The sequence below is a fragment of the Nicotiana tabacum genome, chromosome 4 (genome assembly GCF_000715075.1).
Source record: "Nicotiana tabacum cultivar K326 chromosome 4, ASM71507v2, whole genome shotgun sequence".
NCBI lineage: Eukaryota > Viridiplantae > Streptophyta > Magnoliopsida > Solanales > Solanaceae > Nicotiana > Nicotiana tabacum.
In genome coordinates, this window is record NC_134083.1 from 130,583,417 (window position 1) to 130,655,505 (window position 72,089).

The following is a 72,089-nucleotide window of genomic DNA, read 5'->3' on the forward strand; positions in this document are numbered from 1 at the left end:
TACATTAAAATTGGATGATGATATGGTAATAGAGTCATCTGAGCTGATTGAGGAGTCAAGGAATGAGGAACAAGGTGCCTACATTCTGGAATTTTTCTTGCCTCAAAGTTAGGATTACACACCTCATGTAAAGGCCAAGAAGTGCATAATACTGCTTTATTTCCTAAGGCCAGTTCGATTTGTTCCACCACCCTTGGAGCATAACCGAAAGCTTGAATCAAAACTTGGGGTTCAATTCATAAGCTCGCGGTGGAGCCAGAAAGTGGTTCACGTCGTGCCGCGACGTTAGATCATGCACTTGTTGGGAGGCAACCCAACTTTATTGCTTTCTTTTATTTTTAGTTTTTTATTTATTTTCTTATTGTATTATTTTTGTAGTGTCATTTTTTTTAGGAGCATGGGAAGCATATCTACTGGAAGGATGCAACAACAAGCCAAATTGTTAGAACTGAGTGTGGGGTGCCCACACAAAGAAAAATATCCGGGAGAAGTTTAAGTACCCCATGAGCTGCTAGTGCTTTGGCCTTTGGCCTACTTGGGAGTTTCTTTTACCCTCTTATTATTTATGTTGTGCATTGGGGACAATGCATAATTTTTAGTGTGGGGTGAGAAGATTGTCTTGGTGACTTTCTATGCTATTCTAGTTGCGTTAGATTAATTGATAATTATTTTTTAGAAAAAAATAATTTAGACTTTTCCCAACGATGGACCTCCTAGAAAGTTTTCTTGAGGGATTTAAGTCTAAACAAAAAATAGAAAAAAAATAGAAAAAAATACAAAAACATGTCATTTATTTTCCTTAAGTATTAATAATCCCCCTTTTTTTTTTCGTGCCTCGATTTGTTTTCATGGGATGTAACTTGAACCGGGTAGTAATTTTAATTTTTATTTATTTATTTTTACTTTTAGAGTAGTATGTAGAAAATAAAGGAGAAGAACCGATGTGATTTGAACCTTTTGACTTGTTTGATGGTTGCATACTTAGGTTCTAGCATGTGTTTCACCTTCCCTTAGCTTTAAATATATGATGATACCTTGGTAAAAATGAATAGCATGTGGTATATCTCCTATGTCTCGGTTGCTTTACTTGTGTTCAATTTGTTCTTTATGCATAATATATCTCTTGGCTTAGTGAATACTTGTTTGACTGGGAGTCCGAATGGGACCGTCCTTAGGGAGTCATGTGCCATGTGTGAAATGAGTTCTTTGTATAGTTTATTTTATTGCATTTGAGTCTAGAACTTGTCCGGAATGTGAATTGAAGCGAAATCCTAGGTGTTACTCGATTTGAAAAGTGATGTTAGGCTTTCTTTGATCTTTTTGATTTTTGTTGCTTATCACAAATAAAATCATCCTTAGATACCCTTTTGAGCCTATAAGCCTTTCTTTTGGCACCCACATTACAAGCCTATTCTCTTTTGTTCTTAATTGAATCATTTTGATCATTATACCTCTTAAAGCACTTGAATTGTAAAGAGAGTGCTAGAAAAAAGTAATGAGGAAACTTGGGGTAGCTTTTGAGTGGAACCAATAGAAGGAAAAAAAATAAAAATCCACTAGCGTCAAGGTAAATGTAAAAAAAAAGGAAAGAGTAAATGAATAAATAAAGGTTTATTATTTTTGCTAGTGGATGTGATCTGAAGTAGTGCGTACAGAAGAAGGAAAAATATTCAGGGGTGAGCTATCTTGTGATGATTGAAGTGGATTGAAGGAATTTTGCGCTTAAAGTTGAATATGAGATGTGTTAAAGTGCTTAGGAGGGTTAGCCATTATATCCTAAATATATCCTACACATCTCTTAGCCCACATTACAACCGTAATAATGTCTTAGTTGATTTCGGACCGAGCAGGCCTAAATTAGTAGAGGTTTACATAAGGGGCAAGCTTATGGTATCTTTTGCGTGCATGTGACTTCTTTGAGAAAGTGAGTGATTTTTCTTCATATATGTGAGTCCTTAAATTATATTCGATCATGTGATTTGGATGTGTGGACTGCTTACTCTTTTATTTTGGTGTGAGGTCACATGGTTTCACAACGGATAGGTAACATTATTAGACCTCTCTGTTAGATTAAGTATTCAAGCCTCGGGTGCATTGTGACATTGAGTTAGTTTCAAGGCTAGGATTGTTATAATCATGTTGTTCCTGTGTTAGATGTTTTGAAATTGGGCATAAGTACGAGAGGTGTATTTTGACAGCATATGCTAGAGCTTAATTGTTACTATCAACCATGGTCATAGGTGTAGCGTGTTGTAAATGTGTGGCTTGTTGGCTCCTTGAAGAAGAGGTGTTCGGTTGGTTGACTCGAGGGCGAGCAATATTTAAGTGTTGGGTGTTGATGTCGTGCTATAATTTCATATATTCTAATGTTATTTACCCTACTTGCTTGTTGTTTGGATGCTAATTTGTGCAACAGTTATGCTTAATAAAGCTTATTTCATGTGTAGGAATGCTTGGACATGAATTGGAGAAACGTTGCACGGAATGGTACCTCATAGCTAAAAAACGGAGCAATAAAAGAAGAAGTGCAAGGCAACGAAACAACAATGCCATAGAGAGTGCAAGGCATCGTCCAGGGCACTGTCATTGGCGCCCCAAACAATGGCTTGCGCAGAAACAACAATGCAAGGCATTGTCCAGGGCACTGTCATTGGCGCCCCAGACAATGCCTTGCGACGGAACAATGGCGCCATAGACAATACCTTGCGCCGACGATGCCATCCGAGCAAATTTTAATTCCTCATTTGTTTTGGACATGTAGAATTCGGCCCTACCCTATATATGCCCCTTAAAGTTAGTTTTTTTAGGGTTAGACATCATTAGAGAGGGATTTGACCCAAGGAGGAAAGAACACGCTAGGAGTAAGGAAGAGAATTCTTCTACGAGTTTTTCACCCCCTTCTTTCTATTTTCATTATTGGTTATGAATTCTAGTAGTTTTGCATACTATTATGAATAACTAATTTGTTATCTAGGGTTTTGATGGAACCTTTTGTAAGATAAATTCTCGTTATGTCTTTATATAATTGAACTGTTAGATTTCTCTACTTGTTGAACTACGTATTTACTGTTGTTGATTGAATGGCCACCAATTGACTGTGCCAATTTAGCGTATATTTGCTTGAGAGAGGATACATATTTAGGTAGTTGTTGAACAATATCACTCCTAACGCATGTGAGAGATAGATACATAAGGTTTAATGGCGGGATTAGAGATAATGAAACCTTGGTATGATTGTAGTGAGCGGTGAATTAGTGCCATCTAGCATAGTTCGAAAGAATATATCTAGTAAATTGTGGTAGTTGCTCGAGAGAGAATTATCATAAGTCGAGTGCTCGTGATAAGTAGAGAATACTTAGACGAAATTGTCGAAGACGTAGCTGGAAGGATTCTGACAATTGGGGAAATCATAACTCTAGACCTCCTTAATCGTTTCTCCAACCCTTAGTATCCCTAGTTGTTAATTTACCATTTTAATTTGTTAGTTAATTAGTTAGACATAAGAATCGTAATATTATAAGTTTGGAATTGTTCGAGCTTATCTTTTTAGTGATATTGAACAATTATAGTAAAACCTTAGTTCTCTGTGGGATTCGACTCTGGACTTTTAGACGAGATTATATTTGCAGCGACCACTTATCATTTTAGGACTAGAGTTAGGCGTGATCATATGCAAATTGGAACACCGGAAGTCTTGCTTCGTTGGTGGAAACAACTCATGAATGGTTGAATAGTCTTTGGTTCAATGGCAAGTTTTGTTTTCCATTGGGAACTTTCCATCAAGCCAATGACTATTTAACCATCCCATAGTGGTTTTATGATCTCAATGCCTTGTCATTTAAAGGTCTTAACTTTGCCGATGACGCTCCCTTCGTAGTATGCTTTCCGTTGTTGCCTCGTTAAAAACCTTGCCAGAAAAACCCAATTGGGACAAAACCTGGTCGAAGGGAAAAAGAGTACAACACATACTTTCAATGTAGATAGGATCCATCACCAGTAATACCTTTTGAGGTGAGTCACGTTCCAATTGCTGGGCAATTTGACTCCATCTTGATTTTCCAGCTCGTACGATCCTTTACTGGTGACAGCTGAAATCTGGTAAGGGCCTTCCCACATCGAACCCAGCTTCCCAACATTGATTTATCGATTGTTCTAAGTCACTTTCCTCAAAACCAAGTCTCTTACTTCGAAGTAACGGAGATTGGCCTTTCGATTATAGTATTTTTCCATCCTTTACTTCTAAGCTATCATACTCACGTGTGCCAAGCCCTTGCGTTCATTGAGCAGATCCAGCTTCACCAGCAATGCCTCATTATTTGCTCCACCGAGATCAGAGCTTCCATATTGTATACGAGAGAGAAATGTGTCTTTCCCATGCTTGATTTTGTCGTCGTCTGGTACACCCATAGCACGCCCGGTAACTCTTCGGGCCACTTGCCTTTAGCAACTTCTAACCTCTTTTTTAGGTTTTGGATAATCACTTTATTGGTTGGCTCCACCTGTCTATTAGCGCTCAGATGGTATGGTGAAGATGTAATCCTCTTGATTTTCAAATCTTCGAGAAATTTTGTGACTTTGGAGCCTATGAACTGTGGTTCATTATCGCAGGCAATTTCCTTCGATATTCCGAATTGGTAGATTATGTGTTCCGATAGGAAGTCAATCATTTCACGCTCACCGATCTTTTGGTAAAGACTTGCTTCAACCCGTTTAGTGAAGTAATCAGTTAAAATTAAAAGGAATCTTACCTTTCCGAGACCCGATGGCAACGGACCAACTATATCCATCCCCCACTTTATGAATGGCCATGAGGACAGTACCGAACACAAGAGTTCTGCCTATTGGTGCACCAATTGTGCATAACACTGATACATGTAGCATTTCTGAATGAACGTCTTTGCATCTTGTTCCATCCGAGACCAGTAGTATCCTACCCTAACCAGCTTTAGTACAACTGAATCTGCACTAGAATGGTTCCCGTAAATTTCTTCATGGACCTCTCTCATCATGTAGTCCGCCTCCGAGGCTCCTAAACATCGGGTCAACAAGCCTTGGTACGATCTCCTATATAATTGACCACCCATGAGGTAGTAGCGAGCCGCTTACGTGCGTATATCCCGGGACGCCTTCGGATCTTTGGACAAATTGCCATGCCGAAGATATTCGATGAACTCATTCCTCCACTCCCACACTAGGTTGGTTGTATTTACTTTATAGTAGTTATCCACATCTAGTACCGAATGCAAAAGTTGAATGACAGTACCAGAGTCAGATCCTTTCATCTCCATAGAGGACCCCAAATTAGCCAATGCATATGCTTCCACGTTCTTTTCTCTCGGAATGTGTGTGATCGACCACTCCCTGAATCGTGCAAGCAAATCATGAACTTTATTCACATACTGCTACACGCGTTCCTCCTTTGTGTCGAAACTCCCGCACACTTGGTTTACTACCAGTTGGGAATCACATTTGATCTCTATGACCATGTGTCACGACCCCAAATTCCCTCGGTAGGATATCGTGATGACACCTAGTCGCTAAGACTAGGTAAGCCTAACAATATGCGGAAACATTAAATAAGAGATTAAAACTTGAACATCCCAACAATTTCATAAATCAAATCTACCAAAACTCAATACGTACAATCCCAAAACATGGTGAGATATAAGTCACAACCTCTAGATACAGTACCGGACAATCCTATACATCACTGTCTATAAAAAATGTAAAGAAATAAGGAAGGACATGGTAGAAGGGGACTCTGAGGCCAGCGGACGCGGAAAAGTGTACCTTGAAGTCTCAAAAAGCAAGCAACTCAGTGTGCTAATACCGGGGCTGATAGGTTGTACCTGGATATGCACAAAAGCATGTGCAGAAGCATAGTATGACTACACCACAACGGTACCGAGTAAGTGCCAAGCCTAACCTCGATAGAGTAGTGACGAGATCAGGTCAAGGCCCTACTGGAGATAATAAGAAAAGAGAGAAAAGATATAATGATATAATGAAAATGACAGGGGAGTGAAACAATAAGAATTTACGGAAAGTAGCAACGCGGAAATCAATGAAGTCAATACAACACGGAAGGAAAACAATAATTTTACATGTTAAGGGAATAAAAACCAAACAATACAATAAATAGAGAAGATCAACAGGGGCACTCCAGAGGTACCACCTCGGAGTCCCAAAACATAAAAGTAACTCACAGTCTTTCCTTATATCACCGCGGGGGCCTTTACGTTAAGTTTTGAAAAACATTTTCCTCAAAATAGCACCCCACATTTTATCCCACCTTATCACACCACACTACTTCTAGTAGTTCCCCTACTAGCCACGCGTATCAAGCCCACCTTATCTCACTGCATGTGTTTCAACACCCACACCTTATACCACCGCATGCGTATAAATAATCACAATGACACGGTAGAAAACTCGTGCAAATAATAATAATAGCACGGCAGAAACCTTGTGCAAACAATAACAACAATCACCCCAACAATAAACTAAAATGCCAAAAACATCACAACTAAATAAAATGATACTTCACAACTTACACCTTGCCTCAATAGAAACCACGACCTTTGCAACTCAACACCATACTCAACAGAAAGATATTTCAAAGATAGCAATTTCAAGTAAAGAATTTCACAGTTAAATAATGAATACAGAATTAAGGAAGCAAGTAATTCAACTAAACATGTAGTACAAGTTGCAAATGAGAGATAAAACAAGTAGACATGTGAAATTAGACTAAACATGATGTCTATAACATATTTAAGTAACTCAATTAAAGAATGAAAGGAAACTACATAGTAAAAATCCGGAAATTTCACATTTAGCCATGTGTATGCACTCATCACCTAGCGCACACGGCTTTCACATTTCACAATCATCACAACAATACCAAATTCTAAAGGGAATTTCCCCCACACAAGTTAGACAAGTCACTTACCTCAAACCACGCTAAATCAATCAACTAGAAGACCTTTTCCTCGATTTTTCAACTCCGGCCGGCTCGAATCTAGCCAAAAAATATTTCATAAATATAACTATAAGAAACTAATTTAAATAATAAAAATTATGATCTTAGCAAAGAATTGAAAAATCACTCAAAAAAGTCAACCCGAGCTCGCTCTTCGGAACCCGACCAAAATTACAAAAATCGAAAACCCACTCGATATCGATTCCTTCCATACAAGAATTATTCAAATCCGATCTCATTTTGCCTTTCAAAACTCAAAAGTTAGTTTAAGAACTTCTACACTTTCCCCCCAATTTCTCCAACTCAAATCCTTAATTATATGATAACAATAATAATGATAGATTAGTGTAATATAACCAAATTCGAGTCAAGAATTCTTACTCCAACGATTCCTTCGAAAAACCCTCGAAATTTCATCTCAAACCGAGCTCCCAAAATGAAATATGAAGACTAACCCTCGAAATCCCTCTTTTCTGCCCAGTGAATCTGCATCTGCGGGCCTTACTGCCGCGCCACACCTGCAGAATTTCCATCGCAAGTGCGGTCATGACTAAATCCCCACTCTACGCCTCTGTGAGCCAAGGGCCGCACTTGTACGTGCGTGCCTATGATAAAAAGTGTCGCATCTGCGACCATTGTCGCCCCTGCGATCCTCACCATCGCAGAAGCGATGCCGCTTCTGCGGAACATATTCCGCTTCTGTGCCCCCATCTGGTCATGATCAAAACCGCATCTCTGACCAAGAGCTCGCTTTTGCGATCCCGCACCTGCGGCCAATCCCTCCGCAGGTGCGAAGACACCAGAACCAGCCCAGCTTCACCAGTCTCAAAAATCCGAACTTATTCTGGATACGATCCGAATCACACCAAGAGCCCATGGGACCTTGTTCGAGTATACCAACAGGTTCCAAAACACATAATGGACCTACTCGAGTCCACAAATCACATCAAACAACACAAATTCCATAGATTGCAATCCAAATTCAAGCCTATGAACTATGAACTTCCGAATTCCGATACCAACGACGATTCATACCAAAACAACTCTGATTGGCACCAAATTTTTCACACAAGTCATAATTAACATTACGGACTATTCAAACTTCCGGAATCAAAATCCGACCCTGATATCAAAAAGTCCACTTTCGGTCAAACTTTCCAAAATCTTCCAACTTTTTAAATTTTGCCAATTAATTCTGAAAACCTACGGACCTCTAAATCAACATCCAGACACGCTCCTATGACCAAAATCACACTACGAAGATATTGGAACTGTCAAAACTCCATTCCAGAGTCATCTTCACACAACCCAAACTATGGTCAACTCCTACGACTTAAACTTCCAACTTAGGGATTGTCCCATATCACTTTGGAACTCGAACCCGACACTAAGCACCCTAGCAAGTCACGTAGCCATAATATAACATAGAGGAAGCAAATTTAGGGGATCGGGGCTAAAATAATTAAAATGACCGGTCGTGTCGTTACATCATCCCTTTCTTAAAATAATTGTTCGTCCTCTAATGAGTATACAAACATACCTGAAGTGGTGAAAAGATTAGGATAATAGATATGTGTAACATACTCGGTCTCCCAAGTCGCCTCCTCGACTGGGTAACCCCTCTACTGAACCTTCACTAAAGCAATGTTTTTCGACCTCAATTTTCAAACCTGCTTGTCCAAAATGGCCACCGGTTCCTCAACATAAGACAAATCTTTGTCCAACTGGACTGAGCTGATGTCTAACACATGAGACGAATCATCGTGATACTTTCGGAGCATAGAAACATGAAACACTAGATGAACTGTAGCTAGACTGGGTGATCGTCCAAGCCTATATGCCACTTCTCCAATCCTCTCAAGTATCTCAAAAGGTCTGATATACCTAGGGGTCAGCTTGCTTCTTCCCGAACTCCTTAACACCATTCATGGGCAAAAACTGGAGCAGACCCCCTCCCCAACCATGAATGTAACGTCGCAAACCTTTCGATCTACATAAATTTTCTGTTAGGATTGGGTTGTACGAAGTCTATCCTGAATCAATTTAACCTTTTCCAAAGCATCATGAACCAAGTCTGTACCCAATAGCATAGCCTCACCCGGCTCAAACCAACCCACCGGAGACTGGCATCGCCTACCATACAAAGCCTCATACGAGGCCATCTGAATGCTCGACTGATAACTGTTGTTGTAGGAAAACTCCGCGAGCGGCAAGAATTGATCCCAAGAATCCCCAACTCCATCACGCACGCACGAAGCATATCCTCTAATATCTGAATAGTGCACTCGGACTGTCTGTCCGTCCGTCTGAGGGTGAAATGTTGTACTCAACTCTACCCGCGTGACTAACTCATGTTGAATGGCCCTCTAGAACCGCGATGTAAACTGCATACCCCGGTCAGAGATGATAGATACCGCCACGCCATAAAGTCTGACAATTTCACGAATATAGACTTGAGCCAACTTCTCTGAATAATAAGTAGCCACCACTGTTTTGAAATAATATGATTTGGTCAACCTATCCACAATCACCCAAGCTGCATCGAACTTCCTCTGAGTACGTGGGAGCCCAACAACAAAATCCATAACAATCCTCTCCCATTTCCACTCTGGAATCTCTAGCTTTTGAAGCAATCCACCTGGTCGATGATGCTCATACTTCACTTGCTAATAGTTTAGGCACCGAGCTACATACTACACTATGTCCTTCTTCATTCTCCTCCACCAACAATGTTGACTCAAATCCTGATACATCTTTATGGCACCCGGATAAATAGAGTACCGCGAACTGTGAGCCTCCTAGAGAATCAACTCATGAAAACCATCTACATTGGGCACACATACCTACCCTACATCCATAATACACTGTCATCCCCAATAGTGACATCCTTGGCATCGCCATGCTGAACTATGTCCTTGAGGACAAGCAGATGGGGGTCGTCATACTGACACTCTCCGATACGATCATAAGGAGAAGACCGAGAAACCACACAAGCCAAAACTCGGCTCGGCTCAGAAACATCCAATCTAACAAACTGGTTGGCCAAGGCTTGAACATCCAAGGCTAATGGCCTCTTTGCTACCGATAGATATGCTAAGTTACCCAAGCTCTCCGCCTTGCGACTCAAGGCATCGGCCACCACATTGGCCTTTCCGGGATGATATAGAATGGTGATATTATGGTCCTTAAATAACTCTAACCATCTCCGCTGCCACAAGTTAAGATCCTTCTATTTGAACATATATTGTAGGATCCGGTAGTTTATGTAGACCTTGTAAGGGGCACCGTACAAATAGTGCTTCCACATCTTCAAGGCATGAACAATAGCTTCTAACTCGAGGTCATGGACATGATAGTTCTTCTCATGCACCTTCATTTGTCTAGATGCATAGTCAATCACCCTACCGTCCTGCATCAACACCGTGCCGAGACCAATATGCGATGCATCACAGTACACAATATAAGACCCCGAGCCCGAAGACAACACCAATACTGGGGCTGTAGTCAAAGCTGTTTTGAGCTTTTGAAATATCTCCTCACGCTCCTCCGTCCACCTGAATGGAGCACTTTTCTGGGTCAATCTGGTAATATGTGCTGCAATAGATGAGAAACCCTCTACAAATCGACGGTAATACCCCGCCAAACCAAGAAAACTTCGGATCTCCATAGCTGAAGGCGGTCTTGGCCAACTCAGCACTACTTCAATCTTCTTCAAATCCACCTTGATCCCCTCACTCGACACTACATGACCCAAAAATGCCACTGAATCAAGCCAGAATTCACACTTTGAAAATGTTGCATATAACTTCTTTTCTCTCAAGGTTTGGAGCACGGTCCTCAAGTGTTGCTCATGATCCTCCCATCTCCGGGAGTACACCAAAATGTCATAAATAAACACAACGATGAATGAGTCAAAAATAGGGTTAAATACATTGTTCATCGGGTGCATGAATGTTGTTGCGGCGTTGGTCAGCCCAAAACACATCACAAGGTACTCGTAATGTCCATACTGAGTCCTAAAGGCAGTATTCGGGATATCTGGCTTCCGAATATTCAACTAATTATAGCTTGAACATAAGTCGATCTTAGAGAACACTCTGGCACCTTGTAGCTGATCAAATAGGTTATTAATATGTGGCAATGGATACTTGTTATTCATTATAACCTTCTTCAACTGGCGATAATCAATACGCATACCCATAGAACCATCCTTCTTCTTTATAAATAAGACCAGATCACCCCAAGGTGACACACTGGGCCGAATGAAAACCTTATCAAGTAACTCTTGCAACTGCTTCTTTAACTCCTTCAACTCTACTGGGGCCATCCGATAGGGTGGAATAGAAATGGGCTGAGTGACCGGTGACAAATCAATGCCAAAATCGACATCCCTGTCGGGCGGCATGCTCGGAAGATCCGCTGGAAATACATCTGGATAATCCCTCACTACCGAAACTGACTCCATGGTAGGAGTATCAACACTGACATACATCACGAAAGCTAGATAAGCATTACACCCCTTTTCAACCATACACTAAGCCTTTAGAAATGAGATAACTCTCCTTGGAGTGTAATCTAAGGTACCTCTCCACTCTAACTATGGTAATCGTGGCATAGCCAGCATCACGGTCTTGGCGTGACAATTAATAATAGCATAATGGGGCGACAACCAGTCCATGCCCAAAATAATATCAAAATATACCATACTGAGCAATAATAGGTCGGCTCTAGTCTCAAAACCACCAAGAACAACTCAACACGACTGATACACACGGTCAACAACAAGAGAATCTCCCACTAGTATGGATGCATAGACAAAAGAACTCAAGGAATCACGGGATATACCCAAATATGGAGCAAAGTAAGATGACACATAGGAATAAATAGATCTTGGGTCAAATAAGACTAATGCATCTCTATGACAGACAAGAACAATACATGTGATGACTGAGTCAGATGTAACTACCTCTGTCCTAGCAGGAACAACATAATATCTGGCCTGGCCTTCCCCTCTAAAGCGACCTCTACCTGCTCGACCTCCACCTTGAGCTGGGTGTGGAGGTGGAATGGCAACTGGTGCGGTGACCATGGACTAAGAAGCTTGAGGACCCGGTGGAATACGCGGAGTCTGAGTAGTCAGTGGAGGTGCACCCTTTCTGAGTCTGGGGCAATCCCTCACCATATGACGAGTGTCGCCACACTCAAAATAAGCTCTCAGAGGACGTGGTTGTTGTGGATGGCTCGGGCCTCATCGGCTGGACTGACCACTAAAAGCACCCCATGTAGGAGGTGCACTAGACAATGGCGGTGCATAATAGGGAGCATGAGGCCTAGGAGTGGTCGGAATACCGCTAGAAGCTGGAAGTGTTGAATGAACAAGGCGACTCATATAGCCCTACCATGACGAGCTACAACTGGGGCACGGGTACCACTAAATGTGCCAGAATCTCGAGGCCTCTTGGCCTCCCTCTCCTCTCTCTCCCGGATCAACATACCCTCCAATCTCCTGGCGATCCCCACCACTTGCTGGTATGCGATATCCATCTCCAACTCTGGGCCATGCTAAATCTGATATTGGGGGTGAGCCCCTCAATAAATCGACGAACTCACTCCCGAACTGTAGCAACCAAGGTTGGTGCATGCCTGTCCAAATCACTGAACCAGACCGCACACTACGACACGGTCATAGAACCCTGGAGTAACTGCTCAAACTCTACGTGCCATGCATCTCTGAGACTCTAGGGAACAAACTCCCTCTAGAACATATCCGAGAACTGAGTCCAAGTGAGTGAAGTTGCCTCGGCCGGACTACCTAACTCATATGCTCGCCACCACTAATAAGTCGCTCCCTTAAGCTAGAACGTAGTGAAAGTAACCCCACTAGACTCCACAATACACATAGTACGGAGGATACAGTGGCACTATTCAAGAAAACCCTAGGCATCCTCTAACGCCAACGCGCTGAAAGTAGGGGTGGTATCTCTTATACCTCTCGAGCCTGAGCTGCTTCCCCTCAGAAATTACTGCCTAAACTCGGGCTGAACTACGGCGACCGGTTGCACTAGTATGACCTCTAGGACCTGGTCAACTGGGACCCGCTACTCTGGGGTACGGGCGACAGGAATTTGTGCTCCTCCACCGGCCTGAGATGTGGCAGGAGCAAATGGGATCAACCCTGCCCGAACTAAAGCACCGAACATGCTCAGATATTGGGCGATAGTCTCCTGGAGTGTTGGTGTAGTAACAAGCGTCTCAGGTGCCTACTCTCCAATTGGAGCTATTGGTGGCTCCTCAGTAGCAGCTCGTGCAAGTGCTCTGGCTGCACCACATGGACGTCCTCTACCCCGACCCCGGCCTCTCGCGACTCTAGCAGGGGTGTGGGTATCTGGTCATCTTATTCGATTGTACGTGTCCTCACCATTTGTGAAGGAATAGAAAGACGAAAATTTAGAATTCTGAAGACAACAATTTCGCACGATCCGCAAGACTCTGCTAAACATGCTTGTGACTTATAACACCTATGTACCTAGAGCTCTGATACCAACTGGTCACAACCCCAAATTTCATCCCTAGGATATTGTGATGACACCTAGTCACCAAGACTAGGTAAGCCTAACAATATGCGGAAACATTAAGTAAGAGATTAAAACTTGAACATCCCAACAATTTCATAAATAAAATCTACCAAAACTCAATACGTACAATTCCAAAACCTGGTGAGATATAAGTCACAAGCTCTAGATATAGTATCAAACAATCCTATACATCATTGTCTATAAAAATGTAAAGAAATAATGAAGGACATGGTAGAAGGGGACTCCAGTCCTGCGGACGCGGGCATGTGTACCTTGAAGTCTCCAAAAGCAAGCAACTCAGCGCGCTAATACTGGGGCTGATAGGAAGTACCTGGATCTACACAAAAACATGTGCAGAAGCGTAGTATGAGTACACCACAATGGTACCCAGTAAGTGCCAAACCTAACCTCGGTAGAGTAGTGACGAGGTTAGGTCAGGGCCCTACTGTAGATAATAAGAAATAAGATAGAAGATATAATGATATAATGAAAATGACAGGGGAGTGAAATAATAAGAATTTAAGGAAAGTAGCAACACGGAAACCAAGGAGGTCAATACAACACGAAAGGGAAGCAGGAATTTTACATGTTAAGGGAACAACAACCAAACAATACAACAATAGAGAAGATCAACATAGGCACTCCCGAGGTACCGCCTCGTAGTCCCAAATCATAAAAGTATCTCAAAAGTCTTTCCTTATATCACCGCGGGGGCCTTTACGTTTTGTTTTGAAAATCATTTTCCCCGAAATAGCACCCCGCACTTTAGCCCGCCTTATCCCTTACTAGACACGCATATCAAGCCCATCTTATCTCACCAGATGCGTTCCAACTCCCAGACCTTATACCAACGCATGCGTATCAATAATCACAGCGACACGACATAAACCTCATGCAAAAAGTAACAATAGCACGACAAAAACCTCGTGCAAACAATAACAACAATTACCCCAACAATAACACAAATGCCAAAAACATAACAACTAAATAAAATGATATTTCACAACTTACACATTGCCTCAATAGAAACCACGTCCTTTGCAACTGAACAACAAGATATTTCAAGGATAGCAATTTCAAGTAAAGAATTCCATAGTTAAATAATGAATACGGAATTACGGAAGCAAGTAATTCAACTAAACATGTAGTACAAATTGCAAATAAGAGATAAGACAAGTAGACATGTGAAATTAGACTAAACATGATGTCTATAACATTTTTAGTTACTCAATTAAAAATGAAAGGAAACTACATAACAAAAATCCAGAAATTTCACAATTAGCTCGTGTACGCACGCACTCATCACCTAGCGCACAAGACTTTCACATTTCACAATCATCATAATCATCACAACAATACCAAATCCTAAGGGGAATTCCCCCACAAGGTTAGACAAGTCACTTACCTCAAACCATGTTAAATCAATCAACTAGAAGGCCTTTCCCTCAATTATCCAACTTCGGACGGCTCAAATCTAGCCAAAACAATTTCATATTATAAATATAACTATATGAAACTAATTTAAATAATGAAATCATGATCTTAGCAAAGAACTGAAAAATTATCCCAAAAAGTCAACTCGGGCTCGCACCTCGGAACCCGACCAAAATTACAAAAATCGAACACACATTCGATATCAAGTCCAACCATATAAGAGTTATTCAATCCTATCCCATTTCACCTTACAAAACTCAAATTTTAGTCTAAGAACTTCTACACTTTTCTCCCCAATTTTCCAACTCAAATCCTTAATTACATGATAATAATAATGATAGATTAGTGTAATATAACCAAATTCGAGTCAAGAATTCTTATCCTAACGATTCCTTTGAAAAACCCTCAAAAATTCGTCTCAAACTGAGCTCCTAAAATGAAACATGAAGACTAACCCTTGAAATCCCTCTTTTCTGCATAGTGAGTCCGCATCTGTGGGCCTTACTGCCGCACCTACAGAATTTCCATCGCAGTTGCGGTCAGGACTAAATCACCACTCTCCGCCTTTGAGAGCCAAGGGCCGCACCTGCGCGTGCGCGCCTACGACAAAAAGTGTCGCACTTGGGACCACTGTCACCCATGCGATCCTCCATATCGCAGAAGCGATGCTATTCTGCGAAACATATTCCGCTTCTGCGCCCCCAGTTGGGCATGGCCAAAACTGCATCTGCAACCAAGTGCTCACTTTTGCGAGCTCGCACCTTCAGCCAAACTTCACCAGTCTAAAAAATCCAAACTTGTTTTGGATTAAATTTGAATCACACCTGGGGCGCCCGAGATCCCGTCTGAGTGTACCAACAAGTTCCAAAATACATAACAAACCTACTCGAGGACACAAATCACATAAAAAAACACAAATTCTACGGATCACAACCCAAATTCAAGCTTGTGAACTATGAACTTCCAAATTCCGAAGCCAACGTCGATTCATACCAAAATAACTGCGATTGACACCAACTTTTGCACACAAGTCATAATTGACATTACGGACCTATCCAAACTTTCGGAATCAGGATTCGACCCCGATATCAAAAGTCCACTCCCAGTCAAACTTTCTAAAATCTTCTAACTTTCGCTAATTAACGCAGAAATGACCTACGAACCTCCAAATCAATATTCGGATACGCTCCCTAAGACCAAAATCACCCTACGGAGCTATTTAAATTGTCAAAATTCCATTATGGAGTTATGTTCACACGAGTCAAACTAAAGTCAACTCCTACAACTTAATTTTCCAACTTAGGGACTATGTGTCTCATATCACTCTGAAGCTCTCCCGAACCCGACACCAAGCACCCCAAAAAGTCACGTAACTACATTATAACATAGAGGAAGCATAATTTAGGGTATCAGGGCTAAAATACTCAAAATGATCGGCCGAGTCGTTACACCATGGAGCCAAGTCCCCTGGCTAGTTTGAGTACTACAACCAAAGCCTCATACTAACCTTCATTGTTAGTTAACAGAACCGTTTTAATGGCTTGCCTCAGGGTTTCCCTCGAGGGCATGATTAGAACCACCCCGAGCCCGAGCCCTTTCATAATGGAAGCTCCATCCATGAATACCAAACTCCTGATATTATTTTCGATACCATCATCGCTTCTTTAGCAGTTAGAGGCATTAACTAGAGACTGAAATCGACCAAAAACTTGGCCAAAACTAGCGATTTGATCGTAGTCCTAGGCACGTATTCAATATCAAACTCACTAATTTTGACTGCCCATTTGGCCAACTGGCTTGACAACTCAGGCTTGTGAAGCAAATTCCGCAAGTGGAAGGTTGTCACAACGGCTACCGGTTGGCACTAAAATAAGGCCTTAGCTTTCGATAGGCGACTATGAGTTACTAACATAATAGACAGGAAATTGCGTACCTTCATCCTCTCGGACTAGAAAGGTACTTACCGCTACTTTCGAGACCGCTAGATATATCATCAATTGTTCAACTTCCCCCTATTTTGATAGTAGCGGGGGCTTGATAGGTAACGATTTAGGTCTTTGAAGGCCTATTGGCATTCTAGAGTCCATTCAAAATTGTTCTTCTTCTTCAGTAGTGAGAATAAGTGATGACATTTTTCCCAGGATCGAGAGACGAACTTGCTTAAAGTGGCCAATCTTTCGGTTAGCCTCTGTACTTCTTTTACACTCGTTAGCTGGTCTGGGATATCTTTGAAGGCTTTGAATTTATCGGGATTCACCTCGATCCCTCTATGTGATATCAAGAACCCCAAGAACGTACCAGAGTCAACCCTGAACACACATTTTTTCGGGTTGAGTTTCATGTTATGCTTCCTCAAGATATCATCGAAGGTTTCTTGGAGGTGTTTAAAATGTCACCCACATCCAAAGATTTGACTAACATGTCATGTATATACACTTCCATTATTTTGCCAATTTTTTTTTCGAACATCTTGTTCACGAGCCTCTGATAAGTGGCTGTGGCATTTTTAAGCCCAAATGGCATCATATTATATCAATATGTGCCAAAGCCCATTATGAATGAAGTTTTTTCCTACTCCTCCAGGTACATCTTGATTTGATTGTACCCGTAGTAGGCATCGAGGAAACTCATTAACTCATGCCCAGTCATTGCATCAACTATTTTATCAATGTTTGGTAGTTGGAACGAGTTTTTAGGGCACACTTTATTTAATTCTTTAACATTTACACACATTCTGAACTTGTCATTCTTCTTTGGAACTACAACTACATTAGCTAACCATTCGGGATACTTTACAACCCAAATTGAACAAATGTTGAGTAGTTGAGTTACCTCTTCCTTAACAAACCTGTTTCTGGCCTCGGTTATTGGACGTTTCTTCTGCCTTACCGGACGTTTCTAATAGGATGTATATCATATCCGAGTGCGACCATATGAAACAATCAATGTTAGCTTTGAGGAAATTAATAAATCCTTACCTGAGTTCGGGATTGAGTCTTATTTCCAACTGAAACTTCCTTTCCAAGAATTCTTCAAACAAGTCAACAAAGCCACTTGTTCGAGTTCTTCTGTAGTGGATTTGGTTGCATCTATCTCCTCCGACACCTGAAAGTATCTCGGTACCTGATGGGATTCCGACAACTCCTCGTCTTTATCATCTTCATTTGGCACAGGAGCAAGCGTCAATTCATGTGACTGCTATTTGCTGAGCTCCTTCCCTTTACTGCTGGAGATCGAAACTGCGTTCATTTGTCTTGCTTTCGGTTGATCTCCTCTTATCTGTTTGATTCCTTCCGGGTCGGGAATTTTAGCAGTTGGTGATATGTTTATGGTACGACCTTCATCTCATGTAACCATGGCCTTCCGAGGATTATGTTGTAACCTATGTCGCCGTCTACCACTTCTAATAAGGTGTTCTTAGTTACCCCTTCGGCGTTCATGGGTAGCAAGATCTCTTCTCGGGTTGTTCCACTTGCCAAGTTAAACCCAACGAGGAGTTTCGTTGCCGAAATGATGCTTCCAGTTAGCTTTGCTTATTCCAGCACTTTCCATTGAATGATGTTGGCTGAATTTCCCGGGTCAACCAAAGCACGCTTAATTTAAAAATCTAAGACATTGAGAGAAATTACCAGAGTGTCATTATGTGGAAGAAAAAGTCCATCGGTGTCTTACTCCGTGAAGGTGATGTTTTCTTCTGCGACTTCCCGGAGTCTCTTATTGTGGGTTACTGATATATTTGTTTTCTTGGCCGCCGAGAAGGTCATGCCATTGATTTCATTCCGTCCAAAAGTCATGTTGATAGTCAACCGAGGAGGATCTTCTCCTATCTTCGAGGGCTATGCGTGTTCCCGGCTACGACCGTAATTGTTCTTGGCTCAGTCGCTCAAGAATTCCTTGAAATTGCCATTTTTCAACAACGTCACCACCTCTTCATGTATATGCCGCAGTCCCCAGTTCTATGGCCATTAGTCCCATTATAGTCGCACCATAAGTTAGGATCCATCTGGCCGGGATCAGATCTGATTGGCTTTAGGAATCATGCTTCTTTGATATTTCTCATTATTGATACCAATTCTACTATGTTGATGTTGACACTGTAATCTGACAACCTGGGATATGTGGAATCCTGGGGCCCCCGATACTTCTTTTTCTTGTAACGATCTGTTGCTCCGACCGCGGTCGGTCCTTCTATCGGGAGCGAACCTATTCGAGGAGCAGAACCCTTTGTTGTCGCGCCCTCGACTCTCTCGTAAGGCAAGAAATGGCCTTTAGAAGATCGTCGATCCGCATCGAAATCACTTTTTAACTTACCTTGGTTCTTGTCTCTGTCATGTCCTCTAGTTGATGTCAGGAATCCGAGCTGATTATTTTCTATCCTTATTTTTGACTCGTAACGATTATGAACATCTGCCCATGTAGTCGCTTGGAATTCGAGCAGGATTTCCTTTAGCTTTTGGGAGGCGTCAGAGCTCCTCGGATTCAAACCATTTGTGAATGCCTCCACTGCCCACTCATCTGGTACGGCCGATGGCATCATCCTTTCTTTCTCGAACCTGATCATGAACTCCCACAATAATTCGGACTCACCTTGTGTGATCCTAAATATGTATGCCTTCCTAGTCTGTACCTTTCTTGCCTGGCATGGGCTTTTTATGAAGGAATCTGCAATCATCTCAAAAGAGTCAATTGAATGTTGGGGTAAGAGTGAAGACCATGTCAGGGCCCCTTTTTTGAGAGTTTATTCGAACTTCTTCATTGGAACCGATTCAATCTTATGTTGAGCCAACATGTTCCGTTTCACAGTCGTGGTATAAGTTGTGATGTGCTCCTGCGGGTCCGAAGTCCCATCATATTTTGTATGTCCGGCATCTGTCCCATCATATTTTTCTATGTCCGGCATCTTAAACCTCTTCGGAATTAACTCCAGTGTTGCGCTCGGTTTAAACGGCAACTGAGTATATTTTTTCGAATCCGAGCCCTTCAAAATTGGTGGTGCACTTGGAATTTGATCCATTCGGGCATGAAATTCCTTCACGTTTTGATCCATCAGTTCGTTCATCTCCCTCATAAATCTCATAAGCTCAGTTTAAAGGGATTATTACCATTATCATTACTAGATCCGCTACTGGTCCCCCCGGCACCGTTGAAGCCGACCTCACCCTCGGGGTATTACTATCAACTCTTTAAGCCATTTAATTTGCAGGAATGCTGGGAGGAACCGAACCCCTTCCGTCTGCGTTGTTGGAAGCGCCTGACAATGCCTACTTCAATTCCGTCATAACCTGATCCTGCATTGAGAGGCCCATGATGGCTTTTTGTTGCTTTCTTATAATCCTTACTATTTCTGCAACGTGTTCATCTTCCGCGTCATCAGGAGTTGGCTCCCGTACATGTCGGAGGTACTATCCTCCACAGATCGGGATTGCCTCATCTCTCTCGTTATGAGTGTCGCTGATTGAATCCTCATGTTGAGGTACATTTTCATGTCCCGAAATATTGTGTGCGATGTTGACATCGTTAGCTGCCATTTTCGATTTTTTGCAAAGGAACAACGAATCAAACAAGTTAGTAATAAACGTAAGGATTAACTCGATTACGCAACTGTCTAAGCCCCACGATGGACGCTAAATTGTTTACCCGTAAAATAGTATAGTTAAATTTGTTACATGGTTTATAGACAAGCAAATTGATTTGATCCAAAAATGATAAATAAACAAGAATAAAAATAAGACTTAGCAGTTAAAATCGAAGGAAATAACAAGCTTGTCTCCGAGAGCAATGTCTCCGAGGACAGAAATAAGAGCAATGTAAAAGGTCAAATAGAGTTATCTGATTAAGCTTGATAATGAAATATAGCATAAGTTTTTTCAAGAATTTTGTGTCCTTACAGTGGTTATTGAGCCTACTATTTATAGTTATACTTAGAGAAACAAGATCCTAGGGTCAAGCCCCTCTTAAATGGCAATAAAGAGGTCATTAATGAATATGTAACGACATGTCATGAATACAAATATTCTCTGCAACGGCAGAAGAAATGAAAAGAGAGTAGAGCTAGGGTCATAGTGAGGGAAGGATATTGTGGGAATTATAAGAACATACAAGGGATAATCATATAAATTACTTGGTCAAACCCCAAGTACTTTTAAGCTAAAAAACAATAATTTGGATTAGACCAACTTGTCGCTTTTGGCTTATTTTATCTTAAAAGCACTTGACATAAAAATTAATTCTAAAGTTACTAAATATTCAAATAAGTTAAAAAGTACTTTTAAGTTGGTCTGATAAGTTTTTAAGCCAAACCAAACACGCTCATAAAGTACGTAATAATAGTTGGTTTGCTCAATGAGAATTTTTCCGTTTTTGGGACGTGATAAAACCGACAGGCAAAAACAAATAGAATTACATCCACCCTCTCCTTTTCAGAATCCATAACCACCAGTTGTAGCAGAGGAAGCAGCAGTCAGTCCTTTCTCCCGGGGTCCCGAACTGGATATTTTCTTTCTCGGGCGCAGTAAAAAAAGATAAGGGGTTCTAGATAAATAGAGAAAGAAAGGAGGGATAGTTAGCTAGATTCACATAATAACAAATTGAGCTGTAATTTTTATTTCCAATTGAGTAGTATAAATGATTATACTGAATTCATTACAAATTAATGAGAAAGTATTAAATTTCCTATTTTAATTCTTCTTCTTCCAAATCTTCTTCTTTTCTATTTATGGGCTGAAACACTCGAGCTTCCTCTGTAGAGCTCTTGTGCATCTACTTGATTCTAGATAATATTCCTGAATTCAAGTGTTGTTAACAATTTTGTTAATATTAGTATCATAGCTTTCGATTTCTTGGCACTCATGTCGAAAGGAACTAGGTCTAATGGTGATACTATCAATGAGAATTCACCATTTGGCACAGATGAACTGAGAAAAATGATGCATAAAATATTAGCAGAGATGGGAACTATAACTGGGGAGGTATCACATCTGAAGGGATTAGATCAAACAGTACGTGATCTAACGGAACAAATCACAACTTCAGGATAAAGGCAAAGAGGTAAAATTCTATTTGAGAATGATGAGGGACGTTCTAGAGGAAGGTAATCGAGGGAAAGATCACAGGGTGATATGAGTCCTAACAGTACTCACAATCACAATTCAAATCTTTCTCGATGGTCAAGGATTGAGTTCTTGAGATTGGCAGGTGAGGACTTAAAATCTTGGTTGGTTAAAATCGAACAATTCTTTTCAATGGAAATAATACCTATGGATGAGAGAATTGGAGTTGGTGCTTTACAGTTAGAAGGAGCAGCCATCCAATGTAATCTATCCTTCATGAAATATAGGCAATATATTCAACATGCCACTTGGAATGAATATGTAATGGCTCTGGTTGAAAGGTTTAGTACTGATTTTGATGATCCTATGAAGGAAATTAAGAAGATCAAACATCTGGGAAGTGTGAAGGAGTATCAAGATGTCTTCAAAAGAAACTTGACTAGGGTGACCCTATCACAAGAGAATTCCATTAGTTGCTTCATTGGGGGGCTCAAGCCAGAGTTGAATATTGTAGTGAAAATCAACAATCCTACAACTCTATCACAGGTGTGCAAGGCTGTTATAATGCAGGAGGCATACCTCTCAGCCACCAGACAAACTACACCTGGCCAATCTACTTACATGAACCCACCAAAGAAATACATGGAGCCAATGAGTTATGACAGACCAATCCTTCCTAATCATAACATTGGTAAGGTTCATAGGAGGAGGTTATGTCCAGAAGAAATGAATGAGAGAAGAGCAAAAGGATTGTGCTTCTTCTGTGATGAGATATACATTGCTTGTCATAAATGCAAGAATGCCAAGCAGTTATATCTTCTAGAACTTGAGGAACAAGAAGAGATAGAACAGTCATAGCATGAGGAAACACAAGATGAATTGACAATGCAGGGTCTTGACTCACAGTAGATGGTAGAACGTATGGAAATTTCTATCCATGCACTCAATGGATCATTAGGGTATAAGACTTTGAAGGTAACTGGTTATCACTCCAAGAAGCCATTGCATATTTTGGTTGACATAAGAAGTTCTCATAACTTCATTGATCCAATAGTAGTGAAGTAACTAGGATGCCCCATTACACAAAATTCACCTTAATTGGTAGCTGCAGCTAATGGTGTAATGAAGGTGGATAAGGTTTTCAGGATTTCTTGGCGATTACAGGGTGTAGAATTTTCAGTTAAGTTTCTGATACTATCACTGGGGGCCTGTGGAGTAGTACTGGAGGTACAATAGTTTGTTACATTGAGGGATATTAAATGAATTTCAGAAAGTTGACCATAGAATTCATTTATTACAAGGGAAAGAAGCATGTTCTGATGGGAACTGACAGACATATATTGAGTTCTGGAACTGGGAAATTGGCTAAAATCATAGGTAATCACTTGGAGTTTTGCATGATTCAATTAATACCTACCATGTATAATGAAGTGCAATGGTATTCCTTAGAAGCTAAAGAAGTGACTGAACCTGATCCTAAGTTGTTGACTTTTCTACGTGAGTTCAGAACACTCTTTGATGAACCTACTCAATTGTCCCAATCTAGAGGTGTATTCGATCATAGAATAGTCTTACAAAATAGTACTGAACCAATTAATAAGAGACCCTACAGGTATCCATCAGTTAAAAAGGATGTGATTAAAGCTTTAGTCAAACAAATGCTAGACCAGGGAATTATTCAACCAAGCAATAGCCCTTTTGCTGCTCTTGTGGTATTGGTTGGGAAGAAAGATGGGACTTGGAGACTCTAGGTTGATTATAGGAATTTGAATAAGGCTATTGTGAAGAACAAATTCCATATACCTATTGTAGAGGACTTGTTGGATGAACTAGGAGGGTCTAAGATCTTCTCTAAGATTGATCTCAGATCTGGATATCATCAACTAATGATGGCCACTGATGACATGCCTAAGACAGTTTTAGAACACGCTCATGCCACTATGACTATCTAGTTATGCCATTTGGATTGTCAAATGCACCTGTCACATTCCAAGGCTTGATGAATTATGTGTTCTATGCCTTTCTCAAGAAATATGTCTTGGTATTTTTTGATGATATTATGATCTATAACAAAACCTTGGAAGATCATTTATGGTATAATGACAATAACAAAGACAATGCAAGTTGATAATAACATCAATTAAAGAAGATAAAGAAGACACAAATTTAACGTGGTTCGGTCAAGGTCACCTACGTCCACAAGCGGAGAGGAGTAATTTTACTATAACAATAAGAGTACAAAAGAGAGTACAAAAGTAGAGTAATCACTCTAATTAATCCTAAATACCCTAAGAGAATAACCTCACAAGATCACTCCAAAGAAAGGGTTCACACAAGTGATTCCCAACACTAACTCTCATACAAAATACTCTTAATAAAGGAAGAAAGGAGGAAACAAGAATTGAAGACTCAAGTCTTGTTGGTGTGTATAAAATGAACTAATGGCCTTCCCTTTTATAGGCAAAAAACTCTTGGCTTCTTAGGTGTAAAAGAAGAGATACAACTTGTACAAATGATGTTCACCACACAATGCAATATTTTTGGGTTCCAAAAAATATTACCAACAAAGTCTACAGTTTGCAAAGATGCTTATGCTTATGTGAGATGGACTCAGTTAGCCAAAAATATTGACCATAATTATAAATCTCCACCTTGGCCTAATTTTGGCTAATATAGTAAATTTGCTCCACCTTCTCCGCAAAAGCCCCAATGGGCATATGTCAACATTTAATGCCATCAAAATAAGACAAGTTGTATGATACCAAAACTGTAGTAGGCCCTATAACAGTTGATCCCAATAAAGTATACAACAAACTAGATCTGTGTGCTTTCATGATCACAAGAGCACCATGAGAAACTTTCAGAACTCCACCTTCACCTATGTACTTGCACCCAAGAGATTCTAGAGTGTCCAAAGAGATAAGATTTTTCTTTAAGTCAGGAACATGTCTAACATCGGTGAGAATTCTCACCACACCATCGTGCATTTTGATCCGAATTGTACCTTTGCCAATAACGTTACGAGTAACATTGTTACCCAGTTGGACAACTCCACATGCAATTGAATCATATGTAGAAAGCAAGTCCCTGCTAGGACACATATGATATGGACAACTGGAATCTAAAAATCCATTCATTTTCTGATCTGAAACTAGTTTCAGTTGCTAAAAATATAGTTCCCTCAATCTCATCAGTTGCTACACTAGTTTCAGCGGTGTCAGTATTTTTATGCTCATTTTTTTTTCTTTATACTTTTTTTTATTTTTCAGTTTATAGCATTCAGAGATTATGTGACATTTCTTATGACAATATCGACACTTTAAATTATTGTATCTAGATATGGAGTCGGATTTGCCCCTAATAAACAAGCCAACTTCCGCTTGAGTTATACTAGCTTCCCCAGTAATATCACTATCTATTTATTTTTTTGATTTTAAGATAGATTTAATATCTTTATAAGAGATATTATCCTTTGCATAAAGTATAGTATCTCTTATATGCTTAAAAGATGGGGGTAGAGAACAAAGCAGTAACACGACTTGATCCTCATCTTTAATTTCAGCATCTATATTACTCAAATCCATAAGAATGGAATCAAATGTGTCAAGATGAGAGAGAAAAGAGGTACCTTCAACCATACGAATTGTACAAAGCTTCTGCTTCAGGTAAAGTCTATTTTCCACCGTACTCTTCATATATAAGGTTTTCATTTTTTCCCACATGCCTTTGGCTGTGGTTTCTATAGAAACTTCACGTAAAACCTCATTTGAGAGATTTAAAATGATACATGCTTTTGCCATTTTGTCTATGACGACAAACTCCTTATCCGTCATTTTATCCGACTTCTTCTCATTTTCTTGCAACGCCAAGTCTAAGCCATCCTGAATTAGGATAGCTTCCATCTTTAATTGCCACATTCCGAAGTTTGCACTTCGGTCAAATTTCTCAACATAGGTCTTTTTTAGAGTCATATTGGCTACTGAAACAAACCTGGTTTGATCCGGTTCTGATACTAATTTGTTAGGATTGGGAACCCGGGTAGTGCAGAATTTAGCCAAACAACGGTATAATGCCAATAACAAAGACAATGCAAGTTGATAATAACATCAATTAAAGAAGATAAAGAAGACACAAATTTAACGTGGTTCGGTCAAGGTGACATACGTCCACAAGCGGAGAGGAGTAATTTTACTACAACAATAAGAGTACAAAAGAGAGTACAAAATTAGAGTAAACACTCTAATTAATCCCAAATACCCTAAGAGAATAACCTCACAAGATCACTCCAAAGAAAGGGTTCACACAAGTGCTTCCCAACACTAACTCTCATACAAAAATATTCTTAATAAAGGAAGAAAGGAAGAAACAAGAATTGAAGACTCAAGTCTTGTTGGTGTGTATAAAATGAACTAATGACCTTCCCTTTTATAGGCAAAAAAGTCTTGGCTTCTTAGGGGGTAAAAGAAGAGATACAACTTGTGCAAATGATGTCCATCACACAATGAAATATTTTTGGGTTCCAAAAAATATTGCCAACAAAGTCTACAATTTGCAAAGATACTTATACTTATGTGAGATGTAATCCATTAGCCAAAATATTGGCCATAATTACAATTTACTATTCTAAATCTTCTTCTCTTCCATTTCTGGGCTTGAATTCTCTGTAGAGCTCTTGTGCAACTACTGTATTCTCGATAGCATTCCTGAATTCAAGTGTTGTTAACATTCTCCCCTCCCTCCCCCCTTCCCTCACCTCCCCCCTCCAAAAAAAAAAAAGGCAAAAAGAATGCGTAAAATAGAGGGCAAAAGGGCGTAACAAAGTTGAGCAAATATAGAAAAATGGAGACGCGAGGTATCGAACCCAGTACCTCCCGCTTGCAAAGCGAGCGTTATTACAAGTACTACTATACATAAATAGTAGTAGTGCTGTCGCAAGAGAGTAATTTTCCCGCCATGGTGGTAGCAATGGAAGTGGACTCAGAGAGCAACCTTCTCCAGCGAAAACAGTCCCTTTACCATTCTTTGGTAGCTTCTTATCAACAGTTCTCTTGTTCCTACGCTCTTCTTTGCCCTTCAATCCAAAGCTACCGTAGTCAATTTGCAAAAAATTCTTCCTTTTTATTTTATTTCTTTACCTTAATTTCTAGGTTTTCATTGCTTTAACAGGATGAGAGTTTTGAGATAGGGAAGGAGGTATACAGGGGGCAGCAGTACAGTCAAATATATTATGCTAGGCTCCATTTGATGCGTACTCTCCTTTACTCTCTCCTTCCCAATTGGAAACCCCATTTGCCTGGTAACTAAACTTACCCCTTTCTTGCCTTCTTCTAGCAAAGTAAATATTATCCTCTCTATCTCAATTTAAGTGATAGCTCGGAAAATAGTCAAAAAATTAACTAAATAGCTATATTTAAGGGTTCTGACATTTGTATTTGTGGGAATTTTATAAACTTGTGTGCGTTATTATTGAAAATTCTACAGTTTTTCTTGAATAGAGGAATGGAAGAGTGCAAGTTGACCACTACTCAAAGAATTACAGTACTGAACTATTCATTTCACCTTCTTTTAATTCATTACATTGGAAGTGGAAAAGTGAGTTATAGAATTGTTCATCCTTTTATTTCCCCCCTCTTTTGTTCCCCTTCACTTGGAAAACTAATAAAAGAGAACTGGAACTTTTGATTCTTTTTTAAGATGAGGGATTATACGGTTTAACATATAAAGGCAAAGGTGATTTTTACTAAAGGTGCATGTTTCAAATACCAAATGAACAATCTATGAGTTTCGAAGTTTTTATCTCTGATCCCTCTTTTGATAGGTAAATTCGTCCTATTTTCTGGTGCCACCACTGATGCTATCTCCACTGTTTTTTTTTTCATTGGTCTAACTGTAGCTTATGGTGTTCCTATATTGATTTTATCTTTAAAAGGTGGCTATATTAATTCCTTACAACACAAAGTGGAAACACAGGAAAGAGAAATTTGGAATTTCCACTTGTTACTGTAGCATCATTTAGAGCTTACCTATTGGTGGTTAGAAGGTTTACAATATCAATTGTTACATATTCCTTGTGTTTTGTTTCTTTAACTACTGTATCTTGCATCTTGATTGCAGTCTGTACTGTTCTGGGATTAGAGGAAGGCAAAGAATGCATTATAGTTGGGACACTCTACAAGCACATGAAGCTAAAACCTTCTGTTCTTGATGAGTACTCTAAAGAGGTACAAAACGTTGATGACACAACATGTTGATTTTCCTGTCTAAAAGTTTATTTTAGAACCTTTCTTGTGCAGATATGCCTTGTATGTGTAAATATCTCCCTTCTTTAAGCCGTTAATAATTGAACTTGGTTGTACAGAGATCTGCTGCACCGCTTGTACAACGTCATAACTTTACGCACCCAGATGATAATTTAGTTCTGGAAGATGAGAGCGGAAGAGTCAAACTAAGTGGCTCTGTTCTTTTGCCATCTACATATGTAACAGGTGAGTAGCTTTAGCTCAGTCTTGTCATGTAGCTGAACTGTTTTTTAATTGATTTTGGTTGTACGATTGAGGGCTTTTGGCTGGTTTTCTAAATTACATTTTTGTTTGAAATTAACCGACATAGCTTTTTCTGTTAGAGAAAGTTTTTCTCCCTTTTGCAAGGGTAAGTTAGCTGGCTCAGAAATGACATGATTGCTTTGTTATGTGTGGTGTTCTGTAGGTATGATTGCTGCATTGCATGGAAAAGAAACTAGTGCTGGTGATTTTTTGGTTGAAGATGTTCTAGAGGCTGGTCTACCACAGCAAATAGAGCGACCAATTGACTTAGGTATCAAGTACCTAACTTCCCTGTTTTAGTTGTCAATAACATTATCTGGTGATTTGTGCGTGTGTTCATTGAGTACTGCATCCATACAGGCAACATTTTTTATTTTAGATCTCTGATCGGCACACCTGGGATTATTATATGATTAGAAGTTCCTGCACAAAAAAATCGTGAAAACTTTCTTTGTTTGTGTACTCTTTTCCTAAGATTGTTTGATGAAAGCTATGTTTTATTCTATTTGAACAATGTAAATTTCAGTAGCGGAATTGAGTGATCCTGGTCAACATGTGATTTAAGCTTAGCATAACTGATTTTAGAATTCTGGTCAATTTTGTCCATTAAAGTTTATTTTCTTTCATGTCTCTAAAATCTTGTTGGAGTTTCACTTCCTACAAGGTCCCCTTATTACTCAATCACCTTTCTCTATTGTGTTAGCTACTTCATCCCGTTGATGGCTCAATTGAGAATCCTGATAACAAAACTATCTCTCTTAGACAGCATCAATAATTTCTCTTATTATGTGTGGCTCTATTTCTGATTTTCATCAGCCTGTCAGCGTGAACTTTGAAGCTCAGCAGAATTGCAGAATCATTCAAATATGAAAATCTTTTTTATAACTAAAAATCGTTAGACTCTAGGAAAGTGTCAAATTCTATAGTGTTCACTTCACCAAAGGAAAGACTACTTTTTTTTGCAGTTCTTTTTCTTTTCCTGGAACATAATCAGACATCCTGTGTTGCATTTAAACAGGTGAAGATAAATATGTGGTTTTCGTATCTGGTTTGAGTGTTGGGAGAAGCTCTTCTAATCCTCTCCAATTTCAACTTTTTGTTGATCACATCACTGGACATTTAGGAGACGTGAAGGTTCAATAGTATTCTATGCTTTACTTTCTACTTATAGTATCTGACACATGACAATCTGGCTAATGTTATGCTATCCTGAAATGTGTCACTTGAAAAGGAACAAAATATTGCAGCTCAAATAGTTCAGGTTGTTATTGCTGGAAACTCTGTTGAAGTACCTCATGGACTTCTCAATGGACAGGTACTGATCTTTACTTTTCCTTGAAGCAACTTGTGTTTCCATCTCTTCTCCATCCATTATCTTTTTCCTCGTGTACGTCAAATAAATGCTACTCCTCATCACAGAGGAGGATTTTTTCGATTCACATGCTAGAGTTGCTAACACTTCTCTCCTGGCATTAAACTTGTCGATGGAAATTGGGTGAACATTTTGCTGTTTCAGATGTTGATTAAATTCCAAGAAACATGTTTAAGAAATTGTTTGTTTTAATGCATCAAATGCTTTGTGATAATAAGTGCTAAATTAAGTAGTATTACTTTTGCTTATTTAAAAAAAGAAAATGAAGTTCATGAGAAACAACACAATAGTACCTTTCCAACTAGTTGGTGTTAAGATTTCTTGTTGTTGCACTTACAAGATCCGGTTTTTGCCAGTCGTTTTGGTTTAGTTTGAGACCTCTATGTCAATGCAGGGACAGGTGTGATTTAGAGAGCCTCTTCTTTAGGAAATCCTAATTTTTACTTAAAAGACAGATGATTTAGTTTTGGAATGAATTGAGCCTATATGGACCAAAAAATGGTTCCAGAGGATTCACATAGTCGATCCCAATTGGTTTGGGATTGAGGCTTTGTTGATTGATTGACTTTTTTGTATCCTTAATCCAAAAATTAATTTATTGGAAACACTGATCTACAAGTTTTCTGTTAGAAAATGAGATCTTTATTGCCAAGTCTTTGACATGTTGAATTGTTGTGATTTCTGTGCCTTTGATGTTATGTTAGTTGTTAGAAGCCATCTTGTTGACTTAATATTTTACAGTGTTATCTTGATTGAATGATATCCTTGCAATATGATGAGACATATGTTGCATGTCTGACAAGTGACTGCTGATTACTTCTTTTTGTTGATCTATACCTGTATTCTTGCAATTCATAGTGTAATTTGGAAGTAATGGTCTGATACTAGTTTATCTTATGTGGCTCTGAGAATGATATTTAAATTATGGAATTTTTCTGTTTGATGAAGTAGTAAATTTTATTGTGGCTCTGAATGATGTTTAAATTACAGACTTTTTTCTTATGGACAAAGTAATAAATTTTATCAATTAGATGAGAAATCCCCTTAGAAGAGTATACAACGCATGGTTCTCTATAAAATAGCAATTAACCATCAATTATGACTGGGTTGTCACAGCTGCTCCAGTAGTATACAGAAAACAAAAGAAAAATCCTCTAATTTGTACAAATACTCTTCTACATGCCTCAAATGCCTCCATGTTTCACTCCTTACATATGTCCACATAAGCGCTAAAAAGTTACATCCCATATCTACTTCTCTGCCTCTTTCTAAATTCCAACATATCCTTGATTGAGCCCGGCATCACCCAATTAATCCCAAAGATATTCTTTAAAACGCAACATAACCAATGGGTAGTAGAATAATAAATGGTTTAACGTCATCTCCGGTAGGCTTGCACGTAAAAATCAACGAATGTAGATTTCCTACTTTTCCTCAGATTCCTAACCGTGTGAAATGCTTCCCAGATGCCATTAATATGAAGAAACACACGTTTCAGAGCACTGGGAGTTGTTACTGATTTTTCATTTGAGGACTTACTGGGGATCGTTACTGATGAATAAGGGAACTCATTTCTGAAAGTATGGGGGGGTTGAATTGTAACTAATTAAAAAAACTTGGTCGACTTAGAAGAGACTTAGTCGACTTTTTTTTATTAGCAGGTTTGATTGACGAAGAAAAGTGAATTGCAAGGAATTTAAAAACTGAGAACACAGGAGTTTTATACTGGTTCAGTACCAGTGTTGTACCTACATCCAGTTCCCTTAGGTCACAAGGGTTCTCTTAGATCTTCAATAGTTGGTTACAGTAGCAGTGGTTTTATGGATCGTTTACCACCAACGATTTTCAGCAACAATGTTTTATAAGCTTGACACAACTCTTGATTTGCTTCCTAACACTTCCTATCTTTTGAGACACTAGTAAATTTAGGAATACAGTGTTTGTGCTAAGAACTAGGAAGACATAGAAAACAATGGTGAGTTGCGTTATTGAATTCTTGAGTCTGCCAATCTTCTTATACGAGAGTTTTGAGTAGCTGTTGCAGATTGACCCTTGATTGAGGCACAAAATATTCTAAGAGATTTAACCCAAGGGGTGCCTCCAAATCCTGCACAAGAGATGCACAAGAGATGGGCTGGATTCATTTACCTCCTTCCTTTTCGTATCCATAATCAAGGGAGTGATTTGTGGCTTGACTTGATCGATCAGTCTTTCCAGATTCCAAATCAATCCTTGAAGTAGGGCCTGACTTCCTATAGCGGCTGCACTTGATCTTGTTTCCTTTTTGATGACCTTGACATCCTTTGATTTAGCATTGTCCTTGCTGCATTTGATCTTGTTTCCTTTCTGATATCTTTAACGAAAAGACTTCCTTTGAATTAGTACTGCCCTCCTAATTTTTCACAACAGTCTACTGTAAAATGATCTAAGTAGACAATCATTTCCTTTGTCCCTCCCATTTCCAAGTTCTTCATCCATTAGTGTGATCTTCTATTTATGCAATAGCCGGAGAAGATTGTTTTTTGGACCTCTGTCTGGCAGGTTTCTCCTAACAGACACCTGAACTGTAGATTCAATAGAACTCAGAACTCCCGTTCTTCTTCCTTTGCTGATAAGAAATTCTAACAGACTCAAAACCATTACACAGAGGTATGTGTCGGCACCATCTCTAATACGAAAGCTGACTCACACTAATTTGTATATGGCTATAAAACTTCTCCCACACTTTCATAATGCGTTTTGAAAGAGCTACCTTGTATGGAAGAGTAAACCGGGTTGTACTCCTATCTTCTCTTTGCGTGCCATATTTTTCTGTGATAACTCTTCTCTATAATGCTTGCTCCTCCACTTCGAACCTCCTAATCGATTCGTCTAGTAATGCCCTGTTGAACACCCTCAGTCCTTGAATATAAATTCCGCTTTCTTCTCTAATGATTAAAAATAGATGTAAGACTTTAATTCAGCTATTCAGACACATTATTATCTAGCTTAAGATATTTTATGGTAAAGGAGAATATTATAGTGACTTTAAAAAGTTAGAAATGGCCATACCCTATGGTGTGGGATAATACTAAGTATGTTGTTACTTAAAAAGTTAGAGATGCTCCAGTGAATTTTAGTCATATAGAATACACAATTACGTCTTGTTTCTATTATTGTTATTAGCTTAGCAGCTTTTGGATCTTGAATTTTGTTGAGCTTTTGACAGTAATGTAAAACTAGTTGGTTACTCAAAAGAGTCAAGATAATACTCCCTCCGTTCCAATTTATGTGAACCTGTTTGACTGGGCACGGAGTTTAAGAAAAAATGAAGACTTTTGGAATTTGTGGTCCTAAACAAGTCAAAAAGGGGCCCAAAGTATTTGTGTGGTTATAAAAACTTCTCATTAAGGGTAGAATTGTAAGTTTAAGCAAAATTATTTCCAAATTTAGAAAGGGGTCATTCTTTTTGGAACGGACTAAAAAGGAAATAGGTTCACATAAACTGGAACGGAGGGAGTAGTATTTAATCTGTACAGGCTCATTTCAGTGGACACATGTCTTCAGTTAATTGAGTTTTTGCTCCGTTCTTCCCCTAAAAAATTATAATAAAATTAAATTCTTTTCCATGTGCTGCAAATACTTTCATTTGATTTTACTCGGAACTGGGAAGGACTAGTTTCCATCTCCATTAATGATGACTAACAACAGAACTTGATTGTGTTGCAGAATCTGGGTTCAAAGGACCAGTCTAGATTGTTTGAGCCGATTAAAGAGCTTGATATTTTGTTGACGCAGGTCCTTTAATCCTAAATTGAAACCAACATATTTATGTAAACCGTACACTATTTGTTCAGAATTTGATTTTCTCCTTTTCCAGATTGCAGCAAGTATACCTTTGGATATCGTGCCAGGATCCAGTGATCCAGCAAATTTCGCCCTGCCACAGCAGGTCCCCTCTTGCTTTTAGCATATGTTTGAATATTACCAGCCAGAGCATTGTCTTTAGATTTTAGAGGTTTGATTGGTTTTCTGTGGTCATCTGTGAATTTCAGCCTCTCCATAGATGCCTGTTCCCTGGATCATCAGCTTATAACACTTTCAGATCTTGCACAAATCCACATTGCTTTGAACTTGACAACATCAGGTAAGATTCAGTAGTTATTTTGTAGAAATTTGTTTCGTTGTTCACATGGTTATTGCATGATCTTCAGGTTCCTAGGTACATCTGGTCAAAATATTGATGATCTTGGCAAGTATTCTGAGGCAAACAGTAGTATTGAATTTATGGAGAGGACATTGAGGTGGAGACATCTAGCACCAACAGCACCAAACACCCTTGGTCAAAATTTTATGCCTTGCTACGCTTGCAAGTTCTTATGATTGTGGTTTCTATGCCTAAAGTTTTCTACTCTGCTCAGTTTATTCTTTGGATTTCACAAATTCATGCTTTGTTTTTTGAAATGGTAAAGGTCTTAGTAAAATAATTCAAGATGGTACAAAAGTACATGACATCAGAAAGCCAAACCAGATACTCTTACTTCAAGTATGCTCATGCTTTTAGATCGCAAATTGTTTTGATGAGACAAACTATATGATCTTGGAAAAGAAAGAGTTGAGATAATTACCTTTTCTGTTCTTCGAAGAGTTTGCAAACAATTTGATTGCACATATTTCTTCCAGCTAAGTTAGCATATTCATACAATTACATCTGCAGGGTGCTATCCTTTCACTGATAAGGATCCTTTCTATGTTGAAACTTGTCCTCACGTTTATTTTGTGGGCAATCAAGATAAATTTGAAACTCGCTTGATAAAAGGTATGTTACTGAATTTTTGAATTGTTATTCTAGAGAATGTATTTGATCATTACTACTGTGTGTAGGATCAGAAGGGCAGATGGTCAGGCTTATTTGCATTCCCCGATTTGCAGATACTGGAGTGGCAGTGGTGGTAAGCCTCCACTCTTATTATCAGCTATCTCTGATGTTTTCAAAATTAGCATAAGCTTATCATTTATATAGCCTCTTCACTGTTCTTGCAATGAAGGAAACTACAGAAAAAGGATTCTGCTTTGAAACAAAAGTTAACTGTGTCTGCATAGTGGATTTGTGTCTCCATGAAACATGTATTGGTGCTTAATACATCCTTGTTTGCCCATGTACTTTCTCTGACGGGTGGAGTCATGGAGAATTTTGGTGCTAATTGACATACACTTGCTAATTCGTTTTTTTCAAGAGTTCTTGATAGACATTTATCATTTTAAGCTAATATAACCATTAATTAGTTGTCTAAGTTTTTTTTTAAAGAGTTAATTTGACGGAAGAATGTAGAATAAGCTCAAGTTTCATGCTTTTTTTTCAAATAAAGTTTCATATAGTTATATTGGATGACCATATGATGTGTTCGTATGCACACTTAGAAATGGACATGCCGACGTTTTCTTTTGTTACCATGGTCTTACCCTTCCTTATAGTTTGTTCTTTGACTATTGTTAGATAGTTATGTGTAAATAATCCTATTCCCATATGTAGTAGGAGTATAATATGTCCTAGTCCCATATGTAGTAGGAGTAGAATATGTATTATATATAGGGCTCATTGTATCATTGTTAATAAATAGATTTTTTCTCCCGTGCATTCTCACATGGTATCAAAGCTTCAGTGAGTGACATCCGGGAAGAAAGATCTCGTCGCCGTGCAATTTTTCGACAACTTCGTCTTGTTCTCAGGGTTCATCACTGCTACAATGGTACTGTACATAGTCCAGTACCATTATCAGATCCGAAACCCTTGTGCGACAGGACCCCAGAAATCCCAGTCCCATCGGAACAGAAAAGTCAGTTACCGTGCGTCTTTCCGGTTGACGACTCAAGATTGATTTGTGTTATCTTCTCATCGGTAAGTGTTGTGCGAAAACCAACACTACCATCTTGTTCAAAAAATTCAGGCGACAAAACCCCAATCAATTGCTCCGGCAGAAAGTCCCTCATGTGCCTCCACGCGCCGCCAGAACTAGGTTTTCGGTGAGTGCGTCTGACACACGTGCCGGCACGTGGAGCACTTTCCAGCCAGAATGTTCAAAAATTTCTTTAAGACAGTTTTTTCATGGGATGATTCTGAGTCCACTAGTACAATTTCCTACAGATTCCGAGTACTTTGGAATTTTTCGGCGAGCTACAATAACTTTTCCGGTGCGTGAGCCATTCTGGCGACTTTTTGACTTTTTGACAAAATTTCTTCAGGACAACTTACTCGTCTAGTGATTCCGAGCCTATCCAAATAAATTACATCAAATTCTGACAACTTTTATTTTTTTCAGCGTGGACAGTGTACTTTTCTGGCGCGAACCATGATTTTCCGGCATGAACAGTAATTTCCAGAAAAGTTTCTATTTTCTGGTGGTGTTTTAGAACCTATTTTGTAGTGTAAAATTCGGCTTAGTCTCACTATTTTCAAAATTTTTTGCTGACTTTTCAACCAACTTCTGTTTATCAGCAATCACCTGGGTTTGTTGCTCAGGGGAGTCTAGTGGCCTTGTATGTCGCTTGTGCCAGTCACTTTATGGTCTAGAGCAGTCTCCTCGAGTCTGGTTTGGTAAATTCAGCACAATTATCCGGGAGTTTGGCATGACTCGTAGTGAAGTCAAATGATAGCTTGCATATATTTTCACCAAGTCCCTCACTGATCCTCGTATTAGTTACATATGTAACAAGCTCGGTACATATGATTTGTATGCACTGGCTTGAGCGGGAGTGTTAGATAGTTATGTGTAAATAATCCTAGTCTCATGTGTAGTAGGAGTAGAATATGTCCTAGTCCCATATGTAGTACGAGTAACATACGTATTATATATAGGGCTCATTGTATCATTGTTAAAAAAATAATTTTTTTCTCCCGTGCATTCTCACAACTACATGTCCCGTTGATGAAAAAGTAAGGCAATTTGAAATAAATCGTCCTTCAAGCTTTTCATGAGACAAGACAGAATATGGTAGGGTCACCAACTGAAGCACATACCTGTTATGATTTATTACAAACTGTGAGAATGTAGGGAGAAAAATCTATTTATTAACAATGATACAATGAGCCCTATATATAATACATCTTCTACTCCTACTACATATGGGATTAGGACATATTATACTACTACTACTTATGGGATTAGGACATATTCTACTCCTACTACATATGGGATTAAGGCTATTTACAAATAATTATCTAACACTCCCCCTCAAGCCGGTCAGGTGGTTTCTGATAAACAGAAGTTGGCCGAAAAGTCGCCGGAAAATTTGTAAATAGTGAGACTAAGCCGAATTTCACACTATAAAATAGGTTCTAAAACACCACCAGAAAACAGAAATTTTTCCGGAAATTACTGTTCACGCCGGAAAAATGCACTGTTCATGCCGGAAAAATGAAAGTTGTCAGAATTTGATGTAATTTATTTGGGTAGGCTCAGAATCATTGGACGAGTAAGTTGTCCCGAAGAAGTTTTGTCAAAAGTGGCTGGAATGGCTCACATGCGCTGGAAAAGTTATTGTAGCTCGCCAGAACCCTAGTTCTGGTGGCGCGTGGAGGCGCGTGACTTTTTGCCGGAGTGATTGACTGGGGTTTTGTCGCTTGACTTTTCCGAACAAGATGGTAGTGTTGGTTTTTGCACAACACTTACTTATGAGGAGATAACACAAATCAATCTTGAGTTGTCAACCGGAAAGACGCACAGTGACTGACTTTTCTGTTCAGATGGGACTGGAGTTTCTAGGGTTTTGTCGCACAAGGGTTTCGGATCTGATGGTGGTACTGGTATATGCACAGTATCACTGTAACAGTGATGAACCCTGGGAACAAGACGAAGTTGCCGAAAAATTGCATGGAGACGAGATCTTTCTTCCCGGATGTCGCTGGAATGACGCACAACGGTAATTTTCTCACTGAAGCTCTGATACCATGTGAGAATGCACGGGAGAAAAATCTATTTATTAACAATGATACAATGAGCCTTATATATAATACATATTCTACTCCTACTACATATGGGACTAGGACTATTTACACATACTACGTATGGGACTAGGACATATTCTACTCCTACTACATATGGTATTAGGATTATTTACACATAACTATCTAACTACGCCTCAACCCCTAATAAATTGGGGTCGGCTATCTGAATCCTGGTTGATCATGTTCCCCGTTTAAATTCATTACACGTCGGCATTGAACAACAACAACAACCCGGTAAAATCTCACAAGTGGGGTCCGGGGAGGGTAGTGTGTATGCAGACCTTACCCCTACCCCGAAGGAGTAGAAAGGTTATTTCCGATAGACCCTCGACTCAAAAAGACGAAAAGAGATAATAGATCAGTAACAATAACAGAAGCCAGAAAGATAATACCAGCATTGTAAGAGTCAGAAAATAGATGGAAAAACAATAACAATAACCAGTAATAATGGCACGGTACCATGAAAATGGAAAAATAGTAAGAACACAACATTAACCACTAGCAGTGTAAGACAAAACACTATCAGACTAGCCTCACATCCGGTACGAAGTAGAAAAACGCTCAATTACCTCCTAACTTTCAACCCTAATGCTCGACCTTTACACCTTCCTATCAAGGGTTATGTCCTCAGAAATCTGAAGCTGTGCCATGTCCTACCTGATCACTTCTCCCCAATACTTATTAGGCCGCCCTCTATCTCTTCTCATACCCGCCAAAGCCAATCGCTCACACCTCCTTACCGGGGCATCTAGGCTTCTCTCGGAAGTGCCCGAACCATCTAAGCCTCGCTTCCCGCATCTTGTCTTCCGTGGGAGCCACGCCCACCTTCACCCGAATATCTTCATTCCTAATTTTATCTAGCCTAGTGTGCCTGCACATCTATCTTACCATCCTCAAATCTGCTACTTTCATCTTCTAGATATGTGAATTCTTGACTGGCCAACACATTGCTCCATACAATATGGCCGGTCTAACCACCGCTCTGTAGAAATTATCTTAAGTTTCGGTGGCACATTCTTATCACACAGGACGCCACATGCTAACCTCCGTTTCATCCACTCTACCCCTATACAATGCGTGGAATCCTCGTCAATCTCCCTATCCCTTGGATAAATGACCCAAGGTACTTGAAATTTCCTATCTTGGGGATGAATTGTGAGTCTAGCCTCACGTCTATGTCCGCTTCCCCCGTCACATCGCTGAACTTGCACTCCAGGTATTTTATATTAGTCATGCTCAACTTGAAACCTTAGACTCAAGGGTCTGTCTCCAAACTTCCAGCCTCTCGTTAACGCCGTCTCGCGCCTCATCAATCAAAACTATATCATCATCGAATAACATACACCATGGCACCTCCCCTTTATATGGTGTGTCAGTGCGTCCATCGCCAGGGCAAATAAGAACGGGCTGAGCCCAGATACTTGGTGTAACCGTATAACAATCGAAAAATGCCCCAAGTCACCTCCCACTGTCCTAACCCGAGTCTTAGCTCCATCATACATGTCCTTAATCACCCTAATGTATGCTACCGGAACACCTTTTACCTCCAGGCATCTCCAAAGAACCTCTCTAGGGACCTTGTCATACGCTTTCTCTCGGTCAATAAACACCATGTGCAAATCCTTGTTCCTATCCCTGTACTGTTCCACCAACCTTCTAATAAGGTGGATAGCTTCCGTAGTTGAACGACCCGGTGTGAACTCGAACTGATTGTCGGATATAGACACGGTTCTCCTTACCCTCACTTCCACCACCTTTTCCTAAACTTTCATGGTATGACTTAGTAGCTTGATACCCCTATTGTTGTTACAATTCTGGATCACCTTTGTTCTTGTACAACAGTATCATCGTACTACACCTCCATTCATCTGACATCCTCTTCGTCTTGAAAATAATATTAAACAACCCAATCACCCACTCCAAGCATGCTCTACCCACATACCTCCAAAATTCTACCAGAATTTCGTCTGGCTCAGTCGCTTTGCCCCTACTCATTTTACGCATAGCTCCCACGATCTCCTCAACCTTAATGCGCCCACTGTACCTAAAATCTCGGTGACTCTCGGAGAGCCCCAATTCACCTAGCATAATGTCTCTGTCCTCCTCTTCATTCGGAAGTTTATGGAAGTAAGTCTGCCATCTCCGCTTAATCTGAGTCTCTTCCATCAATACTCTGCCTTCCTTGTCTTTGATGCACCTCACTTGGCCCAGATCACGAGCCTTCCTCTCTCTCGCCTTGGCCAATCGGAATAACTTCTTGTCCCCGCCTGTCCCCCAGTTCCTCATACAGACGACCAAACGCTGCAGTCTTAGCCTCCGTGACCGCTAACTTCGCCTCCTTCCTAGCTTCCTTATACCTTTATCTATTTGCTCTCCTCACCTCCTCGTCTGTGCTCTCCACTAACTTCATGTACGCCGCTTTCTTTGCTTCCAATTTTTCTTAGATCTCGTCATTCCACCACCAGTCGCCTTTGTGCCCACCAGAGTAACCCTTCGAGACCCTTAATACCTCTCTCGCAGCCTCCCTTATACAGTTCACCGTCATTGTCCACATACCGCTTGCGTCCCCACTACTCATCCAAGCCCACATAGCCATCAACCTCCCCTCCAACTCTTGAGCTTTATCCTTATTCAAGGCTCCCCCCTGATCCTCGGTCGACCCCGTACAACCCTCTTCTTCTTTTTATCATGATACTGATGTCCATCACCAAGAGCCTATGCTGTGTTGCGAGGGTGTCACTCGGGATAACCTTGCAATCATTGCACAACCCTTTATCACACCTCCTGAGAAAGAGGTAATTAATTTTGTGTCTTAGCCACTGTACTTTGGAAAGTAACCAAATTCTCCTCCCTCTTCGGAAAACTAAAGTTCGCAATCACCAACTCAAAAGCCTTAGCAAAATCCAACCGTGAAGTACCTCCTCCGTTCCTATCCCCAAAGCCGAAGCCGCCATGAACCTCGCCATAGCCACCAACAGTCGTCCCAATATACCCATTGAAATCTCCTCCTATAAATAACTTCTCAATGGACAGGATACCACGCATAACCTCTCCAAACCCTCCCAGAAGCGCCTTTTAACCTCCTCATCCAAGCCCTTTTGGGGTGTGTAAGCGCTAATGAGTAATGGGTAATGACATTTAAAGTGATCTCTCCAACCGCTAACTTAATAGCCATTAATCTATCATTCATCCGCCTAACTTCTACCACTGACTCCCTGAGTTTCCTATCTACCAAAATACCCACTCCGTTCTTACCCGTCATGCCTCCTGAGTACCACAATTTAAACCCGTCTGCATCCCTCGCCTTCGGTCCTACCCACCTAGTCTCCCGGACACAAGCTATATTAAACAAAAATACAATAAAATGGGGGAAAGTGCTAGAAGTTCTCTATATTTTCTACTGGCATAAGAATCTCTAATACAACTCCATTATGATTTATTAGTTTTTTCATTTATTTTTTTTAAAAAAACTTCTTGGTGTGGATATAGGTCCGTGAATCTTCGATCGGTTTGAAATCTGCACCTAAATGATGTAGGAGGGAGTGCCAACTCATAGGCTGCATCTTTAATCCCTGATATATTAAGTTTGATTTGATGAATACATCTAGAGAATACTTTTGGGCTTTGTGATCATTATATAGCATATTTGATATTCTCTTTTAAGCTCATTCTCTTCCCTTTTGCCAAATGGGAACAGTCCTGATAGTGTTGGGGAATTGATTGAGGATGCTTTCTTGTGTTTTGAGATGAATTCCTATTGTTTTGTGTACTGGTGGTGTAAAGTAAAATAAGTAAAAGTTTTGATGTGGATCACTTTTGAGATTGTCTTCATTTTATCTCTGTTCGTTAGTTAGTTGTTATGTAAGTAAGCATAGTCCTACATGGTATAGGAATAGTGTAGGTATTGTGTATTGTTATAAATAGGGGTACTTGTATTATAATAAGGGTACATTAATAATATAATTTTTCCGTGTCATATTTCTTACATGGTATCAGAGCGGCAGTGAGAAAACATCCGGGAAAGAAAACCCAGCCGAAACAGTCGCCGTGCTTCAATTCCGGCGACCTTTTAGGGCTGTTTTTTCGTCAAAACCAATTTCCATCGGTGTTTCTTCCTTTCTTTTTTCGAATGATCGTGCTAGGTGTGGTCACAAGATCTTTTCTTACGACATTTCTTTGTACAATAGTGCAGGCTTAATTTTTGTTTTCATTTTTTTTTTGGATATGTATGATACGAGCTTATCTTTTCTGTTACTGCAGTTGAATATAAGAAACCTTGAGTGCCATACGCTCAGCTTTGCCACTCAAATCCACTCATTAGAGGAAGGTATGATGTAATGGCCAGGTGGATATATAATCCTGCTAAAAGTTTCCAGTGACATGTGTTTCTATTTCTTGAACTACTGTTAAACAAATCCCCCCTGTTGTTCTTGCATGCTATTCTTTTCATTCATGTGACAATGACCTTCATGTCATCCATGTTACGGAAACTGCAAATACACAGTGCTGTTTCTCAAGGTACTCGAAAACTCATGTAGGAGATTTGTGCAAGTTAGCACCCCGGGAAATGCTTGCTGCTAGACCAGTGATGACATGTGGAAAAGAAGAGGAATGAAAAATGAAAAGAATAAATATATATAAGTGATCATTAGAGAAAGAAGGGGAACAGGATGCAAGAAGAACAGAAGAAACGAAAAAAGGAGAGTAAATGGACACATGGATGAGGGTGAGAGGGAGCACAATGGTGCAGCACTTATATATATATATATATATATATGAAGGAGAGCCTTGGCGTAACTGGTAAAATTGCTGCCATGTGACCAGGAGGTCACTGATTCGAGCCGGGAAAACAGCCTCTTGCAGAAATGCAGAGTAAGGCTGCGTACAACAGAACCTTGTGGTCCGGCCATTCCCCGGACCCCGAGCATAGCGGGAGTTTGGTGCACCGGCTGCCCTTTTTTTTTCTCCCTCCGTTCCAATGTATGTGAACCTGTTTGAAATGGGCACGAAGTTTAAGAAAAAATGAAGACTTTTGGAATTTGTGGTCCTAAACAAGTCAAAAAGGGGCCCAGAGTATTTGTGTGGTTATAAAAGCTTCTCATTAAGGGTAGAATTGGAAGTTTAAACAAAATTGTTTTCAAGTTTAAACTTATTGTTGCCTGTTTCTAGAAAGTAATAGGATTTGTGTTGCTGAATATTCTATTAATGGAACGTAATATCTGATTATGTATGCCTGAGTAAATTCACAGCTATATTGGGTGTAAATACTAATCTATTTCAGTTTATGCCGAATAAGTAAGTTCTGAAATTGAGTGTATATGTTTAACTGAAACGTATATAAGATGTGCTACTAACAGGGATAGTATACTAACAGGGAAGGTAATAGGGGAGGGGTAATCATTTTATGGGACAAAGACAATGGAGATTCATCGATCAACAACAGTGGATATTCTCAATCCTCCTATACTATTCAATGTTAGTGGAAGAATTCAGATGGTGTTTTAAAGGGGTTTACAGACCACTCAAATGATGAAAGAAATGAAATGTGGTTAGAACTGGCTGCAAGCAGGGGTTTGTGGGATGAACCATGGATAATTGGAGGGGATTTTAACACAGTGAGATTCGTAGAAGAAAGAAGAAATTGCACAAGAATAACTAAATGTATGAAAGATTTTTTTGATTTTATCCAGGATATGGAATTAATTGGCCTTCCATAGCAAGGGGGATACTTCACATGGGAAAGAGGGAAAAATAGTAATCAAGCTTCTAGGACTTACAGATTTATTATTTCTGCAGAATGGGATGAAGCATTCAAGGCTGTCAAACAAACTGCAATTCGAAAAGCCATATCAGATCAGAAGCCATGACTGCTGGAATGTGGGAAATGGGGAAGGAACAACACATATTTCGAATTTGAAAATATATGGCTGCAAAGAGGAAGGTTTTATAGAGAATGTAAAGGAGTTGTGGGGAAAGTATAATGTGGTGGGGACTCCAGATTATATGCTACAACAGAAATTAAAGATACTTAAAAGTGACATAACAAGGTGGAACAAGGAAGTTTTTGGAAAGCTTGAAATAAAGAAGAAACCTATTCTGGAGGAGCTGGCTAAAATTGAGAATGATTCTGATTTAAGGGAGCTCACACAGGAAGAGAAGAGGTTAAAAAGGGGGTGGGGGGTGGGTTTGAATCTGCAACTGAACAAATTTGCAAGGGATAAAGAAATATCCTACAACAAAAGTCCAGGTGTAAATAGCTGAAAGAAGGGGATAGAAACACCAAAAATTAGAAAATTCCCACAAGAAGTTTTATTACATAAACAAGCTACTAGTTGTGGGGGTAATGCAGGAAGACAAGGTTGAAATTAGAAGGCAAATCCTTATTCTATTAGAATTTATTTAAGGAGACAGGGATATTCAGAATACTATCAATGAGGAAGAAATGGTATGGCTTGAAAGATCTTTTGAAGAAGAGGTATGGGAAGTCATTAGACAGTGTGCCGTGATAAAGCACCTAGACCCAATGGTTATACTATGGTCTTCTTTCAAAGAGCTTGGCATAGCATAAGAAATGATGTAATGGGTGCAGTGAATCATTTCCACCAATGCGGCAGAAAGCTTTCTATGCATCTTTCATTGCATTGATACCAAAAATGAAAGGAGCTTTGGAGTCGAAAGATTTCAGACCAATTAGCCTTATCGCTAGTAACCATAAGATAGTAGCAAAGGTGCTTACAGAAAGAATGAAATTTGTGGTGGGAAAATTGATTTCTGGACAGCAAAATGCCTTTATCAAAGGCAGACAAATCACATGTGCAGCATTAATAGCAGACGAAGTGGTGGACTGGAAAATGAAAGAAGGAGATTCTGGGGTGGTTTGCAAGCTAGATGTGGAAAAAGCCTATGACCATCTCAATTAATTTTCTACTGTGTGATGCATTAAATGGGATCTGGGAACAAATGGATTAGGGTTAAATTCTGTATTTCTATGGTAAGATACTCATTTTTGGTAAATGGTGAACCAGTAGTTCTTCTCTGCACAAAGGGGATTGAGACAAGGAGACCCCCTATGCCCAGTTTTGTTCATTTTGGTGATGGAAGGTATTAGTAATATGTTAGTAAAGGTTGTTCAAAATCAACGGATAACTGGTTTTTCAGTAGGGACAGGAGCAGCAGAGGTGATCAAAGTGGCTTATCTTCTTTTTGTTAATGAAACGCGATTTTTTTCTGGAGCAGAAAGGCGCAATTCTTATATTTGAGGGTGATATTACTTATTTTTCAGGCTTACACATCAACCGTAGGTTTATCCAGTCAACAATTGTTTCAAATATGCAGTAGTTGGCTAACATTCAGGGGTGCAGTATAGGTGAATTCCCCACTAAGTATTTGGGTTTGCCTCGGGGGGGGGGGGGGGTACTATAAAACAGCTCAAGCATGCTGGGGAGTAGTAGAAAATTTTGAAAAGAGACGGGCAACTTGGCAAACACAGTATTTATCACTGGGATGCTAGCTCAGATTGGTTATTAGTGTACTTGATAGTATCCCGACCTACTTCATGTCATTATTCCATTCCAAAGAATGTACTATCCTGACTAGGCAAAATCAGAAGAAAGCTCTTATTGAAAGAAAATAATCCTGAACAAAAGTTCCACTGTGGGAAAAGGTTATACTGGCAAAGTAGCACGGCTTGAGAGTCAGGGACTTGGCTACACGCAATAAATGTTTACTGATGAAGTGATTATGGAGGTACAGTAGGCTCTATGGAGGAAGGTTATAAAAGAAAAGCATGGGGAGAAGACTTTTTCGTGCACCAGAACTAGCACTTCATCACATGGAGTGGGTCCATGGGAATTCAGCAGTAACATTCGAATGAAAGTAGGCAATGGTGAACATACTCTGTTTTGGTTGGGAAGGTGTTTGGGTAATTGCAGTTTGAAGGAGGACTACTCTTCTCTATTCCAAAATTATGAAGTAACAGTTTGCAATGAAAGTAGACAATGGCAAAGTATCGTCTAAATTGGTGGTGCTATTACAAAATTATGATATACTGTAGTAAACATAAAAATAAAAATTGGAATGACAAAATTATAAATGAAGTAAAGAACAAGTGGGGTAAAAGAAGAGGACATCTAGTTTAGAGGGGGGAGGGGAAGGGTTGGAAATTACTGGGAACAAATCATGTCGCGGAAGGTCAGGACTTTAGCAGGCAAAGCCCCATGCACGCTGCTACATTGCTTTCCCTAAATAAAAGTAGATAGCTCATTCCTGCCCATCCTTTGTATTTCATCCCCTTTAAGCAAAATACAGCTAGGCAGTGATAAAACCAAGTTTATTTGCTGGTCTAAAATCATGATCTTAGATTCACGGAGCTCCCATTGAAGCTAGCCCCTGCTAGTTTTGTGGCTTTAATCCAACCAAATACCTTATGATAAACACTTATCACATAAGCTGGTGTTAGGGAGATGAATGGAGGTAATCTCCAGTACAAATTGAGGGTTTTGAAAAAGCAAAGAATTGGACTACTTGTGATACTGTGGGTCTCTTTTCAAAAATAAGGTATACACATAATGATGAGAATTATATCCAACTTTGTATCTTGCTTAGCTTCTTGCAGCATGCCAGGGATATCTGTCCATCCAATGAGTAAAATTACCATGGTAAATAATAAATCTTTAAATGGCTCCTAGGTTTTCAATGTTTAAATTTGCTTACAAAAAATATAATTACGCAAAATTGAATTCGAAACACACTTTGTGGCTTGCGTAGTATTTACTGCAGATACTGGAGAGAGATGTTTCTGTAGCAAGAGTGGGTATTACTCGATCTTTCTGATTTTGGTTCTCTCTGATTCTGAAATGTAGGAGTCATTCAGAAGATAGGGTAGAGAAGTGAAGGGGTAGTTTCTTTGAGTGTTCTACAAATGCAACCAACTATCCACGTGCAGGACGTGGGTAGGTCTGTATTGCAATAGCTTCATGGCTTCCTAATCGTGATGCAACAGTAGTGCTGCTTTTACTTGTCAAAGTGACTAAGAAAGTAGGATTGGTTAATATTTACTTGTTTGTTCAGTTAGCTTATGTTTGAATGGCATCTCAAATTAGGATTGGTTAATATTTGCTTGTTTTTCAGTTAGCTTATGTTTGAATGGCATCTCAAATTTAGCTTAAAAGACGGGATTTTATCTTTCTAAATAATCAATCAACTCCCAAACACCCCCCTCCCAAACAATCTTCTTCCCCTACTATGCATCTGAGAAAAGGGTATTCAACTGGTTTGAAATTCTGCCTTCATTGCCATGGCAACCTTTGGAGGCTTCATTTTATATGATGGTCAGAAGTAAAATCTATTTCTTGATCTTTTGAATTTTTTTACAGGGTATTGATCAGCCATTTACGCAGAAGATGTACGATGTCAGACAGAAGTTTGCTGTGCAAAAGACATCCATTAGACTTAGATTTATAGAACGGCTGTCCTGTATCTTTAGACGGTTTAACTTTGGAAAATTCTGTAATTGTTCAAGGATTTTGTGTTTCAATTTGCAGGACAACTCTTTACCTGTTTGATTTACAAGATGTGGGAGAAAATACACATTTCCGTCATCATATCATAGTCCATTTGTCCAAGTTAGCAGTTCCAGCTTCGTACCAAAGTTAGGATTGATATTGTCGTTACTTGCATCAAGATTGCTAGTATAATCAATTTTAATATCAATTACGATCTCATCCAGAAGAAAACCTTTAAGATTTGTAAGGTTCTCTCAATAAGTCTTCCTAGTATTCTGTATTCAATACGAACTATACAATGTGGTTAGACGGCGTTCAATGCCAAAAGGTTCGAGATCTTTAACCAACGTACACATGGCCTTCTTTGCAAACAAGTTGATACAAAAGATTAAAGCACTACTCTCGTTGAGCAGAGTTATTCTATTTTCCTTCTTCCAAAAAAAAAGATGATCTAATTAATAGAACCCCCCCCCCCCCCCCCACAATGTATATATGTTAGAGTATATAGGTTCTCCTGGAGTTAGGCCAGATTCACATTAATTAGTTTTATTTAAAACAGCATACGCACAAATTACACATAAAAGTAATATTTTTGTTGCAAAATTTTCTCATTTGAAAACAATAAAACTTTATATACGTAGGGTGTGTTTGGTGTGTATGATACGAAAAATATTTTTCAATTTTTTCATGTTTGATTGACTTAAATATTTTGAAAAATATTCTTCTCGTGAATTCATTTTCCTTCGATTCGAGGAAAATATTTTCCCTACCGAGAGAAAGGAAAACATTTTCCAAAACTCTTTTATTTCTCCACCCTATTCCTCCCCCCTCCCGCACACCCCCAACCACTCACCCCCACACCCCACCCAAAATCTCCACTCTCAACCCATACCTCCTACCTCCCCCCACAGCTCCGTACCCTCCACTCCCATCCCATAGTGTTTGCCCAAATTATATATTTTTCAAAAAATTATTTTCTACTTACTAACCAAATACTAAAAAATATTTTTCTAAAAAAATTTTCCATTCACCAACCAAATATGGGAAAATAAGTGATAAAAACTACTCATTTCCCAAGAAAATATTTTCAAGACCTTTGTCTTTGCAGTATGTAAAGGAGCATCGATTGTAAAATGCTGGATTCAAGGTTTGCCTGTCTGCTTTTACCACAATTTCTGTCTTTATGAATCTTTACAAACTCAATTTCACCAAGACTTTAATTTGGTGTGCTCGGCCTGCACTTTTGCAAGTTGTTCTAAGAAACTAAGCCTATACTTAATTTCCAAATTATGGATTGATGAAATATGCATGCGTGAAGCATCTATATAGAGGAGTGGCTGGGAAGCACATTTCATCCTATTAAACACTTTGTTATTTCTTTGTAATTGTTCCTTCAAATTTCTGATCTGTTTTTCTCAAAGTTATCAATAGTTGTTGATATGGCAAAACCAATCACTTTGTGTAGTTTGTTAGCTTTGAGCTTCTGTTGCCTTTCTTTAATTTGCTTTTGAGCCTAGTCCATTGCAAGATTTTTGTGTTGCAGGTCCTAGCAGCCCCGGTATGTATTATTTCAGATGTGTGATGAAATATTTATACTTTATGATTACGAAAAACTATGACAGAGCCAGAACAAGAGAATTCTAAAAAAAACTACAAAAATGTATGCCACACCTGGGTTTCAAATATGTGAGCTAAAATAAATTTCGTATCATCAATGCCACTACACTATAAAATTACGTTCTGTCAAGAGGATTTAGTAATTTATATATGTTCCTAAAAAATTATTTATCAATTACCTATTTATACAATATAATTTTTTGAGTGCGCCCTTGATGGGAAAGAACTATGTTCCTTTAATTTGTCCTAACTGGTATATAGCAGTAGTTAAATTTTGCATGCATGTCAATAACCACAACATCTTCAAATTTCAGCTAGGATAAATGGCTTTGCTTGCAAGAGTTCCACATTGGTCGAAGCAGATGATTTTTACTTCTCTGGTTTGCACTTGGCTGGCAATACAACAAACCTTTTGGCTCAAAGGTGACTCCTGTAAATGTAAATGTCAGTGGCGAAACCAGAAATTTCGCTAAAGGTATTCAAGTCTTGTGGAATTTATTGCTTCTCTTTCAAATATTTTTTCTTTTTATTAGCCTGGCACGTTTCTCAACAACTGGTATCAGAGCACAAACAATGTAATTCTGGTAGAAAAGTACGGTACTGGTGCATGTACTATTCACGAGAATAGTGCGACACTATTGATCATCATTACTATTCACATAAATATTTTTGTAAAAAATGGCATCAGAAAAAGGGAAGGTTAAGATTGACAAGTTCAATGGCAAAGATTTTGGATTTTGGAAAATAGAGGATTATTTGTACCAGAAAAAGTTACACTTACCTCTGACCGAGGTAAAACCAGAGAATATGGCCAAAGCGGATTGGGATCTATTAGATCACCAAGCTCTTGGTGTGATTCGTTTGACGCTAACACGAAATGTGGCGTTTAACATCATTAACGAGAAGACCACTGCAGGCCTGATGAAGGTGTTATCAAATATGTACGAGAAGCCATCTGCTTCAAATAAAGTCTATTTGATGCGTCGATTGTTCAACTTAAAGATGACAAAAGGTGGATCTGTTACGGAACATATCAATGAGTTTAATGTAATATTAACTCAGTTGAGTTCTGTCAATATAACATTCGATGACGAAGTCAGAGCATTGATTCTACTATCATCTCTACCGGAGAGTTGGTCTGCAACAGTAACTGCAGTTAGCAGTTCATCGGGAAGTACCAAACTCAAATTAGATGATATTAGAGATTTGGTTCTAAGCGAAGATATTCGCCGGAGAGAATCAAGTGATTCCCCAGGATCTGCTTTGAATACCGAAAGTGGGGGAAGAAACATCCAAAGAGGGCCACTACAATAGTCAGTGTAGAGAGTCAAAGAAGAAAAAGAACGATTAATATAAGGATGATAATTCAGCAAATGCAATTGCTGAACAATTCAGTAATGCACTAATTTGTTGTGCAAACAGTCCAGTCGAATCTTGGATTCTCGACTCAGATGCTTCCTTTCACTCTACATAATGCAAAGAATTATTGCATAATTATATTGCTGGAAAATTTGGAAAAGTTTATCTAGCAGACGGCGAACCTCTGGACATTATTGGAAAAAGTGAAGTTCATATAAAGACTTCACAAGGCACGCTATGGAAATTGCAAAATGCCCGACATGTTCCTGGCCTCAAGAAAAATCTGATATCTATGGGTCAGATTGACAGTGAAGGATATACAACAACATTCAATAACGGATCGTGGAAGATAACCAAAGGAAATTTGGTTGTGGCACAAGGCTTCAAGAAGGGAACACTGTATGCAACTGCAATACAACGAGATACTATAGCAACAGTTGATCATGGACGTGATACAACATTGTGGCACCGAAGGCTCGGACATATGAGTGAGAAGGGAATGAAGTTGTTGGTATCCAAAGAAAAGTTTCCAAACCTAAAGCATGTTGAATTAGGTTTGTGCGAAGATTGCATTTACGGGAAACAAAAGAGAGTTAGTTTCTCAAAGGTGGGAAGGACGCCAAAGAAAGAGAAGCTGGAACTAGTGCATACAGATGTGTGGGGACCAGCTCCTGTAACTTCTCTAGGAGGCTCACGCTATTATGTCACCTTCATTAATAATTCCAAAAGAAAGGTATGGGTTTATTTTCTGAAAAATAAATCTGATGTGTTTGTTACCTTTAAAAGATGGAAAGCTGAAGTTGAAAATCAGACAAGTATAAAGTTAAAATGTCTGAAGTTTGACAATGGAGGAGAGTATGATAGTTAAGAGTTTAAAGAATTCTGCTGTGAGAATGGGATCAGAATGATCAAGACAGTTCCTGGAACACCGGAACAAAATGGCATTGCTGAGAGGATGAACAAAACCCTGAATGAAAAGCCAGAAGTATGAGAATATATTTTGGATTGCCGAAGTATTTTTGGGCTGAGGCTGTTAACATGAAAGCTTACCTCATAAACATGGGACCCTCTGTACCGCTGAATTTTGAAATTCCTGAGGAGGTATGGACAGGAAAGGAGGTAACTCTCTCACATCTGAATTTTTTTTATTGTGTTGCTTATGTGCATGTAAACTCTAATGATAGAGATAAGCTTGATCCTAAAGCCAAGAAATATTTCTTTATTGGCTATGGTGATGATAATTTTGATTATCGATTTTGGGATGATCAGAATAGAAAGATCCTAAGACATAAGAATGTCACATTCAATGAAAATGTGATGTATAAAGACAAGCTTGAAGTAGAACCAACCAGAACCAGCAAACGTACATCTGAAACAATTGAGTTAGAAGAAATATCAGAAAATAAAGTGGCTAGAGAGCCTACAACTGGATCTGAAATTGAAGATGCCGAACCAGAAGCCGAATCTAGATCAGAATCAGAATCAGAACCAGAGATAGAATCAAATGGAGAACCAAATTTGGAGTCGAGACTTGAATCAAATTCGGGATCAGTTAATCCTGAACCTACATTAATGAGATCTAAAAGAGTCACGAATGCTCCAGATAGGTTAACTCTCTCTCTCCACTATTTACTTCTGACTGATGCTAGAGAACCAGAGCATTTTGTTGAAGCAATGCAGGTGATAAGCTCTGATAAGTGGAAGCTAGCCATGGAAGAAGAGATGAATTCTCTTCAAAAGAATAAAACATGAATACTTACAAAGTTACCAAAAGGACAGAAGGCATTGCAAAATAAGTGGGTGTACATGGTCAAAGAAGAGCATGATGGTAAGAAGAGATACAAAGCACGATAAGTAGTAAAAGGCTTTCAGCAGAAGGAAGGGATTGACTACACCGAGATCTTCTCTCTTGTAGTCAAATTAACTACTATCAGGTTATTGCTAAGTATCGTAGCTGCAGAAAATTTGCATTTGGAGTAGCTAGATGTTAAAACTGCTTTCTTGCATGGTGACCTTGAAGAAGACATCTACATGAAGCAACCTGAAGGTTTTTAAGTTTATGGTAAAAAAACCTTGTGTGTAAGTTGTAGAAGAGTTTGTATGGTTTGAAACAATCACCCCGACAATGGTACAAGAAATTTGATGGATTCATGCATAATAATGGTTTGACACGATGTGAGATGGACCATTGCTGTTATATCAAAAATCTTGATAAATCCTATATCATTTTACTGTTGTAGATGATATGCTAATTGCAGGATCTAGCATAAATGAGATCAACATGGTTAAGCAACAACTGGCGGAGGAGTTTGAAATGAAAGACTTAGGACTAGCTAAGCAAATGCTTGGGATGAGGATTAGCAGAAACAAGTCTGAAGGAACCTTAAAATTGTCTCAAGAAAAGTACATACAGAAGGTACTAAGCAGGTTCAGTCTTCATGATGCAAAGACCAGAAGCACTCCATTCGGAAGCCATCTTAATCTGTCGAAGGACCAATCACCTAAGACAGATAAAGAAAGGAAGTACATGTCCAAAGTTCCATATGCTTCAGCAGTAGGAAGTTTGATGTATGCTATGGTTTGCACTAAACCTGACATAGCCCATACAGTTGGAGTTGTCAGTAGATACATGTCAAATCCAGGAAAGGAGCATTGGGAAGGTGTAAAATGGATATTGCGATATCTCAAAGGCACCTCAGGTATGGCACTTTGCTTTTAAAAAGAGCAATATTATCTTACAAGGTTTTGCTGATGCAAATTTAGGCGGCGATCTGGATAGTCGAAAAAGTACCACATGCTACGTGTTCACCTTGGGTGGTATTGCTGTTAGCTAGATGTCTAGACTTCAGAAAAGTGTTGCTCTATCTACCACTGAAGCAGAGTACATGGCAATCTCAGAAGCTGGAAAAGAGATAATTTGGCTCAAGAATTTTCTTAAAGATCTAGATAAAGGGCAAGACAATTGTGAGATTTTCAGCGATAGCCAGAGTGCAATTCATCTTGCCAAGAATATAGTGTTTCATGTGTAACACCCCAGAAAATTTTGAAGTATTTAAGTGGTAAGCCCGGTAAATTTTGCAAAGAAAATAATGTTTCATGGTGTCGAACTAGGCTTACGTATTTGAGGATTGTAGAAGGCTCGGACTTTTTGGACTGAAGAATGTACCGGAAAGTAAAGAAACATTTTTGGTAGAAAAGTGCATTTCTGCGGTCCATTATGCGACCGCAGAATCACTCTGCGGACCGCATAATGGCCGTAGAGTGAGGCAGTTAATTGGGCCAATTGGAAGCAATTATGCGGTCGACTATGCGACCGCATAACTGTTATGCAGTGCATTATGCGACCGCATAACGGTTATGTGGACTACATAGTGATTGCATACACAGATAGTTCTTTTGGCTATTTTGTAACCAACTATGCAACCGATATGCAGTCCGCATATCGGTTATGCGATCGCATACCTTGTTCTGGAGCTCCATTTTTGGGGTTTTAAAACCCGACCCTATTTCGTTAAATACATCCTTTGGGCCATTTTTGAGACATAATCTGATATTTTAGAGTGGGAGAGAGTGCCCTAGAGTGAGAAAGTGTTCTTCAATAATTTTTCTTCAATTCTTGCTCAAGTTTTGGAAGATTAAGAAGGGAAGCTCACTAGGTCTTCATCCTAGAGGTAAGATTCTACATCCTAAACCCTAATTTCGAAATCTTCTGAAAATGGGTAACTAGCAAGATAATTTTTGGGCATGAGAGTTGTTTATTTTACATGCATGTGTTATCAAAGGGTGTAGGAAGATTGTTGAGCTAAAAATGGTAAAGATTGTGTTGTGGGACGATGGAATCCTTCATAAAAAGGACATTGAAACCTTATGCACACCTAGTGTTTGATAAAATGCTCAAGTGAGCTAGAACCATGATCATCTTCCAAATTTTGATTCAATTTGTTATATTTCTACAATAGATTGAAGTTGCTAAGAATTCCGGAACGTTTTAGAGTTTAAGGAAGCTCAAGTGAGGTATGTTGGCTAAACTCTTCTCTTAGAATTGAATCCCACGAAATTGTGGTTGATGTCTCTACTGAGATAGCCTAGCCGATCGGGTCATGATTGGACTCCGTGCTAAGACTTCGTGCTAAGAGTACGGTGGTACTGGTTTTGTGAATAATGGTATTATGCACAATGGTATATCGATACTAAAAATCTCCCAATGTAAGTTATGGGAATTAATTTGAACACTGTCTTGATCCTAAATTGAGGTTTGATGTTAATTAAGGCTTTCATTGATATTATGATAATCTTGTTTGTATTATTTGTCATTCTATTGAGAGACTGTTTAGTTATACATACTAGTGCTATTCGACGGTACTAACATCCCTTTTGCTGGGGGCGCTTGTCATGCCCCAAAATCGGGGAGCGCAACCGGCGCTCAACCGAGTGAACCCGACCAAGCAAGCCTGGCTGACTTGGTGAGCCCCACTTTATTCCGGGGTCATGTATCTTTTGTACTTTGTGTATTCGATTTGAGGTATAGCCGGGGCCTTGTTGCCAGCATTATCATTTTACTCTTCTTTATCTATAGAGGCTCCGTAGACATAATGCGGGTTGTGTATTGGTGCTGGGGAAAGACAAACTATGTTATGTTGTGGATGTATTACTTGTCCATTTGAGACTTTAAAAATGATGAAACTATTGGAAATGAATTGGTATTGTAGACATGAACACATTTCGTCTAATTAATGATAATATGTATTATCTCTATTCATGGATGAGTTTGGGTAGAATGAAATCTAACAGGCTTGCTCGGTCGGGTTCACTCGGTTGAGCACCGGTCGCGCTCCTCAGTTTTGGGGCATGACAAACTTGGTATCAGAGCCTAAGATTTTAAAGTGTCATAGGATATCTTCGAACCGTGTCTAGTAGAGTCCTTATTATCGGTGTATTGTTGACCACATCTATAATTAGGATGCTACATGGGCATTTAGGAATAATACCCTTCTTTCATGCTCTTGATCGTGCGATAAAGCTGGTTGTAAGATTGTTCCTCCTTTAACTCCTGCGTTGCTCTAATTTTCAGTACATGGCACCTAAGAAGAAGGCAAGAATTTGCCAAAGAGCCAATGTTACCTCAGGAGTGACAGTTGATCCTATAATTGATGATGCGGGTGAGCACCCGAGGAGTGAGAATATTCCTCCAGTTACTACACTGCCTCACTCTACTACAGCTGATCAGACCGCACCTGTCCCTACACCTATTGAGGGTGCAACTATCCCTCCAACTGATATACCAATTCTACCTCCACTTCCAGTTTCTGATTCTGGTGTTTCTGATGTTGATCTTAGAGGAGCCATACAGATGTTGGCTCAAATAGTGGCTTCCTAGACCCAGAGGTCAAATGTTGCACCCACTTCTTCCAGTCAGCCAGGGGATTCTACTTGTTCCAGGGTGAAAAGGTTTCTCCAGTTGGATCCTCCGGTGTTTACGGGTACTAACCCAGAGGAAGATCCCTAGGATTTCATTGATGAGATGCACAAGACTCTCAGAGTTATGTGTGCTACTGAAACAGAGGCAGTGGAATTGGCCTCTTACCGCCTGAAAGAGGTGGAATATTCTTGGTTTGAACTATGGGAGGAGTCCCGTGAAGAAGGGAGCTCTCCGGCGAGGTGGGGTGAGTTTGCCGATGCCTTCATTGATCATTTCTTGCTTGCAGAGACTAAGGCAGCCTGTGCTGCTGAGTTTGAGAACCTGAGGCAAGGTAGCCTGAGTGTGTGGGATTACCATATGAGATTCGCGTACCTGTCTAAATATGCTATTTACATGTTGCCTACTATGGAGGCTAGAGTTCGCTGATTTGTACAGGGCCTTAGTTCCTTGGTAATTAATGAGGTCGCTACAGTAGCCTTGAATTCTGATATGAACTATAGAAAGATGGTGGAATTCGCTCAAGCCACAGAGACCCGCAAATTAAGGAACAAAATAGAGCGAGAGAGTGGTAATAAGGCCCGGTCTATGGGCAACTTTGGTGGTTCTTCAGATGGCGGCAGGTCAGCCTTCAGAGGATGGTCGTCAGGGCCATCACAATCCTTTGCTCAGTCTTCGGCTAGTGCACCGCCATCAGGGCCCAGTCAGCGGCAACAGTGGAGCCGTTTTAGGCCCAGTCAGGGAAACATGGGATCCAATCAGCAGGGTCTTCATGGTGGTAGATTCCAGCAGCAGAGGAAGCCCCCATGCCCTAGGTGTGGAAAGATGCACCTAGGAATATGCTACATGGACTTACCCATATGCTACATATGCGGATTGAAGGGTCACATTCAGAGGGATTGTCGTTCGTCCCGCCAGGGTGTAGGCAGGGGCATGGCACAACCACCCAATTCTGCAGCTACTACATCCGCAACACCTCCTACAGCTCGAGGCACTCCAACACCCGTAGGGCGTGGTGCAGCTAGGGGTGGAGCACATAGTTCGGGAGGATCTGGCCGTTTCTATGCTATGAGGGGTCGCCAGAATTTAGAGGCTTCTCCAGATGTTGTCACAGGTATATTGACTGTCTAATCTCATAAAGTATATGCTCTTATTGATCCCGGTTCCACTTTGTCATATGTCACACCTTATGTTGCTATGGAATTTGGGATAGAACCAGCACAACTTTATGAGCCGTTCTCTGTATCTACTCCGGTTGGTGAGTCTATTTTAGCCACGCAGGTTTATAGGGATTGTGTTGTTACGTTGCGTGGTCGGGATACCGTGGCCGATCTTATTGAATTGATAATGGTCTTTGATGTGATAATGGGGATGGATTGGCTTTATTCATGTTTTGCCAAGCTTGATTGCCGAACCAGAACTGTTAGGTTCAAATTTCCAAATGAGCCAGTTATTGAGTGGAAGGGTGATGATGTAGTGCCGAAGGGTAGGTTTATTTCTTACCTTAAGGCCACAAAGATGATCAACAAGGGATGTATTTACCATTTGGTCCGGGTTACAAACACCGATGCTGAGGCACCTACACTTGAGTCTGTTCCTGTTGTGAATGAATTTCCGGGAGTCTTTCCGGATGAACTCTCTGGGATCCTACCAGACAAGGAGATTGATTTTGGGATTGATGTGATGCCAGACACACATCCTATATCTATTCCACCCTACAGAATGGCACCGGCAGAATTGAAGGAGCTAAAGAACCAATTAAGAGATTGTTAGAAAAGGGTTTCATCCGGCCGAGTGTGTCACCTTGGGGCGCACCGGTCCTTTTTATAAGAAAGAAAGATGGGTCACTGAGAATGTGTATTGACTATCGGTAGCTTAATAAGGTAACAGTAAAAAATAAGTACCCACTGCCAAGGATAAATGACTTGTTTGATCAATTGCAAGGTGCCAGGTACTTCTCCAAAATCGATTTACAACCCGGATATCACCAATTGAAGATCAGGGAGTAGGATATTCCAAAAACAACTTTTAGAACCCAGTATGTGCATTTTAAGTTTTTAGTAATGTCTTTTGGGCTAACAAATGCTCCAGTAGCCTTCATGGATCTTATGAATCGCGTTTTTAAGCCATTTCTCGACTCCTTTGTGATAGTGTTCATTGACGATATTCTTGTATATTCACGAAGTCAGGAGGACCATGCTGACCATCTCAGGGTAGTTCTGCAAACCCAACATTAGCACAAATTATATGCAAAGTTTTCAAAATGTGAATTTTGGCTTGAGTCGGTCATATTCTTGGGTCATGTTGTCTCTATTGAAGGAACTAAGGTTGATCCTCAGAAAATTTCAGCCATGAAAAATTGGCCGAGGCCTACAACTCCAACAAAGATTCGCAGTTTCTTAGGCTTAGCTGGGTATTATAGAAAGTTTGTGGAGGAGTTTTCTACTCTTGCCTCTCCATTGACTAAATTGACGCAGAAGGCAATTAAGTTCCAATGGTCATATGCATGTGAAAAGATTTTCCAAGAATTGAAAGCAAGATTGACTACGGCACCGGTGTTGACTCTACCAGTGGGTATAGATGGATTTGTGATATATTGTTATGCTTCAAGAATCGGGCTTAGGTGTGTATTAATGCAACATGGAAAGGTGATAGCTTATGCTTCTAGGCAACTAAATAATCATGAAAAGAACTATCCAACACATGATTTAGAACTTGCGGCGGAGGTATTTGCATTGAAAATTTGGCGTCATTGTTTATATGGGGTCCATGTGGATATATTCACGGACCATAAGAGCCTTCAATACATTTTCAAACAGAAGGAATTGAATCTGAGGCAGAGAAGATGTCTTGAATTACTCAAGGATTATGACATTGATATTTTATACCATCCGGGGAAGGCTAATGTTGTGGAGGATGCTCTTAGCTGAAAATCTATGGGTAGCTTAGTACACTTGGAGGCATATCAAAGGCTATTGGCCAAAGAAGTTCACCGATTGGCTAGTTTGGGAGTTCGTCTTGCAGACTCTAGTGAAGGAGGGGTAATTATGCAAAATAGGGCTGAATCATCGCTTGTTGTGGAAGTCAAAGAGAAACAATACAACGATCCATTGTTGGTGCAGTTGAAAGAGGGGATTCATAAACATAAGACCATGGCCTTTTCTCTTGGCATGGATGATGGTACACTAAGGTAACAAGGGCGACTCTGTGTTCCAAATGTGGATGGTCTCAGGGAAAGAATTATGACTGAAGCTCACACTTCTAGGTATTCCGTGCACCCAGGTTCTACGAAAATGTATCATGATCTTAAGGAAGTCTATTGGTGGAATGATATGAAGAGCAATGTGGCAGATTTTGTGGCCAGATATTCAAATTGTCAGCAAGTGAAGTCCGAACACCAAAGGCCCGATGGGTTGGCACAGAACATAGAAATTCCAACGTGGAAATGGGAAATGATTAATATGGACTTTGTGGTAGGATTACCACGCACTCCACGCAAGTTTGACTCAATTTGGGTGATTGTGGATCGACTCACGAAATCAACACACTTTTTTTCGGTTAAGTCTACCAACACAGTAGAGCGGTATACTCAGTTGTATATCAAAGAAATAGTCAGGTTGCATGGCACCCCAGTTTCCATCATTTCTGATCGGGGGGGCACAATTCACTGCTAATTTTTGGAAGAAATTTCAGCAAGGTTTGGGTACTCAGGTGAATCTTAGTACAACCTTTCACCCGCAGACTGATGGGCAGGCAAAGCGGACTATTCAGACGCTTGAGGATATGTTGCGTGCTTGTGTTCTAGACTTCAAAGGTAGCTGGGATGATCATTTACCACTCATAGAATTTGCATACAACAATAGCTATCATGCTAGCGTTCTAATTGCACCATTCGAGGATTTATATAGTAGGAGATGTAGATCTCCCATTGGGTGGTTCAAAATTGGGGAAGCAGATTTGATAGGGCCAGACCTTGTGCATTAGGCTATGGAAAAAGTTTAAAATCATTAAGGAACGGTTGAAGACTGCTCAGAGTCGTCAGAAATCCTATTCGGATGTTCGCCGTAGGGATTTGGAGTTCAAAGAAGATGATTGAGTATTCTTGAAAGTTTCCCCCATGAAGGGTGTAATGCGATTTGGTAAGAAAGGAAAATTGGGTCCGAGGTATGTCGGACCGTACAAAATCATTCAGAGGATCGGTGAGGTGGCGTACAAGCTTGAGATACCACCTGAGATGTCATTAGTACATCCGGTGTTTCATGTGTCTATGTTGAAGAAAGTAGTTGGAGATCCGACACTCATTGTTCCGGTTGAGACTATTGAGGTAAATGAGAAATTGACTTACGAAGAGATTCCGGTTTCTATTATTGATCGACAAGTCCAAAAATTGAGAAATAAAATAATTACCTCCGTGAAAGTGTTGTGGTGAAACCAACAGGTTGAAGAGGCTACTTGGGAGGCCGAGGAAGAAATGAACAAAAAGTATCCTTATTTGTTTGAATGACCATGTATTTAAAGTTGTGATTGGAGAAAAAAATTATAAGACTTACTTTTTATGAATTTTGTATCATGTGAACAATTGGCATTAAGGGTGTTCCTTTCTGGATATATATTGCTTATGAGACCACATTTGGTGTTGTTTTGTATTATGTTAGGTCGTTGGAATACGTATATTTAGTTAGGATGTGTTTCTAAGGCTCTCTCACAGGTGGATAGGCCTAGTTACAAGGGAAACTCTGGCAAAAATTTTGAAACTTTTGGGAGTTAGTCAAATTTGGGGCTGCTCGAAAGTGGTATGAAACAAACTGAGTTGCATAAGATGCTGATGGCAGATTTTTACCCTCATTAGAGGATGAATGATCCTAAGCGGGGGAGAATGTAACACCCCGAAAAATTTCAAAGTACTTAAGTGGTAAGCCCGGTAAATTTTGCAAAGAAAATAATGTTTCATGGTGTCGGACTAGGCTTATGTGTTTGAGGATTGTAGAAGGCTCAGACTTTTTGGGTTGAAGAATGCACTGAAAAGTAAAGAAAAGTTTTTGGCAGAAAAGTGCATTTCTGCGGTCCATTATGCGATCGCAGAATCACTCTACGGACCGCATAATGGCCGCAGAGTGAGGCAGTTAATTGGGCCAATTGAAAGCAATTATGCGGTCGACTATGCGACCACATAACTGTTATGCGGTGCATTATGCCACCGCATAACGGTTATGCGGACCGCATACACAGACAGTTCTTTTGGCTATTTTGTAACCAACTATGCGACCGATATGCGGTCCGCATATCGGTTATGCATTCGCATACCTTGTTCCGAAGCTCCATTTTTGGGTTTTTAAAATCCGACCCTATTTCGTTAAATACACCCTTTGGGCCATTTTTGAGACATAATCTGATATTTTAGAGTGAGAGAGAGTGCCCTAAAGTGAGAAGGTGCTCTTCAATAATTTTTCTTCAATTCTTGCTCAAGTTTTGGAAGATTAAGAAGGGAAGCTCACTAGGTCTTCATCCTAGAGGTAAGATTCTACACCCTAAACCCTAATTTCGAAATCTTCTGAAAATGGGTAACTAGCAAGATAATGTTTGGGCATGAGAGTTGTTTATTTTACATGCATGTGTTATCAAAGGGTGTAGGAAGATTGTTGAGCTAAAAATGATAAAGATTGGGTTGTAGGATGATGAAATCCTTCTTTAAAAGAATATTGAAACCTTATGCACACCTAGTGTTTGATAAAATGTTCAAGTGAGCTAGAACCATGATCATCTTCCAAATTTTGATTCAATTTGTTATATTTCTACAATAGATTGAAGTTGCTAAGAATTCTGGAACTTTTTAGAGTTTAAGGAAGCTCAAGTGAGGTATGATGGATAAACTCTTCTCTTAGAATTGAATCCTACGATATTCATGTAAATTATGTAAGAGTCGAGTGATTCATTATGAAACTGGCTATTCCGAGTAAGATTGGGTTGAAAGATATATGTTCAACAAGCATTCCAAATGCTCTATTCATGTTATGTTACCAATTGAGGATGTGTTAAAATATGGACTGTGCATTAATAATGTTTCGACTTTAAGTCAAGTTCAAATGAAGGCTATTATGCCAAATTTTGTAAAATATCTCTATGTGCCTTAGAATCTAAATTGCTCACATGTGTACTACACACCTTGATTTGAGTTGTATTTGTTGTTGATAATGATAATGATATTTGAAATTGATAAGGTGAGCATGAAATACTGAATATGGACAACGTGCCAAGAATGACCTTACAATTATGGCCATTAGTGCCAATGAAATGAAAAGATGTGAAAGTAATATGAAATGCGATGATTGATATAAAAAGGTTGATGTCTCAAATAAGATAGCCTAGCCGTTCGGGTTGTGATCGGACACCATGCCGCACACATGGTGGTGATTGTGCTGGAAATTGTAATTGAAATTGTGATTGTGGTCGATGTCCCTAATGGATAGCCTAGCCGATCGGGTCATGATCGGACTCCGTGTTAAAGACGGTGGTATTGATATTGAGAGAAATTATGGTTGATGTCTCTACTGAGATAGCCTAGCCGATCGGGTCGTGATCGGACTCCGTACTAAGAGTGCGGTGGTACTGATTTTGTGGATAATGGTATTGTGAATAATGGTATTGTGGACAATGGTATATCAATACAAAAAGAATCTCCTAATGCGACATATGTGAATTAATTTGAATACTGTCTTGATCCTAAATTGAGGTTTGATGTTAATTAAGGCTTTCATTGATATTATGATAATCTTGTTTGTATTATTTATCATTTTATTGAGAGACTGTTTAGTTATACATACTAGTGCTATTCGACGGTACTAACGTCCCTTTTGCCGGGGGCGCTGCATCTTTAAATGGATGCAGGTGGTTCCACAACAGGAGATATTGATCAGTGATAGCAGTACACCTTCTTCCCAGATGACTTGGTGAGCCCCACTTCATTCCGGGGTCATGTATCTTTTGTACTTTGTGTATTCGGTTTGAGGTATAGCTGAGGCCTTGTTGCCGGCATTATCATTGTACTCTTATTGATCTATAGAGGCTCCATAGACATAATGTGGGTTGTGTATTGGTGCTGGGGAAAGACAAACTATGTTATGTTGTGGAAGTATTACTTGTCCATTTGAGACTTTAAAAATGATGAAACTATTAGAAATGAATTGGTATTGTAGACATGAACATATTTTTGTCTAATTAATGATAATATGTATTATCTCTATTCATGGATGAGTTTAGGTAGAATGAAATCTAACAGGCTTGCTCGGCCGGGTTCACTTTGTTGAGCGCCGGTCCTGCTCCTCGGTTTTGGGACATGACATCATGCAAGATCGAAGCATATCCAGTTGAGGTATCATCATATCCGAGAGTTGATAAGTGAATAAACTCTTTCCCTGCAGAAGATACCAGGATCAAAGAACCCCGTTAGACATGCTGACCAAAGTTGTCGGTGTTGACAAACTGAGGTTGTGCATTGCCTCAGTTAGCCTTCAAGACTGATAGGGTGAAGGCGCCACTAGAGAATAGCAAATCTTTATTTTAATTTCTTTCTTGATGTAACATAGGTTTGAGGGGAAGATTGATAGTAGCAAACCTGTTGTTGTATGTGAAAGAAAGAAAAGTGGACAAAACAAAAGAAAGAAAAATCAAAAAGAGATGAACTTATGATGTAAGTGCTTATATCGACATTCTTATGATGTATGCACTTACATCAGCATTCATATGGTGTAATCGCTTACCTCGGTAGAGCATTCAAATGCCTATAAAAGGGGTATGCATTTTTATTTACAAATCATCCCTCAACTTCTTCTTTCTCTCTTCAATTAATAAAGAGCTATTCTTTATGTGGCCGTGGAGTAGGCAAAATTGCCCAACCACGTAAATCTTACCTTGTCTTGTCTTGTGTAATTTATAGCTTCTCTTTCAAATATTTTTCCCTTCTATTATCCTGACACGTTTCTCAATAATACAAATGCAGTAGTGTTGGCCTAAGTAAGTTTGTTTTGATAATTGACAAAGGAACTCAAGCATGAACAAGGTCCATACACAGTGTATACAGACACGGGCAAATTCGAGCACAAGGCATGCACGTGAAGGAGATAAACTTAAATGGTTATATTTGATATCTCCTGAACGAAAAGATTGCTTAAGTGATAAGGAGAAGGACTCCTTACTCAGAGAACTCCATCCTAGATAAGGGAGGAGTTAGAAGTTGAAGATAACAAGAACTCTTCCACCATAGAAGAGTATAGTATTAGAACTCTAATTATTTCCTATTCTACTAACTCTATATATTGCAGGATGTTCTCATTTTACAGGCATGCACAAACGCTGAAGTTAAACGTGAGTTGAGAGCAAAATAGCAAGGCATTTTACAAACAATTCTTGTGTGATTTAAATGTGCGAACCTGAAGCTACATGAACTAGATAGAAGAACCTGTTCCAAATGTTTGTCTTTTATTCTAGTTTCATTGTAGTAGGGCTTTTGAGTTGTACCTTTCAGTTTTATCTAGAAGAAATTGTACTAGGTAAGGTGAGTGTTGTATTCAAGTTAGAGTTAACTTGAAGTTGTCGTAACAGCTAGATGCTGGTTGCCACAAAGGGTTAGAGGTAATCCTTAGATTTACAATGAGTTTTGTAAATGCTATTTTTGGCTCAGTGATTCAGTGAAGTGTTGGGAAAAATCCTACTGGGTAGTAGGTCGTGGTTTTTTGACCTTTTGAGCCAGGTGTTTTCCACGTAAAAATGCTTGTGTTCTTTACTTTCTGCATTTATTATTCCGCAATAGTAGTATAAGGAACATATAGAAGAACTAGGCTCTTCTATAATCTGTGCACGCGAAAAATTGGACACCACACAAATCACCCCCCCTCTTGTGTGGTATTGAACTACAAAACATCAATTGGTATCAGAGTAGGTTATCCTTGAAGAGGCTAACACCTTAGGAGAAGATCAAGATGATTGCACCACCTGGAAACTGGGAAGGACAATTCACTGCTAGGCCACCACTCTTTAATGGCCATTACTACTCTTGGTGGAAGAACAAAATGAGAGATCATATTCACGGAGAGGACTATGAGCTATGAGACATTGTCACTGATGGTCCACTGGCTACATTGAAGAAAAATGCTGAAGGAGTAGATGTGCCAAAGACAAGAGCATATTGCATTGCAGAGGATTTGAAGAAGTGAGAGAAGAATGCTAAAGCCAAGAAATGGCTTGTTTGTGGACTTGGTCCAGATGAGTACATCATAATCCAAGGCTGTGCCATTGCTAAGCAAATTTGGGACACACTACATATGGCTCATGAAGGAACTACTCAAGTGAAGAGATCTAGAGGAACTCTACCGTACTCTCAGTATAAGAACTTTGCTATGAAGGATGGAGAAACCATTCAAGAGATGTACACAAGATTCACTACACTAACAAATGAACTAAAATCTCTTGGAAGGATTATTCCTGAAGAAGAGAGGATTGAGAAGATACTTACGAGGGTCTTGACAATCACTTGGTAAAGCAAGATCACTACCATCCAGGAGTCAAAGAACATTTCTACTCTCCCACTAGATGAATTGATTGGAAATCTCACTGCCTATGAACTTAGGAGATAAACTATGAAGATGGATGTACCTAAGAAGGAAAGAAGCTTGACACTCAGAATCACTGAAGGTTCTGATTTGGAAGATGATGAAATGGCTATGGTCACTAAAGAATTCAAGAAGTACCTGAGGAGAGAAAAATATTCTTCAAGAAGTGGAGGCTACAACAAGGCAAAAGATCCTGAGAAGCAAACCAATGATGGCTGTTACAAGTGTGGAAAGCCTGATCATCACATCAAAAACTGTCCTTTGTGGGAAATTGAATGGAAGAAGGAAAGAGCTGAACGAAGGAATAGGTTCAACCCAAGAAAAGCAACAACAAATGATCAACCAAGGCTATGGTCTCTGCTTGAGGAGAAAGCTCAGATGGTGATGATGAGGATAAACGAGCACTTATGGCCGTTGGAGAATCTGATGAAGAAACTGAGGTAAGTGTCTTTCATCTCAAAGACAAGATTAAATTTTTGTCTAAAGAAAGGTTATCTGAGTTGCTACTAGAGCTAATTGATGAATTTGAGGATGTAAATAACGAAAAGGAACATCTGCCTAAAGAATGTGTGATTTTGAAGGCTAAGTGCAAAAACTTGAAACTTAGGGCTAGTGAAACTATAAGAGAAAATACTATGTTGAAGAACCATGTTCATGCACTTGACTCAACTGTCCTAGAGCTTAGATCTGAAAATCTAAAATTGAAACTAGGAACATGCAAAAAGACAACTGATCACACAACTCACTTTAGAAGAAAATGTAAGAAAAATTAAAGATGAGTTGTACAAGAGAGATGAACATGTAAGAATTCTAAAGGAGGATCTAAGAAAGGTCAAGCATGAGCTAGACATAACTTGTAAATAGAACAGGTCCTCTGATGCACTTTCATGGTTACAAGAACACCATAGTAGCAACAGAAGAGGACTTAGCTTTGGGAACCCTACACCTAAGTGGGATCCCAAAATCAAGTATCTCACACTTCCTGAGAACAAGATTTGCACATACTGTGGTAAAAGAGGTCACTATAAAAGTGAATGCACTGCAAAAGAAAAGGCAAGTCAAAAGCACAAAGAATTTGTTCAAGGGAAGAATAGGTTACTAAGTTGGGCTAAAAAAAATTTGATTCATCCTTTTGCCTATGAAAGGGACCCAAACTAGTTTGGGTTTCTAATACTAACCCCTAATTTCCTTTTGCAGGTCCAAGTGAAGGGGAGCAGCCAAATATGGTACATGGATAGTGGCTTCTCAAAGCATAAGACAGGAAGCAAGAACCTATTTCTTTAACTTGAGAACCTTAAAAGAGGTAATGACTCCTTTAGAAATGGTAAGAAAGGTGAGATAATTGGGGTTGGAAAGGTAGGTAAGACTGATTCTCTCTCTGTTGAGAATGTCTACTTGATAGATGGGCTGAAGTACAGTCTAATAAGTGTATCACAATTATGTGATGGATGTAACATGGTAGCATTCACCTCTACAAAATGCTTTGTGATTAATCTTACCATCGGCAAGATAGTTTTGCAGGGAAAAAGAGTGAACAACATATATGTTGTGAATCTGTACACACTTTCAGATAATGAACTCACTTGCTTAAGTGTGTTGGATAATGATCCTCTCCTTTAGCACAAAAGACATGGAGAGGATCTTAATGTCCAAGGAAGATAAAGTTTGTGAGGAAGATAATGAACTCACTAGTCTCCAAGGACTTAGTGATATGGCTGCCTAATATTAAGTTCAAGGAAGATAAAGTTTGTGAGGCTTGTGCAAGGGGTAAGCAAGTAAGATCCTCTTTTAAAAGCAAGAAAATTGTAAGCACTACCAGGACGATGAAACTGGTCTATATGGATCTTTGTGGTCTAATGAGAACACTGAGCAAGGGTTGTAAGAGATATGTTATGGTGCTTATTGATGATTACTCTAGTTTTACTTGGACATTATTTTTAACATCTAAAAATAAAGCATTTAACATGTTCACTTCTTATGTTAGAAAAACTCAGAAATAACTAGGTAATCAACTTGTATCAATTAGGTCTGATCATGGTGTTGAATTTGAGAATGCTAAATTTGCTGAATTCATTGACGAGCATGGCATAAATTAATTTTTTTTTGCTCCTAGGACTCCACAACAAAATGGAGTATTTGAAAGAAATAATAGGACATTGAAAAAAATGGATAGGACTATGCATCTTTCTAGTAAATTACCCCATAGTTTCTGGGCAGAAGGTGTGAACACTGCATGCTACATCATAAATAGGTGCATGACTAGATCTCTTGTTGAGAAGACTCCATATGAGTTACTTAAAGGGAGAAAGCCAAATATATCCCATCTTAGGGCATTTGGATGCAAGTGCTTTGTGCACAATAATGGCAAAGACTCCCTAGGTAAGTTTGATCCCATAAGTGATGAGGGAGTATTCTTGGGATATTCTTTATATAGTAAAGCTTATAAGATTTATAACAAACTATATGTGTAGAACAAAGTGTACATATGGTTTTTGACGAAACTAACATTCTTTCTGAGAGGCAGGAACATGATGATGAGGCAATTGAGCTGGTAAGAAACTCAAATGAAATCACATCCTAGACTGAAGCTGCACCAGAGGAAGGAACAGGTCCTTCTACCCAGGGCAACCTGACAGGGGGAACTGAACTAAGAGGAACTGATCCTCAAACCACGAGGGAACCTATCCATGAATATGTTCCTCAGCAACAAAACATTGAAGGAACATCTAGGGGAAACCAACTAGTTGTGAAACCTTACAAGTATCAAAGTACTCATCCCATTGAGAACATAATTACTGATCCAACCTCTGGAATCAAAACCAGATCTTCTTTGAAGAATATTTGTGCTTTTGATGCTTTTTATCTCTTATTGAACCTAATAATACTACCGAGGCTTTGCAGGAAATAGGCTGGGTGAATGCAATACAAGATGAACTCAACCAATTTGAGAGAAGTCAAGTTTGGCATCTGGTACAAAGACCCAAGGACAGATCAGTAACTGGCACAAAATGGGTCTTCAGAAACAAACATGATGAAGATGGAATAGTTACAAGGAACAAGGCAAAATTGGTGGTTAAGGATATATTCAAGATGAGGGCATAGACTATGATGAGACTTTTGCTCCAGTTGCAAGATTAGAAGTAATTAGACTCCTTATAGACTTTGCTGCCTACATAGAATTCACTCTCTATCAGATGGATGTCAAGAATGCCTTAATCAATGGCTATCTAAAGGAAGAAGTGTTTGTCAAGAAACCTCCAGGCTTTGAAAGCAAGGAATGTCCTGATCATGTGTACAAGCTTGACAAGGCACTATATGGGCTCAAGCAGGCTCCAAGAGCATGGTATGAAAGACTATCAAAATTCTTTCTTGAGCATGCTACAAGAGAGGTAAAATTGACAATACTTTATTCTTGAAAGAAAAAGGTAAAGATCTCTTGGTAGTTTAGATATATGTTGATGATATAATCTTTGGAGCAACTACTGATAAGTTAAGTAAAGAATTTGGTAAGCTAATGGGGAGTGAATTTAAAATGAGTATGATGGGTGAGCTTAATTTCTTTTTAGGCTTACAAATTAAACAAAATTCAAATGGAACTATGATCCATCACCAAAAGTATGTGAAAGAGTTGCCTAAAAGGTTTAAAATAGAAGATTCCAAAGAAATTGACACTCCTATAGCAACAACCACAAAATTGGATGTAGACGAACGTTGTTCATCTGTTGATCAGAAGTTGTATAGGGGAATGATTGTCTCCTTGTTATATCTCACTGCTAGCAGACCTGACATTGTTTTCAGTGCATGCCTTTGTGCTAGATTTCAGGCAAATCCAAAGGAGTCTCACTTGACTGTTGTCAAAAGGATCTTAAGATACCTAAAAGGCACCATTTACCTTTGTCTATGGTATCCAAAAGATAGTAATTTTAACTTAGTGGGATATGCTGATGCTGATTATGCAGGTTTTCTTGTGGATAGAAAAAGCACCTCAGGTATGGCACATTTTCTTGTCTCATGTCTTGTGTCTTGGGTCACCAAAAAATAAAATTATGTGGCCTTATCTACTGCTGAAGCTGAGTATGTTGCTGCTGCCTCATGTTGTGCTCAATTGTTGTGGATCAAACAACAATTAATAGATTTTGGAATTGATGTAAGTTGTATCCCCATCTTTTGTAATAACACTAGTGCAATTAGTATGACTAAGAACCCGGTTCATCACAAAAGAACTAAGCACATAGATGTTATGCATCACTTTTTGAGGGACACCTATGAAAATGGTTTGATCACTGTGGAATTTTGTGCTATTGACAAACAAATAGTTGATATCTTCACAAAAGCTCTAAGTAGAGATCAGTTTGATAGGAATAAGTTATAATTAGGGATACTTAAGATCACTTAAAAGGAACTAGTTCTAACTCAAAAATTGGTTAGACAATTTGTGAATTTTGTACATAATTAGATTAGATTTTGTTCAGTCTCATACTTTCACTAGTATACTCTTGTGCTATGTACTAAAATTGTCTCATTAATATCTAATTATATTATCTTTATTTTCTTGAAAAATTTAGAATTACACAAGAGATTTTTCGGTGAAGAACCTGGTTCATCAAGATTACATGGTACGTACTCTCCACTCTACATATTTTGAAATAATTATATTTGGATTATGATTAAAAGGAGAGTCCCATTTAATCCTAACCTTCCTTGAGCTTATCCATTACAAAATGAACCAGTTTCACCCAAGGAGAGTCCCAAAACGCAATAAGTACCTAGATTCTAGAGAGAGTCTTCAACGTCTTTACAAACTGACTCCCAGTTTGGTTAGATTTCTGAGCTTCTGGAAAAGCTACCATTACCCAATTAAACTCTCCCTCTTTAAATTTGATTTGGACTTACCCATTTCTGCACTTCTAAACTACCCTGCCATCAAACAACTCTCAAAATCTTCTCTCATATATCTAAAACACTCATCTAAACATAACAATGGAAAACCCTTTTGAGAATCCCTCATCACCACCCAAGGAAACTACACCCACACCATCTATCACACCTTCAACCACACCCACCTCTAAGAAAGTAAGGTTTAATATGATTGCTCGCAAGGTAGTCGTTGGAGGAGAACAAATTAAGAAAATAAATGAGCAGTTAAAAGCATGTCGAGCAGAAGAACCCCAGAAATCTGAAGAATCATTTAAGTCTGCAATTGAGAGGGAAGAAACTGTTTCATCTGAAATATATAGGGAAACATCTGGTCCTAAAACTACACCTGAAAAAATTTCTAAGGTTGCTAAAAATCTAGAAAATAGGTTTGTTTTGGTAGGAACTATGGCTGGGGTTGAAACCACTGAATCTGGGAAAATTGGTGGTAAAGTTAAAAAGAAAAAAGAAAAAGATAGTGAGGGTGCTCAAAGTGATGTGATGTGACTGGGGAAAAAAGAAGTGGCTGAATCTTCACCCACTCCTGTTGGTTTGACTGAAGAAACATGAGCTATGGTATTGTGGAGTGAGGAATCTGCTGGAGATGAAGAAAGTTTGAGAGAAAAAAAGGGTAGTGGGTCAGGAGAAGTTGCTGAAGGGTTGGTCAGGTTAGGGAAGAATGTTCAAGAACCTGTTCCATCTGTGAAGGAACCCCTCGAAGACCTATTGAAACGAGTGTCTAATAGTTACAATCCTAAGCGGAAGAAGTGTTCAAGAGTTAAAATCCCTGGAACTGCTAGGGCAAACAAGAAGAGAAAGGCTGCCTCCTCTATCCCTGTAGAGACTCCTCCTATAAGAGGAAGAGCTATAAGGAGTCAGAAGAAGCAGAGTAAGGCTGAACTGGAAAAAGCCCTAGAAAAGAGTAAAAGAAAAGCTGCCGCAAAGGGAAATAAGAAAGTGGTTGAGCCTGTTGAGGCAGTTAAAATTGAGGAGATGAACCTAGTTCTTTGTGATAAAGACAAGGTAGAGGAGGAAGAGGTTGCGACTCCAAAGACAAAGAAAAGAAAGACTTCCAAAAAGAAGTCCCCTTCAAAGACAAAGTCTGCAGAACCTTCTACCTTGGCAAAAAGAAACAGGTCTGCCATAAAATCTAGAAAAGGAGAAGAGAGTGAAGAAGAAGAAGAAATCGATGAAGAACAGGACAAGAAGGAGAAGTTTGGAAAAATAACCATATTGAAGGGTAGACTCCTCAGGGACTTGGAGGAGGAAGGCATGGTCATGTTGCTGCAATAACTACAACTGTAGGGTTGGAAGGACACGGTCCTTCAGATGGGTAGAAGGGTTACCAGGGCTAAGATTATAGAGTTCATGAAAAATTGTGAGATAAAAAATGGAAGAGTCACTAGTGTGGTGAAGGGAGTGATTGTGAGCTTCGACAACAAAGAATTGGGAGAGATTCTGTGTGTACCTGCTGAAGGGTAGAATGATTACAAAAAGCTCAAATGGCCAAGCCTAGAGAACCTCCCTACCTCCCTTGCCATTACAAGAAAGTTTTCTGATAATGAGTTAGAGATAAAGGCCAAGGATGTATACAAAAGTGATATAAATCCACCCCACAAAATGTTGTTTGAATTTGTTAACAAGGTCGTGTTGCCAGGCAGGAAAGAAGGCACATTACCACATTCATGGACTTGGTCCTTATGGAATGCCTGGATAGTAGGAGGCAGATTAATTATC

At 39.4% G+C, this 72,089-nt stretch overlaps 1 protein-coding gene across 8 annotated transcripts; it reads left to right on the forward strand.

Moving 5' to 3' along the window:
* The first annotated feature begins 26,702 nt into the window (after window positions 1-26,702).
* LOC107791893 (DNA polymerase delta small subunit) lies at window positions 26,703-47,587 on the forward strand. Of its 8 annotated transcripts, none has more exons than XM_075252440.1 (15): window positions 26,703-27,065; window positions 27,207-27,336; window positions 28,155-28,261; window positions 28,399-28,525; window positions 28,746-28,853; window positions 29,601-29,716; window positions 29,814-29,897; window positions 33,663-33,731; window positions 33,814-33,885; window positions 33,989-34,080; window positions 34,148-34,275; window positions 34,651-34,752; window positions 34,824-34,885; window positions 41,935-42,080; window positions 42,199-42,265. In XM_075252440.1, the coding sequence occupies exons 1-15, from the start codon at window positions 26,994-26,996 to the stop codon at window positions 42,200-42,202; spliced, it is 1,419 nt and encodes a 472-aa protein (XP_075108541.1). In that variant the 5' UTR covers window positions 26,703-26,993; the 3' UTR covers window positions 42,203-42,265. The 8 variants fall into 8 exon arrangements, with proteins under 8 accessions (XP_075108541.1, XP_016469523.1, XP_075108542.1 ...); XM_075252441.1 differs by lacking the exon at window positions 41,935-42,080 and adding an exon at window positions 42,477-43,068 and having other exon boundaries at window positions 26,704-27,065; XM_016614038.2 differs by having other exon boundaries at window positions 26,707-27,065; window positions 34,818-34,885; window positions 42,199-42,263.
* The last annotated feature ends 24,502 nt before the right edge of the window (window positions 47,588-72,089 follow it).

Excerpts from the sequence above, each read along its gene's own strand:
- LOC107791893 (XM_016614036.2), top strand. The coding sequence starts at position 26,994 with ATGGTGGTAGCAATGGAAGTGGACTCAGAGAGCAACCTTCTCCAGCGA. Across the intron at positions 27,337-28,154 it reads TTGGAAACCCCATTTGCCTG|TCTGTACTGTTCTGGGATTA; the intron begins GTAACTAAACTT and ends TCTTGATTGCAG. Across the intron at positions 28,526-28,745 it reads GCCATCTACATATGTAACAG|GTATGATTGCTGCATTGCAT; the intron begins GTGAGTAGCTTT and ends GGTGTTCTGTAG.